General features: G+C 36.9%; 1 long non-coding RNA gene and 2 pseudogenes across 1 annotated transcript; 1 reads left to right on the plus strand and 2 right to left on the minus strand.

Annotated features, from left to right (window-relative positions):
* Positions 1-2,206, minus strand: part of LOC149204547 (inositol 4-methyltransferase-like) — a 12,708-nt pseudogene extending 10,502 nt beyond the window's left edge.
* Positions 2,207-4,049: 1,843 nt separating this feature from the next.
* LOC149204548 (caffeic acid 3-O-methyltransferase 3-like) lies at positions 4,050-5,447 on the minus strand (annotated as a pseudogene).
* A 27,855-nt stretch (positions 5,448-33,302) lies between these two features.
* On the plus strand, positions 33,303-35,028 carry LOC149204549 (uncharacterized). Its single transcript, XR_016251783.1, has 3 exons — positions 33,303-33,366; positions 33,678-33,779; positions 34,652-35,028. It is a non-coding gene; the product is annotated as an uncharacterized LOC149204549 (long non-coding RNA).
* The last annotated feature ends 37,061 nt before the right edge of the window (positions 35,029-72,089 follow it).

Below are 72,089 nucleotides of genomic sequence, written 5' to 3' on the forward strand. Positions count from 1 at the left end.
GAAATTACATGTGGGAGATCAAGATTGATGGTATGAATGTGAGAGTGTTGATTAATAATCATGGATAAGGAATCCCCTGTTCCTTCCCCCACATCCACCAAAGTATTTATATTCTTAAACCCATCATTATATATATATATATATATATATATATATATATATATATATATAAATCCATGACTAAGCGAGTGTCAGTTGCCATACCATTATTGTTTTAAGGCTTCTGTGATTAGTACTTTGTGTGTAGTCTTTTTCTCGAGTTCTCGCTTTCATAGTTGTTTGAATTGACGTTTCGAGCCATCCACCGTGGCTCATCATCAGGATAGATTAGTAAGTGTGTAAGACAGTCTCATTGGAATGGTTAAATAGAGTTGAGGGATGTAATGGGAATCGAAGCCGACCCTTCCATAATTGCTTTTTAATATTTGGTTTTAGTTTAATTATATAATAAGAATAAAATGATTTCAAATTGAAATATCTAATTATATAATAAGAATGAAAATGAATTTTAGTTATTTTCAATTTGAGAATGAAAATAAATAAATATAAAGGTTTTTTATTAATTTATATTTGTTTTTATTTTATAATTTTTTTTAAAGAATAAATCAATTAGAATGATTTTAATAATAAATAATGATTAAGATCCAATCTCAATATTAGTGTTAATTAATCTTTGTTTTTAGTATTAATATTGTTCGTATAGATTTTTATAATTTTAATATTTTAATATTATATTTATGATCTATAAACTGACTTCAATTTTGACTAGGAATCCTAATAATTTAATTTAATCTAATTTTCTTCTAGTTTTGGTTTATAATTATAAAGTACTATGTTTAAATAATATTATAAATAAGGACATTAATATTAATATTAATGTTGATATTAGTAATAAAAATAATTTAATTATTTGTTAGAATTTATTTATATTTATCTAATTTTAAGTTGATTAAAAATGGTTCATAGTTGTAAAATACCATGTCTAAGTAATAATGTTATAAATAAGGATATTAATATTGATTAATATTAATGTTAATATTAGTAATCTTCTTAAATAAAAACTCTTCTAATTTTATGTTAATTTGGAAAGGTATTATAATTATGAACTATTATGATTAAATAGTGTAAGTGAGGAAGTATTAATATTTATTAATATTAATGTTAATGTAGTGTAAATGAGGAAATATTAGTATTGATTAATATTAATGTTAATGTTAGTAACGATCTTTAAAAATAATTTAATTATTTGTTAAACTTATCTAAGTCTCCTTGTTTTTATTTAAAATGTAAATTAATAGTTAAGTTTTAAGATTTTGAAATTAGGAAAAGTGTTTGGTACGAGTGGAGAGTGTAGAGAGAGAGAAGAGAGGTTGGAGGGTTAGTTGGAAGGTCACGTGTAATGGGGGAAGGGATAAGATAGGAGAGGGAGATCTTTAGGATGTTAAGGTAGGAATCCAATTGTCACTTATTTTCCATCCTTCATCTCGATTGATGTTGTTAGGGTTTTTACCCATTTCTATGGCTTCTCCTAGTTTTCGATGGTGATAATGACCAATTTTGGCAACCACACTAGAGTTTTCAATGCAGACATGATGACTGGTTTTACTGGAGTGTTCGGCCAGAGCTGAGGTGTTTGAGCGATTATGTTTTATATTGGCGGCATGTTCTTGAATCCTAGTATGGATAGATTGACCAGTTTCTCCATACCATTGTTAAACATGTCACTTGTTTTAGGTTGAATATGTTCCGAATTTCCCATGTTGAAAGCTTTGTGGAAGGCATTGCATCCTTTAATCACATATTTGTGAAGGTGCTCCCATCTAGAAAGCATGTAATTTCTTGTGATTATAAGTAACAGAGGTGTGTAAGATTCATCACTTTCTTTCTGCATCAACACTTCGGGGAGGTTGGTGAGACCATATTTGTATTTGTTCAAGTCCCTGCCAACATCCCTGCTCTCGGTGAAGACATGGTATGAGGCGAGACACCTGAGAACGTGAAACAAGTATCCAAAGTGAGGGGGATTCTTGGTGGAATATGCAATAAAATAAGTGATCTCCTCTACATAAATAGTGCAGCCTCCACCGTGGGTGGTGATAACGTCTAGAATGTTGATTAGAATGAAAGCATTCAAGAGCATGGGCTGACCCATAGAATATCTCAAGTCACGAAGTTGGAAATGAGTTGAGTTGGAATCCATTACTTTGTGGTTTTAGAAGGTGAATAAGGAGGAGGAAGAATTGTAGAAGAAAAAGAAGCATCAACCATGGCAGACAAACATTGAGAAAGCAAACCACACCCTTTGTTTTCTATTCCTAAAAAAGGTAGGAATAACCAGTTCCCAGGGGAGTCTTTATAACTACCTTGGCAATGTTACCTTTAACGAAATACCTTACAACCACCTCCAATTTCAATTCATTTCACCTAAGAGATAGTACATAACATAAACACTTTGATCTAAAGCTAAGCCACAAGATTTTCATTGTAACTGCAATTCCAAAGTTATGAATTTAACAAATGTTTCAAGAAGTTATCAATATTAATGAAAGGTAAAGACGGTGTCAATTCATGATAGATTGATAATTGAATTACAATATTTAGCACTATTTATAATTTATAACGCTTTCCAAACTTTTTGAAAGAATATTTGTGTCTGGTAATGCTTGGTGTGTAAAGGTATACCGTCATGTTATTGTTACCTCAAAGGAAACATAGGTCTCAATTTTTATGGATATGGCTAAAGAAATACATAACCATCTAATTATGAATACTGCATTAAGATGGTATTATCAATGTCATCCTCACCAAAGAGTTTTTTAGATTTTTTCTTTTCATTTTGAGATGAGTTCATATGGGGTTGTCATCAATTCTTCCCAATAAATCTTCTTGAAAAGGAAGGTTACCTTATTGCTAAGGATGGTATCATCACTTTTCATTTTCAACCCAAACATTTTATGCTTCTCACATGTTCCTAATCTAGTTGTATAGTTCCCTTTATTTTTCAATTAAGATATTAATAAATTTCTTATTTATTTTATTATTAAAATATTAAAGAGGCTTAATATTATTATCATATTGATGTTTGTATAGCCATGTATGGACACAACGAACACTAGTAACTTGAAAAAACATTCAAAGGACAATGATATTTATTTATATCTTTAGAAGGACACAGACAAAAATAATCTTTATTTGTATCCTCAAAATGATATAAACAAAATGCACAAGACTTAGATAAGATACTATGCAAAAGTATGTAGCAATTTTAAGATTGGATTTCAATATTAAAAAGTTTCTTCCCAATATAAATTGAAATTCAAGCAGTGTTCTAACATTTCCTTTTGTTTAGGGATACATGTCACCTGTGTCCCTTAGGATTAAATGTTTTCCACTTTCTTAAGAGAAGGAAGAAAACACAGGAATTTGTGGGAATGGGTGTTTTCTTGGAAGTGAAGCCCATAATTGCAAGTAAAAAGTGCTAGATGAATCAAAAGCTTAATAAAACAAAATCACCCTAGATACCGTCGTTTTCATGGAATCAAAAAAATTCACCCTCGATACCATCATTTGATAAAATATGGAAAATACTATGTTAATTGATGCTATATTTTACATTGAAGATAAAAATTACATAAATAAAAGAAAAATTAGTGAACATTCCATAAAAGAACACTTAATAGGATTACCATTCCTATTCGTATGTCCCTAGCAACTTGTGAAAAACATTCTTCCCGAAAAATTCAATGTAGGGTATTGGACTCAAATTTTCAGGCAAGAATTGGTAGAGATGGAAGTATGGTTTTGTTTAATAGATGACCTTCTGCACAAACTATATATGAAAGCTTACTCCATAAATATTATAAGAACCATCAATTATCAATCGAGATGGTTACTAAAATGGAAGTGTAGGATGACCAAACAAGAACTCAAATGCACGAGCAGAGTATTGACAGGGTGAAAAAAAGGTGTGCCTAGCGCACAACTGCTATTGTTGCTTTTCTTGTGCATGTAAACCACATAAAACCAGTGTGACATTGCCCAGTTTATTTTCAATAGATTTTGTGATGATGGTATTTATCTATTCTTTCTTTCCCACCATTAGTATAAACCATCATTCCTACATCAAACAATAATCCCATATGCCTAAAACACCCTTCTTCAGAAACATCTTCTTCTTCGACAATTACATCCAAACTTTATCACATTCCCATTTTTTGGAGTAGCCTCATATCACTTCTTCAATATTTTTAGGCACATATTATTCCAATCATGAAAAACCCATTGTAATTTAATTCATAACAATTAATTAAAACAAAATATTAATAAATAAATTCTAGAAACAACAAAATTTACTAAATTAGTGAAATTTACATATATGAAATTTACTCATTTCTCAAATGAAGTGAATGAAATGGAGAGGGAGTACCTTCATAAAATCACTATCAACCAAAGGTATATGGTCAAGCATATTCCCACCCATGTTCTCCGCTCTTGCAATTCAAACGCCCAATACTAATAATTCCATTGACTTCAAGTGATCCTCTAAATAGTTACCATGCTTATGAAAAAATGATTTAACAGGTGGGATATGTAGAGGTTACCTGGTAAAGTAGGGGCACTAGAAATTACATGTGGGAGATCATGATTGATGGCATGAATGTGAGAGTGTTGATTGATAATCATCCGGTAAAGTAGGGGCACTAGAAATTACATGTGGGAGATCAATATTAATGGAATGAATGTGAGAGTGTTGATTGATAATCATGGATAAGGAATCCCCTGTTCCTCCTCCCACATACACCAAAGTATTTATATTCTTAAACCTATGATTATAAATATAAAGTTAGAAGAAATGAGCAAGAGAGTGTCATTTGGCATACCGTTGTTAAAAATGTCGCTCATTTTCGGGTTGCTCTGCATATGTTCCCAATTTCCCATGCCAAAAGTTCTATGGAAGGTGTTGCAACCTTCAATCAAATATTCATGAAGGTGTTACCATTTAGAAAACATGTCATTTCTGGTGATTATAAGTAACATATGTGTGTAATATTCATCATTTTATTTCTGCATCAATAGTTTGGAGAGGTTTGCGAGACGGTATTTGTATTTCTTCAAGTCCATGCTCGCATCCCTGCTCTCATTGAATACATGGTATGAGGCGAGACACCTACAAACACAGAACAAGTATTCCAAGTGAGAGGGATTCTTGGTGGAATCTGCAATATAATAAGTGATATCCTCTACATAAAGAGTGTGATCTCCATAGTGGGTGGCAATAATTTATGGAATGTTGAGGAGAATGACAACTTTCAAGAGCATGGGTTTACCCATAGAATATATCAAGTCACGAAGTTGGAAATGAGTTGAGCTGGAATCCATTTCCTAGGGATTTTAGAAGGTGAAGAAGGAGGAGGAACAATTGTAGAAGAAAAAGAAGCATCAACCATGGCAGGCAAAGACTGAGAAAGAAAATGACACCCTTTGTTTTTTGCCCCCAAAAAAGGTAGGAATAACCAGTTCCCAGGGGCGTCTTTATAACTACCTTGGCAATGTTACCTCTAACAAAATACTTTACAACCACCTCCAATTTCAATGTATTTCACCTCAGAGATAGTACACGACATGAATAGAATGATCTAAAGATAAGCCACAAGATTTTCACTATAACTACAATTTTGAAGTTATGAATTTAACAAATGTCTACAAAGATGTTATCAATATTAATGGAAGATAAAGATGGTGTCAATTCATGACAAATATAATTGAATTACAATGTTTAGCACTATTCATAATCTATAACACCTTTCAAACTTTTTCAAAGAGTATTTCCATCGAGTAATGCTTGGTGTGTTAAGGTATATTGTCGTGTTATTGTTACCTCGAAGGAAACACAGGTCTCAATTTTTATGGAGATAGCTAGAGAAATACATAACTATCCACTTATGAGTATTGCATTAAGATGATATTATCAATGTCATCCTCACCAAAGTGTTTTCTAGATTTTTTCTTTTCATTTTGAGATGAGTTCATATGGGGTTGTCATCAATTCTTCCCAATAAATCTTCTTGAAAAGGAAGGTTACCTTATTGCTAAGGATGATATCATCACTTTTCATTTTCAACCAAATATGGGCCGATATCCAATCCTTAGAAAGGGCCGAACTCTATATCCCTTCTAACTTGTCACCCCTCCCTCCCCATTGCCTCACATACTCAATGTGGTTGACAATTCCCGACCAAGGCCATGCAAGTGAGCCTAGCCTCAACCCAACAAGTTTCCCTTCATGGAGTGTAGTCTCATTCCCCTCTGCCTAGTAAGCCAGAACAATTCCTCTGCCCTTATTATGCTCGACATCCCCCACAGGGACGATAGCTCTTCTCTTAGCGTAGAAATTACTCCCAGTTCCCCAGAGTTTTCCATGGCTACAAATGCTTGTCCATCCTCCTACCCAACATATTAGCTTCCCTTTTCTACCCTCAGCCTTAGATGCCAAGCTTCTTCCTACCCAACCCCAATGACCATCCCCACTCAGCCCATAGTATGCCAAGCCCGAGTTACCATTGCCACATAATGGAAAGTCCACACAGTCATAGGCAAGGTCAATTCTCAACAAGCTCAAAACAAAGATGGATAGCCAAACTATTGCATCTCGATGCCTCCTCCATTTCCCCCTACATTTCCCACAACTACCCTTCCTGAGTATCTCCCTCTCCCCTAGCAAAAATCAAACCAGGCCGACATTGCAAAGGAGGTGAAGAGCCAAGATACATACCGTTGCCACTCGAAGGTTCATGCCACTGGTGCTGTCGCCTTCCCTCACTACTTTTCCAGCTCCTTACTCCACAAGAAAAATTAAAATTCATACTCGTTTATCTCGCCTTAATTTCCATACATCCCACCTCTCCCGTGCCATCTCTGCCACCTTTCCCACCACCCTTGCATGTACTCAAGCCAAGGGCCACTGTACTGATCACTTTGAGCATGTGGGGGGCAGTGGTACATAAATCAGTTGTAGTATTCATTATTGCCCGCAAGCACTTCCATCCATTAGTACACACCCCGATCGGGGTGAATGAGATCCAAATCTTTGAAAGCCTTGTAATTGGAAAATAAAATATAAACATCCTCAACAATATGTCATATCTAGTACATATATTTGTAGTGTGAACCAATTTGGAACAAAATAATAATTAAGGAGAAGGTAATAATTAATTCACTACTTTGATTTATTATTACATATCATATTTTTATATTATTGTTTATTTTGTATTTTACACTTATACAATGAATTTAAATTTTTATTTCTTTTCATAAGATATATTATTTTACATATTTAATCCATATGTGGTTGTATAGTGACCTTTTTTTTATAAACTTTGTAGTACTTTCGCTATTTATATTAACTGGCCAAAATCAAGTTTTTCCATTTAATCCAGGTGGCCTCAACCTGCCCGTAGGAAACTACGTTGGCTACCTGTCAGCGTTAAAAGTTGTCCAAAATTTGTATAAGTCTTTCTCTATCAACCTAACATCATTATCTATATTAACTACATTGCAATTAAACATTGAAAAGTAAAATCTATTCATCATGGAATAGAAACAAAATGTATCTGGATCACTGTTTTACTCCTCGTCCGAGGATATCACGGGGGATGGGGCTTTGGCATTGGAACCCAACATCTCACTTCTCTTCATATCCCACAGAGTTTGTTCAATCCTTCCTAGTGCTAAGTTATTTTGATAAGTTTGGATCTGGACTTTCGCTATGTCCCTAAGTAGCTTTGCTCTGATGGGATATTTCTCCTTGGTGTCCTCCTATGCCTCCGAGCCTTTTTTTGCTGTCTATTCTTTCTTGAGAGTCATGGCCTAGGAAACCACATTCTTCATGACCTAGTATTGCTGGATTATTTGTATGAAAAGTGTTACCCATCCATGGGAGTTTCCTGGTTCATGAACCATGTCCTCCCATTCTTCCATGGGAATGTATTGGTTTTTTATATTGTCATTTAATTCTCTCTCCCAACCAACTATTTGGGCTCTAACCTCAGGTGGGTTCCCTACCATGTATGTGTCAATGAGGGTATTCATGTGCTCATGTCTTGTCTTTCTCCCTCTCTTACTTTGCTCTCTGCTGGAGCTTCACACCCCCTCAACTTTCCTTTTACCTGTGTCTCTTTTGCCCTTCCTAGTCACTTCTTTTCCATCTCTTTCAATTTTGTCTTTGTCATTGTTACTGTTTCCTTATCTCTTATTTCTTTCCTTCACACTCTACTGGATGGAGTTTATGGTGAAACCTATAACATAACCATAACAAGTATCAATATTCTGTTGGTATGACACCCAATCAATTTAACAATTAACTAAGCCATGTTTGGTATCCCACTCAAGACCAGACATCTTGAAATTTTTTTGGGTTCCTTCTAGCTTTCCCCCTATCATCTCATGATTTTTCTATTTTCTGACCCTCACTTCTTATTTTCTCTAATTAGTCTCGCTCCGTCAGCCATCGCTTGAATGGTTCAACAAAGATAGCCTCATGGGGCTGCCACTAGGGTAGTCTGTATTACTGTTGTGGACACCGCAGAAAAGCTTAACCACAGAGAACCTATTAGGGGACCTAGACAGAAGGACCATGGCCCTGTTCTGTGGTGCACTAGACAATTTCCTTCTCTTCTCACTTTTCTCTATCTTCATTGTTCTAATTGACTCTCTGTTTTTCCTCTCAATTTTTCTCGAGGAATTCCCAGTAGGATTCTCAGGAGCTGCGATATCTCGTGTTTCATCTCTTGAGGTCTCCATGGTGGATTCCTCTCTATTTTAGGTGCTTGCAACATCTCCTCCAAGCCTCAGGCACCACCTAGTCGGATTGAGATTCCAGAGACCAGCATCCTTACCAGGTTTGCTCTTCTATCCTCAACTTTCTCCTTTCTCTTTGTGTGCATTCTTCAGTGCAAGGGTTTTAATTACTTCTTCTCTCTTTATGATATCTATATTCGTAACCCATCTGGGGCTCCACGAGTTCCTAGATTTGGCTCTTACTGAGTCCCTACCTATCCTAGGCACCTTACCTAGTCCTATATAATTTGGCATCCCTATCCTTCTGAGGTTTAGGGGCAAAAGAAGAACATACCATCTACCAGAGATGGCACCACTGCATTCCCAGGGTTGCGTCGTCATTCCTCTACCACCTTTCTCTGCTTCTGCTCTCGTTCTCGCCTTCTGCATGTAACTACCAACTGACTCTCTGCCCATATGTTTTATCCCCCTTCCCCTTTTGTCCTTCCATGTATCTACCACATGTCCTTCGCATTTACATGCCACCCTTTTCCCTAAGTCATCCCCTCGGGATGATGACCATCCATCCCTTCTCTCTCTAGCTCTCATTAACTCACGCATGCTTCTGGCTACTCTCGTCACGAGTTCTCCTTCATTGTCCTACCACTTATTGGCATCATCCTGCCCACTCTCCTGCTGGCCCCCATGGCTTCCTCGTTGTCTTCCTTTCTTGGCTCCACTAGCCTTCTCTCGGGGCTTGCTCCTTCCTTGCCCTGTCCTTCCACCTACCCTTCCCACTGTCCTCTCCCTCCACTTCCCAAATTTATTCCTATCCTTACACTCATGTTGACGATGTCTATCATTTCCTCATCCCATCGCTGCTGGCCCACCTCCTCTACGTTGCTACACCCTGATCAGGGATTCTCCTCTTGTTCCTTCTCTTTTTCTAGTATCTTCACTAAGTTCTCCATTTCCTCCATTTGTGATAGCTCTTTCGCTTCTATATCTAAGTTTCTGACTACCTGGCCACATCCCAAATTTGCTAGATTTTTTGTTGCCATGTTGCCCATCCTTCAGACATGTGTTGGGATGATGTATCCTATCTACCAAATTATCTTACTGATCTCTTTGACCAGCCAAGTAGTTCTCCAGCTTTGGCTGATCTTTTCCCACTGTTTTCCTTGCTATAGCTTCTTCACCATTTCGATTGCCATTTTAGAATCTCCTTCTACCTGTAGTTTTTGGAATCATTCCCTTATCACTGTTGGAAATAATACTAGGGGGGTGAATCAGCATTATCAAATCAATTATTTTTCATTTCACAAACAGATTTGCATACACTACTTTAGTTATGGGAAACTAGGTATATACACTACTGTGTCTAAAGCAACCAGTGTATATCAGTAAACTTATGATTCATTAAATGTTGATCTTTAATCAGTGCATCAGAACTTCATTAACCATAAGAACAGTAAATAGGTGCAGTAAAATAGAACAGATCATCACACACATGGACACAAGATATAAGGTGGAAACCCAATGTGGGTGAAAACCACCTGCTGCAATTCATCTCTATCTTCTTTTAATAAGAAACTTCTTTTTACAATATTTTTGTACTAGTGCAGTCTTATACCAGTACGCGGGCTTCTACTTGCAGAAGGCTACAACCTTCTCTCATTCTTCAACTTCTCCTAGAAGGGAGCTACAACCCCCTTAGCTCTTGTACTAGGTGATGTACTAGTACGTAGGTGCTGACCTACAAAAGGCTACAACCTTCTCTTTTCTTCCAGGGACCACATTTCTTAAATTTTTAGACTGGATCCATCAATAACAAAACATAAAATACATCAACCAATCTCCTTTGCACCAACCAAAACTGAGTCAAACAATCACTTCTCTGAATGTTGTAACCAGAATACATTAACAGTAACCAGAAACGAATCCTGAACCCATAACACTGCGGCAACAAACAGAAGTAACTAAAACATATTTCATGAGACGTACGCTACTTCAATATATAGAACCTGCGTGCATACACTTCTGTATTAAGGCCAACCAGCATATATCCAGTTTTGACTTACTGAACCAGCATGTATACGTGCCTCTGTTGTGCCGAACTTGCATACAGATCTATAAAAGATAATTTACCCTTTTCACGTATTCAGACATCATCTAAACCCAGATTATCATATTTATAGATCAAGTCATGCGCCAAATATAATAGATCAAAATCACACAAAGATACTACTATTCAAGCCTTAATATCTTGACCCATCAATAGAACTTATCCTTCTTCTAGCGCTCAGGTTCCTCCTTAGTTCAGATCCAGCTATGCACCATAACCCAATTCTAGATCTTTCTCTTCATAAGATATTCAATGCTTGAGTGAATGCCTTTGCCTAATGATCTCTTCCCCCTTTTATAGTCTTAGGCCTTACTCAATACCATGGTCTAAAACCATAGAGAATCAATACCATGGACCCAATACATGGGGTCAACACTTCGGACGAGATACCTTGGTCCAAAACCATAGGTCCAAAAACCAAGGACTAAATACCATTGACCAAAAAATAAATTTTGCCACATGTACGTGCTTTTCCTTGCATGAAAGTGCGTGCATACGTATAAACACATTTTGATCTGTGATCCCACATGTATATGCGACTTGGTTAAGAGGAACTTGCGTATAACTCTTTTTCCTTCATTCTGAGAGCTTGAATTGATCTGTCATCTGAGTGAGTTACCATCAAGGACAACACCTGTGTCATAATGCCGACAATCTCCCCCTTTGGACTTGATGGCAACCGCAAATCACTAAAAATCATTCCCCCCCTTTGTCATCAAGGGCAAAGGGTGATGCTCCCCCTGAGTATGTGCTGAAATCTTTGCTCTGTTGTGTTGTCCATGCTCCCCCTGACTAAGGCAAGGTCTGTAAAAAGATGTTCTACATGAAGAAACAGGACTTTATACATGATAAAGGACCTTCCTATCACCAAAGAATCATACATACATCCATATCCCAACCAAGTGGGGATATACCAATATTGACTCATCCACCCAACCAAGTGGGGATCCACCAAAAGTTTACACATGATAAAATAAGAACATTACATCATCCATCCCATGCATAGTAGGGAAACCAACATAGGCCACTACATGACCTTGATAATACAAGAAATACATGACATAGAGACTAAAAATCTAAGACAAGACTATGATAGTCATCAACAAATAAATCATCAGCAGCATCTGTCAATCATCATCAAGACCAGCAACCATGATCTCCCTCTACACCTATTCCACCTGAAAGAAAATGAACAAAATATTTTCTAAGATAATGCCAACAATGCATTATTAGAAGTATATGCTCCCCGTGAACCTGTGCCAGATGGTCTCTATCATACCCATAATAGACTCCTTTCATCCTGAGTCTGGCTCCACTGTTTGTCTTTAACCCAACATATACACAATTGTATCCATAGAAATATGCGTATGTACGCAGATACGCTTCATCAAACTCGCGTACAACCCCTGATCTCTGAAACAGATAATTGCAACAGCAATATGATGCATCAACTACTCCCAGCTTCCGTCTGAGGTATTCAAATGTCTCCCTATGCAATGGTTTGCTGAATATATCAGCAACCTATTCCTTGGAGGGAACATACTCCAATTTGATATTTCGTTCAAGCATTTGTTCCCAGAGAAAATGATAGTTGATAGGTATGTGCTTGGTCTTCAAATCCATGACTGGATTCTTTGAAATACTGATTGCACTTGTATTATCACAAAAAATGGAGATAGATGGAGTACAAGTGATTGGAATGTCTTGCAATGTTTGCAACATCCAAAGGATTTGTGTGCAGCAAGATGCAATAGCCACATATTCTGCTTCAGCTATAGATAATGCAATTGAACTTTTCTTCTTGCTGAACCAAGATACTAATCTAGAACCCATAAAGAATGCACCACCACTAGTGCTTTTTTTATCATCCATGCTTCCTGCCTAATCTGCATCTGTAAATGCATGAAGTGTGAGATCTGTATCTCTAGGATACCATAAGACATAGTTTTGAGTTCCTTGAAGATACTTGAAAATTCTTTTCACTGCCTGAAGATGAGTTTCCTTTGGATTTTCCTGAAATCTTTCGACTATTCCAATTGCATGCATGATGTCTAGTCGGGTACCTGTTAGATAGAGCATACTTCCAATCATTGATCTATAGGTTGGTTTATGCACTGCTGCTGATTCATCATTTGCGCCGAGACTGCATCCTATTACCATAGGGGTACATACCGGTTTCGAATCCTCCATCCCATATTTCTTCAAGATCTGCTTGAGGTACTTGGTTTGTGATAGAAAGATATCGTCTTTGTTTTGTTGGACTTGTAAACCAAGAAAATATGTGAGCTCACCAAGTAAGGACATTTCAAATTCTTTCTGCATCACCAAAGTGAAGTTTTGACTCATGGCTTCTTCATTGCTACCAAAGATGATATCATCAACATACACAACAAGTATTAGCAATTTATCATTATCAATTTTTATATATAGATTGCTATCTGTTGATCCTTTTGAAAAACCTTGTTGATGGAGGTACTTATCCAAACGATAATACCAAGCCCTTGGAGGCTATTTAAGGCCATAGAGAGCCTTTTTGAGTCTGCATACAAGTTTTGGATCATTCCCAAGGATGAATCCATCAGGTTGCTCAATGTACACTTCTTCTTCTAAGTCTCCATTTAGAAAGGCAGATTTCACATCCATTTGATATACTTTGAACTCCTGAAAGCTAGAAAGAGCAAGGAACATTCTTATGGCATCAAGTCTAGCAACTGGTGCAAAAGTTTCTTCAAAGTCTATACCTTCCTGTTGAGCATACCCTTTGCAAACAAGTCTGGCCCTGTTTCTAATGACATCTCCATTCTCATTCAGCTTGTTTTTGAATATCCATTTTGTCCCTATGACATTCTTATAATTTGGTCTAGGAACTAACTCCCAAGTGTTATTCTATTTAATCTGCTCGAGTTCTTCATTCACAGCCTTGACCCAGCATTCATCTTTGCATGTTTCACTTACATTTCGTGGTTCAGCGGAGGAGAGCAATGCTAGATAGCTTGAAGCTTCTAAAATAGTTCTTCTTGTTTGTACACGTGCCTCTTTCTACCCCAAAATTTGAGTTTCTAGATCATTCTTCTGGACATACCTGAATGGAGTGTTTTCTTCTACCCTTACCTATTTTTCTAGTGCCTCATAGGTTTTTTCTTCGTCATTAGTCTGATTTGATGTTGAATGATAGTCCTCATCATCTTCAAAATCTTTGGATTTTACCTACCTTGGAATGTTTCCTTCTTCATCAACCACTACATCAATACTTTCAACAATTTTTATAAGTCTTTTATTGTAACACTTATATCCTTTGCTTCAGGGAGAGTTACCAAGGAGAATGCCTTCATCTGCTCTAGGTTCAAACTTGCAAATGTTTTCATCAGTCCTTTTAATGTAACATTTTCTTCCAAAAATTTTGAAGTATTTTACTGTAGGAGTCTTACCATACCAAAGTTCATGAGGAGTTTGAGTGTTGTTCACCCAGACGTTTGTCTTGTTGACAATAGTAATAGCAGCAAATGCAGCTTCACCCCAGAATGTTGCGGGAGTTCAAGATTCATCAAGCATAGCACAAGCCATTTGTTGAACCGTTCTGTTCATCCTTTCCATTACTCCATTTTGCTGAGGAGTCCTTGTAGTAGAGAATTCCCTTCTTATTCCATGTTCTTCACAAAAATCAAAAAATTCATGCAAGGTAAATTCCCCTCCTCGATCAGACCTGAGGCATTTGATTCTGCGATCTGATTCATTTTCAGCCAAGGCTTTGAATGCTTTGAAGTTTTCGAAAGCTTCATATTTATGCTTCCGAAGTCCTATCCAACACATCCTGGAAAAGTCGTCAATGAACAATATGAATTATTCTTCTCCTCGGGGTGACCTTTTCTTACATGGACCACATACATTAGTATGGACAAGTTCAAGTGGCTTACTAGCTGATCCTTCCTTCTCAGGGAAATTAGTTCTAGTTTTCTTACTGAACTGACATGATTTGCATATTGTATTGTCTAGAATTCTGATGTTAGGGAGATCACGAACTGCCTGATACTTGCATGCTTTCCTTATATGAGAGAAGCTTAGATGGCCGAATCCTTTGTGCCATAGCCAATGTTCATCATTCTTGTTTAGATAGCATTCTTATTGTCCTCCCTTGAGTATGTATAAATTATTTGGAGTTATTATACCTTTGATCATTGTTTCTCCTGTATCAAGTTCACGAACAATACATCCATTTGATCAAAATATTACCTCATTTCCTTGATCACACATTTGGCTGACACTCAATAGATTATGTTTTAAGCCATAAACATACATAACATTTCCAACTTTGACTTGATCCCTCCCCTTGGGCCTTGGTCAAACTTAGCCATTAGAGGTCCTGTTTATCCATTACTCGGTGAAATATAGCTGTTGGAATTGCCTGATGTCCCTATTTAACTTATCGCTCAGATTGGATGTTCAACTTGTCTTGACGATGAACCACACTGGTTGGTTCAAAACGCGTCGAAAAATGAATTTTTATGTGATTTTTCCGAAATTACTCACAAACATATTATGAATCACGAAAGTCTAAATTCTATAACCTTTACCTTTTATGAATGCAGGGGTGTCATTTCTAAATGAGACCTTCCTTTCCTTTTCTAAGGCACTATATGACTGAATTTTTTCTTTATCACCTGTCATATGTTTCGAGCATCCACTATCGATGTACCATTGATTTTCTTGTCCTTCCGCATATAAGGCTATACCACATCTTTCTAGTTGTGGTTCTTTCTTTCTCCATGTTTTGGGACTCAATGAAGCTTGCTCCTTCTGAGTTGTTTGCCGAAACCTACTCCTGCATTCAGAATCTTCATGATCGAAGTTGTTACAAATAGAACATTCTATTCCATTCTCAAGAGCAAAAAAGTTATTGTAGGTTCCTTTCATGATTCCAGTCACACTCCTTTGATTTCATGCTTCCCTAGTTATGATGGTTTTGTAGGAAACACATTGAGTTGCTTTGTGTCCAAAGTTATGACAAGAGAAACATTGGCCATTGAAGAAATTCCTGCGATTATCAAAACTTCCGTCTACGTGATTGTAGTTTCCATAGACATTCATTCTTGAGGCAAATTGAGAATGATTTACCTGCGGTTATTTGTAGCTTCTTTTCATCCTTGAAGTAGATTGTTGTTGATGTACTTGGTGATATCTGTTCATCCTTGAGGTAGATTGACCCTGATTTACCTGGTGACCTGCTTTATGCCTTTGCTATCGATTATCAACCTGTTCACTTCTCCTTGCTACATCAAGATAACTTTTGGAGGTGGATGGCTTCTGTGCTTGAGATGCTTCTTCAGTATATCCAAGACCTGTCTTGATTAGTGGAAAACGCTGCACTTTGATAATCTCATCTAAAGTTGTAGATCCTTTAGCAAATCTAAGATTAAGATCTTTTGTTTTCTCAATATCTTTTCTAAGTCCCACAATTTCACATTCCAACTTTTCATTGTGTTTTTCCCTTTCAGCAAGTTGGAATGTCAGAGTATCTATGATCATACTCTTTTCTTCTAAACAAATTTTAAGTTTAGAAATTTCTTCATAGAGATAATTTTCATCTATAGCATCCAAGAAGTCATCATCTTCAAAAGCCATAAAAAGTCTATAATCATTACATTGTTCATCTTCATCACTAATTGAAAATCCATTACTGTCTTCATGTGTATAATAGCTCTTCTTACTTACATTCTATTTTTTGTTCCATCTAACTAGTTCCTTACCTTTATCAAGCTTATCTTTATGAGGACACTTGGCTGCATAGTGGGCGACTCTTCCACAATCAAAGCATTTGAAAGGTAGCTTGCCTCTGAATCTTCCATAACCCCGTTGAAGGTTGTTGACAAAGTTTGATTCTTCCTCTCCTTCTGACATATGTCCTGACTCATTGTAATCTCCTTTTCCTGAAGCTTTGAAGGCGGCTTCTCTCCTGTATAATGGTCCCTATTTTCTCATTTCGAAAGTAGTTAGGATTCAGTGTAGCCGTGACATGGTAATACTATGTAGATTCTATTTTTCTTCTATGGCAAAGACTTTTGACTCAAACTTAGAAGAAAAAGATCTTAGAACCTTTTCAACCAAAGTAACTTTCTTTTATCTCTTCACCCAAGTTTTTCATATGATTAACAATATCATCTATACATAAGAAATAATTAGCCACACTTTCATCATTATACATTCTGAGATTTTCATATTGAATTCTGAGAGTTTGTAGTTTTTCACTTTTTACCTGATTGTCTCCTTCATAGCTCAGAACGATATTGTCCCATATTTCTTTTGCGGTTTTGAGTTGTATAACCTTGAAAAATTCTGATTGAGATAAACTCCCTAATCGAGTATTGATAGCCTTTGCATTTGTTTCATATTGCTTCTTACCAGCCGTATCTGTAGGAGTTGCTGATGGAAATGTGTATCCAGCTTCCACGATATCCCAAACTTCTGTACCAAGAGATTGAAGATAGGTCGCGATTCTGACCTTCCAATAGACGAAGTTGCTCCCATTAAAGATTGGTGGCCTGATCGATGCCTCTTTTTTGTATTTGCTCATGATGATAGATCTTCCTTCAAGCAATCAAGCTTCTTCTAAAGGATCGAATCCGATACCAATTGTTGGAAATAATACTGAGAGGGGGGTGAATCAATATTATCAAATCAATTATTTTTCATTTCACAAATAGATTTGCATACGCTACTTTAGTTATGGGAAACTACGTATATGCGCTACTGTGTCTAAAGCAACTAGCGTATATCAGTAAACTTATGATTTATTAAATGTTGATCTTTAATCAGTGCATCAGAACTTCATTAACCATATGAACAATAAACAGGTGCAGTAAAACATAATAGATCATCACACACATGGACACAAGATATAAGGTGGAAACTCAATGTGGGTGAAAACCACCTGCTACAATTCGTCTCTCTATCTTCTTTTAATAAGAAACTTCTTTTTATAATATTTATGTACTGGTGCAGTCATATACCAGTACGTGGGCTTCTACCTGCAGAAGGCTACAACCTTCTCTCGTTCTCCAGCTTCTCTTGGAAGGGAGCTACAACCCCCTTAGCTCTTCTACTAGGTGACGTACTAGTACATAGGTGCTGACCTACAGAAGGCTACAACCTTCTCTTTTCTTCTAGGGACCACGTTTCATAAATTTTCAGACTGGATCCATCAATAAAAAAACATCAAATACATCAACCAATCTCCTTTGCACCAACCAAAACTGAATCAAACAATCACTTCTCTGAATGCTATAACCAGAATACATTAAGAGTAACCAGAAACCAATCCTGAACCCAGAACGCTGCAGCAATAAATAGAAGTAGCTAAAACATATTTCATGAGATGTACACTACTTCAATACATAGAACCTGCGTGCATATGCTTCTGTATTAAGGCCAACCAGCATATACGCAATTTTGACTTACTGAACCAATGTGTATATTTGCCTCTATTGTGCCGAACCTATGTACAGATCTATAAAAGATAATTTACCCTTTTAACTTATTTAGACATCAGTTAAACCCAAATTATCAGATTTATAGATCAATTCATGCGCCAAATATAACAGGTCAAAATCACAAAAGGATACTACTATTCAAGCCTTACGATCTTGACCCATCAATAGAACTTATCCTTCTTCTAGCACTCAGGTTTCTCCTTAGTTCAGATCCAGCTATACACCATAACCCAATTCTAGATCTTGCTCTTCATAAGATATTCAATGCTTGAGTCAATGCCTTTACCTAATGATCTCTTCCCCCTTTTATAGTCTTAGGCTTTACTCAATACCATGGTCTAAAAACATAGAGAATCAATACCATGGACCCAATACATGGGTTCAACACTTCGGAGGAGATAACTTGGTCCAAAACCATATGTCTAAAAGCCAAGGACTAAATACCATGGACCAAAAAATAAGTTTTGCCACATGTACATGTTTTTCCTCGCATGAAAGTGCGTTCATACGTATACGCGCCTTTTGCTCTGCGATCCCGTGTGTATACGTGACTTGGTTAAGAGGAACCTGTGTATAACTCTTTTTCCTTCATTCTGAGAGCCTGAACTGATCTCTCATCTGAGTGAGTTGCCATCAAGGACAACACCTGCGTCATAACACCAAACCTATGTCATAATGCCAACAATCGCAATTTCTAGTCCCCTTTTTAGAGCATGAAGCTTTGTTTCATTGTTGGTCGCATTGCCACAGTCCATAGCATAGACTCTAAGTGTCTTCCCCTTGATGTCTCTAAATAATCATTCTGTCCCCGCCTCTCTAGGGTTCCCTTTTGCAGCCCCATCAAAATTAAGTTTGATGAATTCTTTCTAAGTCATTTTATAGTGATTTGCCTTCTCTTCATTGAAGGTATGGTCCTTCCATGAAGATGCGTTCAACATATTGGGTTTCAAGTTCAATCTTTTCTTAATCCTTTCTTCCTGTGGGTTAATTTTCCAATCTTCTTCATACCATTTCTCTACCAGTATTGTCTCTCTTATGTGCTAGGTTATCTGGTTCCATTTTTTTCTTCTGTTCTTCTTTCTTCTTTGAAAATCAGGTTGTTTCGTTCCTTCCATATTTCCCACAGGATGAACCCTAGTGAAATTCTCCATGCTCTGTTGAGAATTGTATTTTGGTAAGGCTTTTTCTGCCAATTATCTATTGTTGTCTTCATGTTATTTGGATTCCTATCACTAACTCCAAAGAGTTGATTATGTTGTTTCCAAAGGTTATCACTATATCTTAATGTATTGGTCATTTGCTCCATTGTCTCCACCTGTTCTCGGCATAAGTAGCATATCGAGGGTCATTGCAGCCATTTTTTTTGCAGTTGATCACATGTAAGTTCACGACCATGGCATAGGACCCACACGAAGAAAGCAACCTTTGGCCATTTCCTTTCATGTCATATGCTTTTCCAAGTATTTGTCTTTTGATGCCTGAGATGTTCTTCTTGTAGTTGGCAACCCTCTTTAATTGTGAACATTCCTATGATCCTGTAACCCCATATTAGTATGTCCGATCCTTCTTTTTTTTTCTATTTTCCTGGTTGCCATTTCATTTTTGTATAGCTTCCGCTCGGGTGTTTCTGTTGCTTCTGGCGAGTCCTGTTTTTTTTTCTCCACTTTCTCCAGTATTCTCGAGGATTTATGCACCAGAAGTTTTTAATTATTTTTCCCCATGGAGGTTAGTATATTGGTGGACTTCTTCTAGCTGGGGCTTGCTATTTAGTTTTTCTCTCTGTTTCCGCACTTCTTCCCAGAAATTGGTTTTGTCACCTCCTTTGATTTCCCAGAAGCTGTGATTGTTGATCAGATTTATGTTGTCTGCAACTAGGTTCCATATTAATGAACCTTTCTTGTCGTCTTGGAGTCTCAGCTTTCCTTCTAAAGACCTAGGCATGCCATACTTCCTTTCCCATAGCTGTTTCCATAGGTCTACCGCTCCCTGGATCCATCACGACCATAAATTTGCTCCCATAAGTTGATTCAGTATATAGGGATCTCGAAGTCCCAGGCCTCCTTCTTTTATGGCTTTACTGAGCCAGTTCCATGATAGAAGAACCCATTTTTTTTTTCCGTTCTAGGCGCTTGCCATAAAAACATTTTGAATATGTCTATCATCTTTTGGCATACTGTTTTGGGAGTCGCTTTACTGGTGAGTTGGTATATCGGGATAGATTGTAATAATCATCTTAGTAATATTACGCGACTTGGAATATTCAATGTTCTAAATGTCTAGTTCTGCATCTTTCTTTGGATTTTCCCCAATAGGGGTTTCTAGTTGGCCACTCTATTCTGTTGATCATTTAGCTAAATGCATATGTATTTCGTGGGGAAATTTCCTATTCTAAATCCCATTACTCTTGCTAAGAAGGCTTGTGCGGGTACTGTTGTGTTGAAGAAAAATATATCAGACTTAGCTTTGTTTATCTTCGTCCCTGAAGCACTAGTGAAGTCTATGAGAATTTCCATAATTTTCCTGGCCTCTTTGAGTGATGATTGTCCATACATCATTATGTCGTCTACAAATTTCTGGTGAGTTAATGGTAGGTCATTCCCCCATAGTCTGAGACCAGTATACTATTCACTTATGACTTTATCCTTTATGTACCTTCCAATGCCTTTCACTGCCAGCATAAACAAGAAAGGGGAAAGTGAGCTTCCTTTCCTGAGCCCTCGGGTTGCGTTAAATGCCTATGTGGGAGATCCCTTGAGGATAATTGACAGAATTGGGGTTGTTACCATCGACATTATCCAGCTTATCCATCTTGCATCAAAGCCAAATTCCTTCAATATTCCTTGTAGATAATCCCAATTCAGTTGATCATAGGCTTTTTCCAAGTCTAAATTAACCAACATTCCTTTGTTTTTTTATTTTTTTAATGAGCGAATTCCCTCCTATGCCACGGCCATGCCATCTGTTATTTGTCTTCCTTTAACAAACCCTGTTTGTTCCTGAGATATAAACCCAGGTGGTATAGGTTTTAAATGGTTTACCATTATTGTAGCCATAATTTTGTATATGACATTACAGAGTGCTATTGGTCAGAACCTTTGTGGTTCTTTCAAATGCTTTGTCTTCGGGATCAGGGTCAGAAATGTGGAATTCAGCGCTCGGTGCATTCTTTTGGTACGCCTGGACTCCTGCACTAATTTCACTATGTCTTCGCTTAATAATGGTCATGTTACCTGGAAGAATTCGGCTGTGAGTCCATCTGGCCCTGGTGCTTTATTCCTCGCCATATTCCTAATTACATCTTCCACATATGATTTGTATATTTCTCTTAATACGGCCATGTTCTAGTCTCTTCTCACCAAGTTGGGGATGTGCTATGTGATTTTTTTTATATTCTCCTCCCTTATTTTGTTTGGTTCTGTCAAGGTCTCCCAGTTAAATGTCTCTTCTTACCTCTATTGTTGAGGCCTCTTATATTCCAAGATGTAATTATCATTGGGTTACTTTGTTTATTTGTTGGTATACCGCTGATAGCAGTGCCAACCTCTCTGTATTCACCAACATTTCTCCCATAATCTGTATAGATTCCTGTAGGTTTCTTCATCCTCTTTTCTTTCCTCCTTTCATTTTATTTAAGTATTCTTGGGAGTTGTCCTTATGCACCCCTATTTGTTCTACCAACTCCACCTGTCCATGCCCTTGCTTAGCTTGATACTGCTGGAATGTTTCTCTGTATAATCTTTTTTGGTTTTTTGGAATGAATCTTTCATCTAGGTGTCTCCATTCATTTAGCACTTTCCTCGACACCTCTTCTTCCATGCTTAATTCTTCTCCCTTACTTGTATCAATTTCCATTATGGTGTTTTCCATATTCTCTCTGTCTTCCTTCTCCTTCTTATCTGTTGGTTCTCTTTGGGCTTTCCTCTTAGGGTTTAGCTTGCCTTGACTCGAACTGCTTTCCTTTCCTTTTTCCTAATAGTCCATAGTTTGGACCTCATTGTCTTCTTCTTCTTCTCCTTGGTGTGATTCAAAGCTATTTGTTCTGCATGGCTAAGCTTGATATTCTTTTTTCCCCTCTTTTTGTTCTCTCTTGCTTGCCTTCTCTTGCTTTTCACTTCTTGACACCATTCCTTATCTTATTGATTTTTCTCTGTTGTTTGTTCATGTTTTCTCCCTCTTCTAGGTTCATTTGGAACTCCTTAAATAGGTGACCATACTCATGACATCTTCTGCATCTGAATGGGATGTGTTCATAGTTTAAAGCTTGTTGCCATAACTCTTCATGGTATTCTAGTTCCACTGAGTCTGAGATAGGTTCATCTATGTTCATGTATACACATATTCTCGCATATGAAGTATATCTTCCTTTTACTGTCGTCTCTGCTATTTTGACAAATCTTCCTATTGTATTTCCTATGCCCTCCGGTATTTCTGGCTCCCAAAAATCCATTGGTAGACTGAATAACCTAACCCAAACCGAGGCTGCCAAGAATTTTTCCTTGTCTGGGTCATAGCATTCTTCCCCGTATCTCATAAACAGTCCATTATTATAATGAAAGTAGGGAGAATTTTCAAATACTTTTTCTTTGTCTTGCAGGTTTGAGAACATTACCATGAAGAAGCCTCTAGCTCCTAGCTTGAGCTCAATATGACCTCGGGGCTGCCATTTTTGTTGAATCCATTTGGTGAGGTCCTTTTCTGTCGACCATACTCCGATGAAATTACATATTAGTGCGTGGTTTTTCATGTAACTTCTATATCACTCCAGTTTGTTCATTGAAATGATGGATTTCAATTTCTCCATCACACATGGTAAAAATTTACCTCTACTGCCGGCCTGCCATCTCGCCTCGAGGATAGGTCCTAACATTTTATTTGTATCTCCTGCTTGTTTCAGATTACTTGTATTTTGGTAGGAATCTCGTGCCGCCGCATCTCAGTAGGAGGGGATCTACTGCCCCCCCTCCTTTCCTTCTCTGTCATTCTGATCTCGTTCCTGACCTCCTGGTTTGCAGCGTTTCAAAATTCATTAGGTTTTCTGGAAACACGGTTTAGTTTAGCTCATGGTTGCCTCGCCATTAAGGTTGCTGGTTGTATACTGACCTTTATTTTGGAAATAAAATATTAATAAATTTATTATTTATTTATTATTAAAATATTAAAGAAACTTAATATTTTTTTTGTTAAGCTTGGCATGATCCTTCATTTTTTATTTGTAAATGGAAAACTTACACTACATATATGAGATAGGTGGCCTCACCTTTCCCATTGGGAAACCAAGTCTGGTAGCCACCTATGCTCATTATAAGCCATCCAAAAATAGTAAAGTTTCAGTCTTTTTAACCAAGATAAGTATGTCTCAATTTCATGAAAAGACGCTATATGTCTATCTATCATAAGCGTGCATAATGTAAAGTAAATGCTACCTGCATAAAACAAAAAGTGACCAAATTAACTAACTATTTTTGCTGCTCTTCCAATGTCGATTCAACCGGTGCTAGATCCTTGATAGTTTCACGGGCATCTCAGTTAATTCGATGATGCATGGGATGTGCCTTTGGATTCTATCGTGACGGATGTCTCGCTTATGGAGCTGGAATTGGATTCACTACAAATCTTGTTTGTAATTGGGCATGTCTTGGAGGGATAGAGCCATCCCCATTGATATTTGTTCCATGGCCTTCCCCAACAGGCTTTTCATAAGCCAATAGAGATAAAGGGTCTGCTTAAATTGAGTTATTCTTCATATGGTATTCAGGGGTCCAGGACTAAGGTCCTCCAGTTCTTTATCTCCTCCTCTGCCTCACTGTGTTGCTTAATTTCTTCCTCCCATTCTTCCACCAGATTATGGATGCCTACATCTGTTCCCTGCGAGCAAGCTGCAACGGCTTCACTAATGAGGTGTTCAATAGACTTTTGTCCTCTACATGGTTTCGAAGTGCTCGGATGTTTAGCCTTTGTAGGCCCCCTCCCACGTCTCTCGCGACCTCTTCCTCTTGCAAGACGAGCCATCTCCACTCTATTTAAGACCTGTTCACAAGAATGAGGTGTTAACCTTTGGCTTTGAATATCATTGCCGACATTCTCCTTAACCCTTTTCCTAACCTAATTACTCTCGGATTAGGACGAGGGTTGGGTGACAGCCAGGTCAAGACGAGGCCAGTCTCCTTATCCTCATGTGCTTCTCACTTCTCCCTTGCTAGTGTCACTCATACCCAGAATGGTTGACAATCCCCTCTCTCGGCCAAGCAAGAGTCCCCATGCTCACGTGAGCCTTCATATTCCCCTCCGCCTAGTGAAACTGTGTCGCTCCTCTACTTTCCTTATAGTTTACCCATCCCTAGTATACAACCTCTCTCGTTCCACCCCAGTTATCGCACTAGGTCACAATGCAGCTCTCAGGAGGGGATTCGTGGCCACTGACGAGGTCAATAATCAGATGCCTTATAACCAAGATGCAGAACTAGACAACAACCATACAATGCCATGACACTTTCCCCAGCAAGTCCCCCAATTTCCCTTCCCAAGTTTCTCCTAATCCCTCCAACAAGAGACAAACCACGTCACCATTGCAAGAGGGTTGCAGGACCAAGATACATACATGTTCTCGCTCCGCAAATGTCGTCGATGGCACCTACACCTCCCTACTCCAGTGCTCCAGCTCCAAACTCCATAAACAACAATACAATTATCACTCCCCTGTTTCACCTTAACTTCACAAACAACAATACAATTGCCACTCCCCTATCTTACCTTAGCTGCTACGCCTCCCACCTTGTCCTTGCCATGCTTGCCACCTTTCCCACCACCCTTGCATGTTTTCATGCGAAGGGCCACCGCACCTATCACCATGAGCATGTGGGTAGCGATGGGTTGAACCCTTCCTTTACTCCTCATAACTGTCTATCATCCCTTTCATCCTCCGACACACACACCAATCAAGGTTTTGGTTGTTTAGATTCCCATTTTCCTAGCTCTTCCTACGAACTTGGGCTAGTATTTCCTCCAGAACTTTGAACCTGTTATCCCTGGGTTGTATCGGCCATAATTTTTGCAGCGAGCCATTTTGGTGATTACAACCCTAGTTAGTGAGGAAATCAGCCGCTTTATTCCCTTCCCTTCTTACATGTCGGACCATTGTATAGTCAAAGTGGTGAATAAGCCCCCTATCTCTTGTATAAGGCGCGTTTTCCTCCAAATTTGACTCGGTTTGTCCCATGATGTGTCGTATTAAAGAGACTTAATATTATTCCTATTATTTCTTTTATTAATATTTTTTTTTCTCATGTACCTCTATAGTTTATTACATGACTCATTCATATTTAATTCACTACTTTGATTTATTATTATACTGTTTGTTTTTATTTTACAATCTTCTACAAAAAATTTTAAAATTTTAATTTTTATATATTATTTTAGAAATTTAATCTAGATGTGATCGTATAATGCCCTTTATTTTGGGAAATATTAATAATTTTATTATTTTTATTTTTCTATTTAATATCAAATTTTATAATGTATTTTACTTTATATTGATTTTATTTTATTTTTAACATTTAGGTTTTAACATTATCAATTTTAAACATTTAAATTTTAAACATTTAAATTTTAAACATTTAAATTTTTATAAGATATATTATTTTATAATTCACTTTATGCAAATAAAAAATTAATAATTTTATTATTTTTATTTTGAATTTAATATTCAATTTTATAATGTATTTTATTTTACAATTAAGATATTGAATTGATTTAATGTTATTAATATAATAATTTTAATTTTTTTAATTTTTTAATTTTTTTTGGATACATGAATGATAAATACAATTTTTTACTTATCTCATTTATCATAGATTTCATACATTTATTTCTTTTTTAGCTTGAGAGTGATGAAACAAATTAAAAATTTTAAAAAATATTTTACTGCTAAATTGAACTAAGACTATTAGATAGACTTAAATATTTTATTTTTATTTGTATTATTAAAATTAATATTTTATTTTATTTTTTTCACTCTTAAAATATCTTTCATAAAAAATTTTATTGGTTTCATTTTTATAAATTAATTTTTTTGTTATTAAAATATTAAAGAATTTCTGAATATTATTATTATTTATTTTTTTCCCTATAAAGGTCCATCTAATCATTTCTCTTTGTAAAATAATAAAATAACATACATTTTCCATCACCATTTCATTTCTATATTTATATTTCATTTGGCTTTAGAAGCCTCAAAGCTCACTTAAACTGATGTCAGAACCAGTTATAATTCATGAGGCGGCCAATTCTAATGCCTTATCACCATTTTTCCAAAACACAATCTCCTTAAGAATAAAGAATTAATCAATAAAAGGATTTTGTTAATACAATTATAATATCTACACTACCAATTCCGAAGTGTTCTAATAACAGATTTAATATAAAAATTCAAGAAACATCAAAAGTCCCTACAGGCCATGGATAAAGTATCGGTATATACGCCCATTGTGGAAGCATTTCTGGAATGAAAATAATTGCAGATGTATATCAATATACTCCATATTCCAAGTGCAGGCAATCTACTCTACATTATACAACCTTTCTCCATATCCCAAGTGTGGAAAGAGAAATAGGAGACAAAAAGATGAAAAATTTCCACTGATCGGACCTGAACCGCTGAGCAAATTGGTTAAATATCCGATTGTTAGTTAAATATCGGATTGTTTGGGCTTGGTGAAATCTGGCATCCCTAGTAAATCACTCTGTTTTAAACTACTACAACAAAAAAATATAAAATTTAAACTATAATCTTAAAAATTGTTGAATTGAGGCTTCTGTGATTCATAATATTAATAGTTAGAGCTTCTGCCTAAATCACATAAAGAGAGACATTTGTCGACGCTTTTCGAATTAACCAGTATGGTTCGTCGTCATGACAAGTTGAATCACACGGGTTGATTTTGGTTCGAAACGCCTGGACAAATGTCTCTCTTTATGTAATTTACACAAATGTCTCTCTTTATGTGATTTACGCGGAAACTCTACGTATTAATCTTAAAAATACTCAAGAAATATATAACTTATTTTTACAAAAATACTCAAAATATATAACTAAATAGATGCGATGATGAAGTGTTTATTTGATATATAACTAAATGGATGCGATAAAGAAGTGTTTATTAGTCCCTGCCATCTGGCATCCGGCAGGGACTATAGTAACCGTTCGGAGGGCAGATAACATTAAATCGCCGGGTTTTTTAGTGGTATTTTTAGTTATATCCTAAAGTTTGCACTTCAACTTCTGTTGGCCATCTTATTTGGCCTCTTCCCGAGGCGGAAGAGGCCGGACCATATCTTAAACTGCTACTTACCCACAATCAACTGGCCTTGACGGTTTGCGGTTTCGATTTAATGCTGACATTAATTCCTTAATTTTTACTGTTAAGTGCGAATGGGTACATATGCTAAGTTGCTTGTTCGCAGGTGTTGGCATATTGGCAGGTGTTGGCTGTCCGTTCTCTTCGTGCATGGCAGGTGTTCTGCTGTCCGTGCTCTTCCTGCATGTTCTCGTCCCGGTGTAACTAAATGCGTGAGAGGCAGCTCATTAAAACGAAAGGAGTGGTCTCTGCATATGGATGGGGAAAACTTTAATAATCAATGCTTCCGACTGAAATTTTGCTAGTTCGCAATGTCCGAATGACGAAGTGCGTTCTGTAGCCGAGATTTCCTTGGCCTCCGCAATTTTTGTGCAAAAATTTAACAGGCAATAGACGCGAAGGAACGGGGAAAGAATTGCTTCTTGAAGTATGGAGATGATTGAGAATTTTTTGGTGAAGATCGAAGAGGGAAAGGAAGAGCAGAACGGCAAGCCTTCAGTCGGCCCTGCTTACCGAAATATATTAGCAAAGGATGGATTCGCGCCTCTGCCGGAAGGGATCGAGTGCTGCTGGGACCTTCTCAGGTGCTTCTGATTTACCCCGCGGACCGCGGCCCATTTCTGTTAAAAAAATGCTAAGTTAGGGTGCTTAAGCTTGATATCGTGTCTATAGGCCGATTCTTTATTTAGTTGACTTGATTCTTGATAGAAACTATAGAAAAATGTATGAATCCATTGAAGGTTTCTCATTTAATAAAAGGACGGTAAACCAATCCTTCAGCGTGTAAATCGTAAGCGTAATAACATAAAACAGCTGAAACTAAATTTGGAGTAGAGTTTAGCGGTATTGGAATTAATTAGACACGCTTGCTTTTCCGAAAATATAAGCTAATTATAGTTATAATTTAAAACTACTTACTGTTTTTCCGAACGGATGAAGCTAATTATAATTATAATTTTAAACTACTTACTGATTTAATACAGCCACGCGTTTGGATTCTTCGAGGATTTTATTGACTGTGAGAGGTTCTTAAATCAAACTGCTTTCCGAGTCTGGTTTATGATCCGTTGAATTTGCTTTGTAGATGTCTGCACGCTGTTGTAACCGCATGTAATCCATTTGCTGCTGTAACGGCCTGTAATCCATTTGCTTTGTCGATGTCTGCACCCTGCACGCTGTTGTAACTGCCTGTAATCCATTCTATTTTTTCCATTCCGTAAGTCTATTATACACCGCTTTGCATTCTTGTTCTTATGGTTGCACGCTGCTGTAAGTCTATTATTCACCGCTTTGCATTCTTGTTCTTATGGTTGCACGCTGCTGTTGAGCGATGAAGAGTTACCTGGATCATGCTCTGGCCATGAGCCCTCTGTTGCACTTCCTAGGTAGATTGAGATTTGAGCGATGAAGAGTTCCCTCCTCCGTCTCGACCTTTCGTGGTTTCTAGTTGATCGTGCAAGCCCCTCTAGTTCACTCATCTGTGGCCGCAGGGTATGTCTGAGGCACTGTAGTAGCACCAAATTATTTCTCAAGCCCTGATTGTGGCAGCGAGTACTATCTGAGGCACTTCTTAGGCCTGGTTTGTGGCAGCGAGAGGTTTCTAGCAACCTGGTATTGAATTAATGGTGACAGTAGGCTGGAATTCCCTCCATGAGTTAGTGAATAGTGGAACTGAGACAGCAAGGAAGTGAGGGATCCCTTCCCTGTAGCAGCAAAGTGGGAACCCCCATTCTGAAGCAGCGAGGGTGCATTTAGGCCCGCGGAAGAACCCCACATGCCTGTACAGGTCCCTTGTGGTAGCAGAGGTCGAGATGCTGTTTCTGAGGTTGCTGGTAGCAGAAATAAACACCTGTGAGCAAACGCGCTAAGTATCGATACCGTGGCGGGCCGTGGAACGACCACTCTGTATCGGGGGCCAAAATCTTCCGCACTGTCGCGCCATCTTTCGATTCTACCGCAACGTACAGCCGAAGAATAGCCTTTTTATTTTCTTCACCCTCCAATGTGCAGTCTGTTGAGTAAGTTGGGTTAACGAGCATTGAAGACGTTGGAGATTACAGAGACCAGAACAGCCAGACAGCAGGTGAATCGAAGGCCATGGGAGGAATTAATTGGTCTACATGGGAACAATTAGTGGGTGCTCTGTGTTAAACGCTGGCTTTGTGAATGAGTTACATATGTTAGCTTGATGCAACATTTAAGTGGCGCTGTTACGGATTGCATGCTATGTAATGGTGATAGAGGATAGAGTGGCAAGGCATGTGGCTCTCATGCGAAGGCCCACATAGTCCACTAACTTTTTTTCCTTTTTTTTTATTCCATGCGCCTTTACCTGCCAATGATAATACAATTACATGATTCTGCCTTTATTTTCCGTTTGCATTTTCATTTTCCCCATTGTTAAGAATGCCGCGTTTTATAAACTTCAAATAATTAAATGGCTTTGGTTCTGAAATAAGAAAAATTTCAAACCATTAAATTGCTTTGCTTCTGAAATAAGGGAAATTACAACTTATTAGCAGTAATACTATACATTTAAAAGCACTTTGTAATATTAAATTGACGGATGGGGTTTTTCTAACAAACATGTGAATAATTGAGCCTTTCACTTTCGTAGCAAGAAGCCATCTAACGCCATCATGCAAGACTATTTATTTTAAGTGAAACTCTTATCATTTTCATTCAAACACGTAAAAGCCAGCATGCTTCTCAGGCGTCGAAACCATCCCTCTCTCAATCATCCAAGACGATGATTTATTTAAAATATATAAAAGTCCGGATGCTTATCAAATGCGCAAATTAATGTCATTTTATTTTAAAGTCTACGCAGCATCAGATTTATGAAGATCCTTTCTACGTGCGTGGACCCGCTGATTGCTCATTCTTTGATGCAAGTGGAGTCGAACTCTGGGTTCGGAAAACTGCTTGATTTTATCAGGGGAGCTATCTTCATTGAGCTGGTAACAAAAAAAATCTCTTCTGCTCTTCTGCTTGTTTTTATTTTTGTTCGGATGTCGGTTTATTAGATGCCAGATTCGAAGTTATGTTACATTATTCCATCTCTATTATGTTGTTATGTTTTTCAATTTAGAAAGAGTATAAATGGATTTAGGCTGGGGTAAATTATATTTTTATATCACATTATTTATATATACATTTTAAAATATCCATCTATTTGACCTCTAGCTATTGCATTAGTTTGTAGTAATGGCAAGTTCCCTGGTTATCTATTCTCAACCCTGACCAGTGTATCGTGGGTGTGCTGGATTTGGCCTCACTCTGTCACAGCACAGCAGATTGGCTAGTTTAAATGACATGCGTTGTTATGGTGCAGGGAAATATGGCAGCGTGCTGTAGCAGCATCCAAAAACAATCGGCCTGATATCCATACTAAATTGATGCGCAAATACCCTGACATCCCACAATGGTGGTTCCCCTTCATGCACATTGCTGGTTACATGACTTAGTGGATTATCAATGCTTCAATTTTTCAGATCAAAATTTGTTACGGCTTTGTTACTTGCATGCCTTGAATCAAGTATTGAGATATGGAAATTCTAACAAGCTGGAGTGAATTCTGTATTGAGCTAATTTATCTTTTGAGCTTCATTTGATGCATCCATTACTAATGATAAGATTGATCATTGAATATTCTTACTGCACATTTTTCCCCTTCATTGTTGCAAAGCACTTTGGGTTATAATCTTTTTATGATATCAATGCTTCTTTCGATGCTTAAGTCTCCTTTTTTATTTCCATAGAAAAACAAATCTTTATATTAATGTTTCCAAGATAGAAATCAAATATACATTGAACATTCCTTCTTGGATCGGTTACTTATCATGACCACCTGTTCATATATGAGCAAAAGAGATGCTAAATGTACTTATTACAGTCTTCCTCCAAAAGTCAAAAAGCATTACAGCTTATCCTGGAAGCTTATACTAACTTTCAGTACCTTACATACATTCATAAATTTGTCCTCCATAGTGCTAATATCATCAAAACATTTGTACAAGGATTTCTCAGATTTTGAAATGAGAGAACCTTCTCTGTACTCATGTACAAGTAGAGTACCCTCTTGCACAATAGCTTTTTTCATATCTGCTCGTGTATTGAATTCAAAATAAACATGAGTAAATGGGATAAACTCAAAAGTGGCCTTTACCTCGTTCACTTGTTTCATAACAGCAATTAGGTCCAGATTCCCAGTGCTTCACTGTTGATTTGCCCAATCTATCATAAGTTTTGTGTTTCCAAAGACTTAGAGATGCTGAGCCAGGCAGTTTCTTTCTTGTCAGACTTCAAGCTCGGCCATTAAGATAACTGGAAGAAAAGTTAGATTTTTATTTATCAGATAACTGGAAGAAAAGTTTAATTTTTTTGAGGAGCTGATTCTCCCTGTGTCAAAAGAACTGGTGTTAGGTTTTGGCTTTTTTTTGAGGAGTTTATTCTTTTTGTGTCAAAATAACTGACGTTAGGTTTTAGCACTGTAGTTTATACTAGTCTAAACTACAGGTTTAAACAAGTATAAACTACAGTGCTAAAACCTATACTTGTTTAGGTTTTAGTTCTTGAGCAATTTGGTGAACTGATAAAAGCATTGTTTGCTACAAGATCTTCTCTATTTGTTTGGCTTTAAATCTCTCCTCAAACGCTTCAATAGAAGGATGGCACAACCCTCAGATTTGAAGGTATTCCGCTCATTTCTAATTAACTTCTCCAAAATATAATATTATTTTCTATTCTTTCGTGAATCTTTCTCGTCATCTCATCTGTTTTTCTTTAATCTTTTTCAACATTTCTTTCCTGTATAGCTGAATATGGATTGCTTTTTGCAGCCCGGATCCATATAGTGGCGTCGTACTCAGTTTCAAGCTATCATTTTGCGTGGCTCGTCATAGTCGTCCATTCCAAGCCACATTGCGTGGCTCATTATCGTCGTCAGCCAAACTCAAAGAGAAACTCACCAGAGATGTTGAACACCAGAAGTCGTCTTCGAGTGCCGAACCACGAAACCCTTATTTTAAGCATTTTTGTTTGTCGATGTTGTTGCTTTTAGGTCATAACCACTCAGGCTTTGAAGTCTGTAGGAATTACACTCACCCCTTTTATGACTTCGACTTGAAGTTTTATCACTTTCTGATGTTACACAGAAGCTCTTATGTTGATACACTGTTTGAAATGTCTGATGTCTGAAATCAAAAAGGCTGAAGTTTCTAAAGTCCTTGGAGACAAACGCCATTGCGATAAGTAGATATAGACATTTTTGTAAATCTTGTTTTGTGACCAAAGCTCTTGTAAGTTACTGTTTTTCCCATGCGTCTCAAGAATTTATAAATTCTAGAGTTAAAACATGTATAACATATATCTGTAAATTGGCACCCAAACTAATGAAAATCAGTGGTTTATTGCGTACTCCAGTAAAATTTGGACAAATATGTTTCGTACCCGTGGGAAATTGTTTATTTACCGAAAATTTGAAAAGGGAAGGGTTTTATAAAAATCTATTAGAATCTGTACCATAATGCAGTTAGTGCTCCTGTGTTGATTAGGGACTGGCTACAGGTCGTGAATGAAGAATTTGCTATTGCTGAGGCCCTCATGGCCACTGTTCATGCAACAACAGGTACGCATGGGCCTCTTTGTTTTAACTCCTGAATTTAAAATGATAATAAAGTTGTTATGATTCTTTTCTTCTGATCCTTAGATCCAGAGCTGACTACTTTGCTTTAAACGTGATATAAAAATAGCTTCAGGCCAACAGGAGTAAAGAACTTTATTGATTTATTTCTTGTAAATCATCTAAGCAGAAATATGCAAATGCCATATAATAACTGATGTTGGCTTCTAAATTGACCAATGGCCTCAGGGCCCCATTGGTCAAGCATTTACTGATTTTTACTTAAGACGATCTACAAACCTGTTACCATAATGCAGTTAGTGCTCTCCAATTGCTTCTACCATGAATGCCAATCTACCAAAAAGAGAAACCAAAAAGTGCGTGCCATGAAGACGATGCTGAATGGTAAAATTCCAAAGGTCAGTGACAAGGTTTGCTCTTAAAATTTTTGTATTTATTCCATATTCGGCGTTTAATCTTGTTGAGATCATAAAAGGACAGTGGATCTATTTTGATCTCTTCAACAAACCCTAATCTAGTAGTAGTGCAAACAACTTCTTGCTCATCCATGTCAGATTGATATGCCCTGCCGCCTTCTTGCTCATCCATGTCAGATCGATATGCCCTGCCGCTTCCATATGCCATTTGCACCCCATGTCAGATCGATATGCCCATCATTAAGGGGCACCTAATTTCGCATTTACTACTGCCGCCACATCCATCATTCCATATGCCATTTCAACCCCATTTCATTAAATACTGCCCTGATCCAATCTGATCTTCAAGATTATTTCTGCACCTAGATCTACCAGCAAGATTGCTCGATGTCAGATACATCACTTCTACCGCCAAATACATCATTCCATATCCCATTTGCTCCCCATGTCTTATCGACCACTTAATTGCACCTCAAGTATTTTAGCACCATATGCATCACTTCTACCGCCAAATACATCATTCCATATCCCATTTGCTCCCCATGTCTTATCGACCACTTAATTGCACCTCAAGTATTTTAGCACCATTCACACTTAAAACCACCTCACAAACACGTTGAACTTTTGTATAAATTGGCACACCTCCCCGCTTCACATAACATGGAATCCATTAGCATAAGCCAACTTACTGAACTCACAGCATTGTTTCTCTTAGCACTTATTCTCATGACTCTTCTGATCATTGACATCGTAAAAGTCGAAAGACAAAGGAAAAAGAAACCAAAAAAAAACTAATATCTTTTTTGGATTATCTTATGCATTGTCTTATTTCCCCGCTTCTTTCTCTATTACAGGTGTACAACGGATGCTTCAAATATGCATTTGGGTCCGCCATCACCGGCTCTACTCAACTGCAGACAGCATGTATCTCTCGGCCTACAGTCAATGTCCGTGTCCTAATAACTTCATAAGTTAGATAAGGACTGCAGTGTGTAATAGTTTTGTCATTAAGGCTTTTGCCTACCTTTTGCTCTTAGGAAAGCAACTGGATGCAGCAAAAATCAATGTCAATTTGCTATCTCTGATTTCAACGATGCTCTATACAGAAGCTGCATTTTGCTTCTTAAAAACTATATTGATATGTGTTTTCCTCTACTTTGTAGTGCGTAATAGACAGGCTCAACTTGCTTCTTAAAAACTCAGTTCATTGTTTTATGCCATTGACTATATAGTGACACAATTCAACGATGCTGTATACAGAAGCTGCATTTTGCTTCTTAAAAACTCAGTTCATTGTTTTATGCCATTGACTATATATTGAAATGTGTTTTCCTCTACTTTGTAGTACATAATAGACAGGCTCAACTTCACGCAGGGACTCGCTGCGTCGCAGCTCCCCTTGTTTGATATAGAAGTGGTTAGTATATTGATAAAATTAGAAAAGTCCACAATAAGTTATTATATACTAACTACTAAGTTCGAGACACTAGGTCACTAAATCAAATAGGCATGGATCTGAAGGAATTTGTTTTTAGAAGTGGCCTTTCCTGCATGTAACCTTCTGGAATTTTTCTTTTTAGACAACGTTGAGATTAGTAGGGCCAATGTGTTTTTCCATTTTTCTGTTATTATTAGTGGGCAGAGAAAGGAAATGGAATAGGTGTGCATAACATGCAACTATGCACAGGAAATGGCGAGGTATATCGTATATTGGGGTCACTAAGATTTTGGTTTGAGCTCAAGAAATGCTTGGAGGAAAATGGATATTGGCCCCCTCAGGTTCTATGGTTAACTCTCTTTATTCTCGGTGCCATTATTCATAGAAGGTTTGGTAATCTGGTGCCGATTTTGAAAACAGTTGAATAATTTTGTTGGAGTAAGGGTTGTATTCCCATAATGTACGTGTTGCAGGAAAAAACCCAAACAAAAATTCAAAAATATTCAGAAATTCATTAGATTTTTACGGCATGTATTCTGACCACATTTAGATTTTGTTTTTCTAGAATGGATAACGAAACCTGTATTATACTGCAGAAGATCAAGGTAACGCTGGCTAGAAACCCTAACAATCGAGCTTCTCTTGTTGTATAGCCAGTTTTGTTCATATTTGTCCGCTGGCTAGGCTGATATTGATGAAGCTGGATTCAAACTGGAGCACTTCTTTTCCAAGAGAAGCACCTAGACGAAGCCTAGACGAAGCCATGATTACCGTTGATACTCTTGGTGCCGACGAAATTCCAAATGAAAATCTTTGAAGATATAGTTTGTGTATTGTTGACGGTACCATTCAAGCATTCAAGCGTGGACGGTTGAAGTGAGGAAAAAAGTGTTCAGTTTGTGCAACGGTCTCACACCTGTGTCGACACAGGCGGGCATCTGTTGCTCGCTCTTACACCTTTGTGAACAATGCCGGCTGACGGTTGTTGCTCAGACCAACGGCGGAAAGGAATTCAATCGTCTAACATAGGGGATTGATGGTGCAGAACGTTGCAGAATAGAAACTGGAGACATTATACCTCATAATTATATTAAAAATATAATTTTTTAATTTTTTCCTTTAGGCCAAAGCTTCTTTATATTTAATATAGAAATCACATATTTTAGATCTGAGGATAAAAAGACCGTACAAAAAGCACTTCGGAGAACAAAGATGTTACATATCAAATACGAAGTGGTTACAGGGCCAACAACATTCAGCTTAAAAAAACAAAATCATGAAAAAAAAAAAAAACAAAAAAATATAAGTCCAATAATCAAAACTCAAAAAAGCCCTCTTGTGAGATGGATTATAAAAACATTCTTCCAACCAAACTGAAAACCCTCTCTTTTAAAAAAAACATCCATCCTTTTCCATATTTTGCTCTCGATAAATATGATGAAAATAATTTTGCAAAAAACAAATATGCAAATAATAATGCAAATAATTTATATGATATATTGCAGAGCCTTATTAATATTCGGAAATTATAGGTTAACTTTACAATAATATTGAATATATAATTGGGCTATTATACATCTAATTTATATGATATATTGTCAAAATATTTATTTGGGCAGTTATATGCTTTTACAATATGTGATATTACTTTTCTTTTTATACATGGTAAAAACAAAATAGTTGTCCAGCTGTGATATTACTTTTCTTATTATACATGAGAAAAACAAAACAAAATAGTTGTCCAGTTGTAACAAAATATTAGCATATTTATAATAATATATTATTTATGAAGAATGTTCTGTTAGAATTTCAAAGATTAAATTATTTACTATTTATATGGTTTATATATGTTTGAGTTTATACATCTAAATTTGTTTTAAATTTATATTTATAAATGTTTATAATTTTCTAAGTGGAAGTTTTTTCATATAAGTATTTTATAATCAATATTGTTGGAAGTTTAAATGGAATTACAATATTGAGAAAAATATTATTAGATAACAGAAAGTTTATTATGTAGGACTTAAAAACAATTATAATTCATATATATATGAATGAATGAAAATGATTTGGAGGAAGTTCCTTCATACAAGCGTCTTTTAATCAATATTCATCACAAGAAATATATATATATATATATATATAGTCTTAAACTTTCAATGAGGTTTATGTTACATATTTTTTTCTTTATTTTTCTTTCTTTTTAAACTCTACATTAAGTATGGAAGGAATTTCATGTCTTCTCACTCATACTAGATTATAATAAAACACGCCTCTTACTACAATAAAATAAAGAATTATATTTAAAATTTTTTTTTATTATAATCATATTTCTTCACTTGTATGATATTTTAATTTTAAGTTATTTAAATTTAGTTATTGATTTGGTTTCATAACCAAAAGTTAATTTATTAAAATATCTTTCAATATTTTAAATATTATTTTTATCTTTCTCATGCAAACATATTTACACTAAAAGCAATAAAATAATGGACAGCCTGTCCAAAGAAGGCCTTGATGTGGAACATGGTTTGTGGTGTATTATAGAGAAAAAAGATGGACAAGTTTATTAGTTTTAGCACCAAAATTTCAAAGACTTATTACATGGACCAACGCCAACATAATCTGAGCATAATATCATATTTTATCTCCTTACTCTATAATTCTAAGGATAGTTCGTCTGATGTTCCCATACAACATTGTTCTTGAGAAATATTTGAATGTGCCATCTAAAAGCTTTGATGTATGTCTTTTTCTATGAATCTTAGCGCAAAACTTGTGTTTTTGAGAAATATTTGAATGTGGCATCTAAAAGCTTTGATTTATGCCTTTTTGTATGAATTTTAGCACAAAACTTGTGTTTTGACACTTATTCACAAAAGCCTCTATATGAGCTCACCCAACTACTCTTCATTTTTCTTTTCTTTTCTTATATATGAATACACACTATGTGTATCTAAAAAATGTAATCTTTACTTGTTCCTATGAATGCAATTATAACTTTTTCTTCCAAACAAAATATTTTAAATGTTCTACATATATTTATTTCTAATAAAACACTTTATATTTATTTGTAACTATGTGCTTACAAATTCTAAAAATACAAAATAAAAAGGACAGTTCTTTTTTTTTTTGTAAGAAGATGCAAATCTTTTCTATTGATAAAGATGAGTTTTACATTGAGCGCATATAGAGAGTGGCATCCCAAAAAGTTTGTCTTGGGAGTGCAATCCTCCAACCACGTAAAAAAAACTAAGCACCATTTCTTACTATAGCATACTGGAACCTTGGGTGCTACAGAAACAAGGGACAAAAATGTAAGACTAACATATTTACATCATAATATATCCATAGGCCACTACTAGTATTGCATGACAAATATCATAGCAATGTAACAAGATGTGCTACATAATCAGGCAATAATAAAAAACTTGCATCTTTAGATAGAAAAATGTGATTTAAAAACTTGCATAGAAGGCTAGAAACCAACATTCACCAAACCTTTGTAAAAGTCGAGACCAAAATTCGTGTTAGGTGTGGAAAACAATGGTGTTGACCTTCAAATAGAAAATGATGTTGTTGGTTGCCATTTTGCTAGAGAGTGAACAAAAGGCACCTCCAAGAGTTACAGGAAGCGAAGTGATAATGCCTCGAGAGGTATTTAAAAAGATGAACCATCAAATCCCTCATCAGTCTGATATAATAACTTGAGAAAAATGAGAGGAATTAGCAGTTGGAGAGGCAATAGAAGGTGCATCATTTATGACTGCAAGGGGATTAGTAAGCTCCTTAGTCTCAAAATTCAACTCAAATACCACATATTTTTCAACCTTGCTCAAACGTAACACAATATCATCCAAGAAAAAATGCACATTTAATACCAGGCATTTGATATGATATTGTCCTACAAAAAGTTTATAATTATCCATTTTCTTGTCTCTGAGGACCATGTGGAAGAAGTTATCCATCTGCTGGTGCACTGCAAGAGAATGTAGAAAACAAAGTTTTCGTTTTTTGAATTTCCCCAGATCAGGAATCCATTTGAGGCCATCTCCTCCCACCTCAGAATTAGAGAAGTACCAACGGTCACCAAAATCCTTTGATTCAAGGTGGAGAATTTCCCTCTTGGCTTCTAGAGGGATCGAATCAGAATAATTTTCAACTGACTCCCAACCAAAAAATCTTCGACAATGAGAGGTAGAATTGTTCACACCTTCTCTACGACTTTTCGTTCTCTATCTAGGAGGCATAGTTACAGAGGTGAATGAGTAGTTTACACAATGTTGGGAAAAACAATGACCAACAAGACAAATAAAGGAACAAACCCCAAGCTCTTTAAATCTCGTCCCAAGCACAAGCAAGTCATCTCCTAAACTCCATAAGTAGACCCCAAAAGTAGTGTGGGTGGATGAAATAAATATACTCCAATTAGACACCACTTAACACAAACTAAGGCTAGTTGCATTATAAGGTAGAACGCACCACTTCAAGGTAAAATAGACCACAGACTCAACATTAAAAATATTTAGAGGGATATAACAAAAGGAGTTACCCCATAAGCTTGAGACACACCAATTTCCAAAAACAGAATGAAACCCGAATTGATAGATATAAGAGACATAAGACACCCAAAACCCAAATTGCATTACCAAACAAAAAGGGAGACTAAAACCACAAAAACCATACAGAGAAATTGCTAGAATATCATATGGCACAAACCAAAGTTGATAGTTAAATAAAATATTTGTGGGATGAATTCCTTGGAGTGTTGAGGTGGATAAAAGAACCAACAATTCAAAGGTTGGCCTAGTCATTGTATTGTGAAAAAACAATATGAAAAACATTGACCCAATTCAGTGCTCCTAGAACTGAAGAGAAATGACTAAACATATGTTGACTTGCCACCAAACAGAAATTACTAACAAATTTACCATGGGAAGAAAACAAGCACCCTAAACATTCAGAGAGTAATGCAACTGAGAAACATAAGCATCAAAGTGAGATACCTCCTCCACACCACCCGAGACAATGTCGCACATTCACCACTGTTCAAGTAACTCCCTGCATTTATAATGAGAGGACATGAGTTGATGACCCAAAGCAGGAGAACGGTTACCAGGACCAGCGAGAGACGTGTTAAATATGACACACATGTTAAAACAAACATTCTTCTCATCACCTACATATTCATCAATGATCATGTAGGAACCATTGTGAGGTTCATCAAAAGCCTGAGCCAATCCACCTAGACATACTTGGTTCATTGCAATAGAAAAATTATAACTTGCCGTATGAGAAATAACATAACATTTATATTAAAGAGACATAAGTTAATAACCCCAACCATGAGAATAGTTTACATGACACTCAAAGATCATAAATAAACAAATTTTAAACATGGCACACTTTTTGAAAAAAAAAGCATCCCACTCTTAACCAACATCCACACTTATGTCAAAATATATTAAAGTATGACTGTGATTTATTAATTTTAAAAGATATATTAAAAAGCCTAAAACAATAAATAAATAAATATATATTAAAGTAATTAATCCCACACCAAAAAGTAATTAAAAATCTCAAGAACACAAATTGGTGATACGAATAGTATTATGCATTTCGATATAATAACTTAAATTCATGATTTTTCCGCAAATTGTAAATGAGATTTGAGCTGAAAACTATTTCATTGAAAATAAATTAAATCACCTTATCCCTACATAAAACGAATTTAACATGATTTTGCCCCATTAGCCACCTAAAAGAATTTTAGGTGGCCATTGAAAATAAGATTTTGCCAAAAATTGTATTATAGACCAACTTAACATGAATTTGCCAAAAAAATGTTATCGGATTTTAGCCACTAAAAGAATTTTAGTCTATTGAAAATAAGATTTTGCCAAAAATTGTATTGTGGAATTCTAGGGACCTAAAAAATAATTATCGAATTCTAGCAACCTAAAAAACTTACTCCAAAATAAGTTAAATTATCTTATCTTTAACAAAAGGAATCCAGAACCGCGCAATGGTTCGGTTATATGGATCTTTGGGCACAAGATTGTGTGCCTTATTTCCCCATGTCTCCTCGATGTACTGCGCAATAATCATGGACTCACAAACAGGCTTCCCATTGTGGATAAGCACCAAAATCTTCTTGTGAATAGGGTTTGACTGCAGCAAGAGCACGCTCCTATTTTGCATGTTCTCTTCAATGATGCCTTTGAGAGCCAGTGTTATTCGAACCCTCACCACAAAGGGGCTTTCAATCGTACCTAACAACTTCACTTGTCCACAGTTGGTTGTCTCTCTCGGTTACAGGTATTTTCCTCTTCTCTATGTTATGCCATAGCTATCCCACTCTCTAGATAAATAGGCATAGCACAACCGATGTGCCCAAAAAATTCCAAAATACATAATAGATAGACTATGACATGGTTGATGTCACTATACACTTTTCTTTGGAGTGCAAGGTAGTGTGAACATTTATAAAAGGATAAAGAAAATAGCTTTGAGTTAATAGTTTCAATAGTTTTAGTGGTTGTAAGTGGAATTTGTTTTCTATTTATTGAAATTTAATTTCAAGAACTTCCATGACAGAGATTTTTAGGCTCAACTTGAGATGAATTGTTTACAAATTTCCTCTTGGTCTAAACACCAAGCCTTTGATCTCCAAGAATTTAACTCTTGGGATTTTCTTTTTATACATACCTGGAACATGTTTTGGGTCTTGGAGTTTTTCTCGTTTCTACATCTTCATTATTTGACTCTGTTTCATCATGGTCTTAGGGCTTGATGGGTCAACTCTCCTCTCCATATGAGTTCATGTTTCCTTTGGAGGACTCAGGTTATGAAGCTATTTGATCTACTACTACATCAATGCAATCCTCAATCCTCTTTGTCCTTTTGTTTTAACACTTGTATCCTTTACTTCAAGCATAGTACCTAAGTAATATACCCTCATTAGCATGTGAATCAAACTTTTCGGAATTTTTATCATTCCTTTCGATAAAGCTTTTTCTCCCAAACACATTATATTGTTTAACTGATGCTCGTCTTCCCTTCTACAACTCATAGTGATTTTTATCACTATTAGGCTTGAGTGGTGCTCTATTTGATAGGTACGATATTGCTTGTGCTACTTCTCCCGATAATGTGTAAAGTACATCTACTTCATACATCATAGCTCTGGTCATATCCTGGAATTTTCTGTTCTTTCTCTCACCTACTCCATTTTGTCGTGGAGTTCTAGCCACAAAATACAACCTCCCTATTCCATGCTCTTATTATTCAAACTTTCTTGAAGTGTATTCTCCTCCTCTATTTGACCTTTAGATCTTTCTTATTTTCTATTTGAGCTTTAAAAAAATTTAAATGTTTAAACACTTTTGATTTTTCTTTCAAGAGAACGCTCCAAGTGGCCCTTCTAAAATCATCAATACGAAGCATAAAATACTTTTCCCCTCTTGGGATTTTTTCTCTATTTGGGTCGTAGATATATGTGTGACTTAGCTCCAATGCTATAGATGAAGAGAATTATTTTGTCTTGAAATAAGTCCTAGTATTCTTACAAAATTGACATGACCTGCAGATTGATCTATCAGGATTTGACAGTCTTGGCAATCCTCTCACAACTCCCAACTTGCTGACTCTTATCAAACTATCAAAATTCATATGACCAAGTATCATGTGCCATAACTAAGCTTCATTCGTCTTTCTCAAATATAAACTTACCGTCGAGTCATTAAACACATATACATTATTATGTGTTCTGACCACTTTTCCCACCATCTCTCCATTTTCTTCATGTCGGATCTCACATTCCTTGGATCAAAAGGTCAAATTATAGCCATTATCACACATTTGGCTTACACTAAGAAATTTGTGCTTGGGACATTCTACATACAACACATTTTGGACTTTAGTATTTTGATCAAGACTCACTATGCCCTTACCCTTAATTCTTGTTGGGGCATTGTTTCAAAAAGTGACATTGTTCGTTCTGTCCTTTTCTTTTAGCAGCATAAATTTTCTCTTATCCCCAGTCATATGATTGGAACAACCATTATACACATACCATATGTTCTCTTGTTATGTGTTGATAGAGCAAGTCCACATTCCATGCTCTTTCCATATTTTTGTTTCCAATCCTCCTAATATTTTTGAAAATTTGGCTACCAGTATTCTCAGACTTAGATGTGTAATCAAACCTCCTTCTACACTCACTTGTCTTGTGCCAAAAATTATTACATTTGAAAAATTCAACATCACTCATTAGGGGAGAGAAGGCATTTTGATCTCTCGAAGGAGAGTTTTGAGATCTAAAATTATGATACTCATCATATCTAGAATTTTCATTTCTTTCAACTTTGATCCTTCTACAATAGACAACCTTATGTCCCAAGATGTGACATTTATAACAATGACCATAAAATAAACAAGAGTACCTGGAGTTGGAAAGTTCATGAGTTTGTGCATGACAGTACCTCTGTTGTCTAGATGATTTATTCATTCTCCATTGGTGTGGCTCCTTAGGGTGGATGGAGTTATTGTTCAAGTGATGGGATCCTGTTTGGCTTCCTACATTTTATCTTCATTGATTATTACTTGACACATCTTTGCATAGCTCCAAGGTTCCTCAAATACCGTGGACCTGAAGTTCATCTTTCCCATAAAAGATTCTTGTGGTCTAGAGTATCACAAGCCTATTTTGTTTCCTGAAGACCTTTTACTGTTTAAAATATGATCTAGCTTTCTTGTTCCTTTTGCAAATTTTTCATTTATACCTTTCTCGGTCTCAAATTTCTCAAGATTTTTTCTCAAATAGACGACCTCTACCTCGAGACTCTCACAATTCTGTCCCCATTCATGGATCAAATCATGAAGAACTTCTCCCCTTCATTTAGCTTCTTCTAATTTGACATTCAAGGATATAATTTCATCTTTTCGTGTTTTTTAGATCGTTTCCTTCTTTACCTTGAACAATTCCTGTTTTAAATTCTTGTTCTCTTCTTCTAGCATCTCACATGATCCTTGTTTTTCTTCTAGTAGAAAGCATAAACTATCTTTGCTTTTAATGGATTCTTCAATTTTTTCCTTTTGATAAAAATCTCCTCATTGTCTAAGTTGTATATACCTTCTTTAGCATGTTGCAGTTGTTCTTTTAGTTTCTGATTCTTTCTCTTGGCATTATTTAACTCATCTAGAACACCGAATAGTTTCGTTTCAAATTCCACTACTCCTACTTCTTCTTCCTCATCTTCAGAGTCAATACTATTTTCTTTCTTGGAGTCTACTCCGAATGCCATAAATAAATACTTATTTGAATAATATTCTAATGAGTTTTCTTTGTCTGACTCTAGTGCTGAGTTATCCACTTTGGAGTAAATCCACTTTTTCTTATAGAACTTCTTCTTTTGATGTGTTTGAGATTTGTTTCTAAATTTTTTATCATCTTCCTTTTTTGTCCATTCTTTGTAAGGGTACTTAGATGAGAAATGTCGAACTCTTCCATAGTAAAAGCATTTAAAGGTCAAATTCCCTTTATATTTTCCTGAGCCATGCTTTAATTTCCTAGAAAATTGAGCTAGCTCCTGATAAAATTCACATCTGGAGCAATCTTGATGATATTTGTGCTCCTTGGCTTTCTTGGACACTTTGAACGTTGCCTCCTTAAGTTTAGGCTTCTCTCTTCTTACTCTCATCTGCTAAGCTCTGAGAGTACTAAAGAGTTGATCTATATTGAGATTCTTTAAATCACCCATTTCTTCAATGGCAGAGAATTTGGCATTAAATATCATGGGTAGAGATCTTAAAAACTTTTGAACAATCATACCTTCCTTGACTTCTTCACTGAGTCCTCTAATCATATTGGTTACTTAATCAAAGTTGAGCAAGTGTTCTGTGAATATTTCTTCTTCACTCATTTTTATGCTTTCAAATGTCATCATGAAGGTTTGAATTTTGTCCCACTTGACTTTATCATCTTCTTCATGACTTTGATTGAGATTCACCCACACTTTCTTGGAAAAATTACAATGCAAAACCTTTATGAGTTCAGATTGACTAAGGCAAAAGAGAATGAAATTCTTGTATTTAGGATTATTTCCATATAATGTTTTACCATCTGCACCAATGGGAGGGACATCAAGGACATCATTATGTATTAGTACAGAGCTCCAAACGTCTAGTCATAGGGTCATAAGATAAGATTTTGTCCTAACTTTCCAAAAGGCATTATTTGTCCCATCAAATATCGATATCTTGCTTGAGTAAGCATATTGACACTCGTGCCTAGGCATAATTCAATATGGATCTACCTTCCAGTGGTTAGACTACTCCTGAAGGAACTCGAATCTCATGCCAATTGTCGGAATAAGGAATTACTAAGGGGGAAGGGGAGATGGGGGGGTGGGGTGGGCCGACGTTTAATAAGTAATTGTGAGGTTCTTTAAAATTTTAAGTATAAGTATTTGATTCTTTTCACTATAGCCAGTTACTTGTAAGAGATTTCATAAAAAATACAAATGAACACTAAGATAAGGCATTCACATGTACATACAACCCATCACATGAGCAACATACACATTTTGACATAGTTATTTTTATGTATAAACCCAAAGGGAAAAAACAACTAATATGTTTGTTGTTATGATGTAAATTAAGCAACTACTTAATTACATCATTCACTTAGTGACCATCCACTCACAGGAAGCACCAATTCCCTTAAGATAGCAAGCCACAACTTGCCAAGAGGCACCCACTATTATACTTTTCATACAATTTTCAAACTCAAAACAAGGTGAATGCATACACATGGAAAAACAAATTTGATCTACTCTAGTATTAGTTCCCTTCCTTCAGCTCCCAAGTTCTCCTTCTAACTATGCTCTCTGTTGCTCACCCAGATTAGGTCTCAACCCTATGATACACCTTTACTCAGTGACACTTAGCTTTGTCAAACACCCACAACACTTTACTCTTTCTCAACCTCAAAGTGTAAAGTACAAAGTGTACCCATGCATCGTTATACATGCTTTTGTTCCATCATACTACAAAACCACTATTATTGCGTTAATCACTTTGAATGGGATCCAACTGTAGTTGCCCTAAGATTAATGCAAAGAATGAACCCAAAAAAACAAGGCTCTTTCATGCTAATGTAGCTTGTGTTCTTAGTCATGACAACTAACTTAATGCATAGAATGGGAATCCAAATTCAATACTGCAGGTAGGATCAGTTCAATCAATGTCTATGGTTCTTTAGCGAGTCCCAATTCGTGCTTCACTTTAACTGAGTGTGTAGTCATGAAAGTCTCTCCATTCTCTTGTTACATCCCAACACCTATCCATTGTAACTGTATTAAATTTGACAATGGGCAGTATCGATTCTACCATGCTGAGAATCAATTGTGAGTTCACCTGCAAACTTAAGGATCTCCTCCACTTAAAGCTTTCCTGTACAAATGACATGGACTTGTTGATCTTGGTCCAATCTCTATCACTCACATTTAGCTCTTCATGTCCAGAGGATAACTTTAGGTTTCACTATGCCAAATGAAATTAATATGTGATAGGTCGAGCTCATCATTTCCTTATATCTCAGTTTTCTTGTAGACAACATTTCATTTAGCATAAAAACCTTAAGGTATTTAGTGCATAGAAAAGTTGGATAATTGTGTCTTGGGCACACCTTACAATGTAGGTCGGGAGGAAGGGAGTCCGCCCCACTTTATTTTCTTATGCTCTTGCATTTGCCTTGACCCCCAAATTGCTTATAGGTCCATATTAAAGCCTTTTCCACTATTTTGGACCCATTTTATTGATTTCAATGTTATAGACCAAATAGAGAGGTAAATCTTCACAAAAACTCCCCTTGGCACAAAATTCAAGGTTTTACCACATCATCATCTTATGTCATGTTGACATCTTCTAGGCCACGTGGCACCTTATGTATGGTGACACGTGTCACTTATATTTGGGCCATTAGGTTAACCAAGAATGCTAAATATTCCTTCCATGTGTCCTTTTTGTTGTAACATCACACTAATGTCATCATCCATGATGCATTTACCAGGTCCCACATAGGTTAGGGGTTAGTTGTCGAGGTGTTCTCCTACCATTTATTTTGTGTGAACCCGTACTCCCACTAGGCCTGAATTTTGCCTTAGATATGGTCACACACAAGTCAAGGGTCAGGGAATTAGGATATTCTCCTTTCATCTCTGTTACATGGCTCTGATATCTCACTTCGCCTGACTTCTGACTAGGCCCAACCTAGTTCAAAATGTGCCTAAGTCCTGAGGAATGAACTTCTTTATCTACGAACTTTAACTACTTGTAACTCCTACACCATAAGGCCTTTTTGAGACTTCATCATACCATTAGAAAGCTCTTCCAGAACACTATCCGATGAAGTCATTTCTAGATAGATTTTAGCTAGTCTCTTTAGACATAATATCATCCAAACTCTAGGACATCCAACCATCATAATCATATTTTTATGGCTTCTCCATTAGGCATGCTACTATGATGATTCTCTAGAGAACACTACAACAACCATGGGACTCCCCCTAAACAACATGCTCACATAAATGCTAACATATGTTGCTTCTAAACTCAATGCTAGTTTGATTGAAATCAATGTCAACATACCAAGTGCCACCAACCAATAAGATAATTCCAAATATCCAACAGAGGCCTCATATGAAATAAATTCGGCCCCAAAAGTTCCAATATGCTAACAACATGCATCACTCACCTAAACTATTTATACATATTAAGTGATAAATAAATTATTGGTGTATTTAATTTACTAGATAAGAAAATATGCTATAAAAAAAAGATAAATTGCAATATTCTCTATTGATTAAATTTATTAAATTGTATTTTTTAATTGATGATAATGCAATGATTTTATTGAATAATGTGATGATGTTCCTCTCCTAAAACATACCAAGGCTGAATGCCTCATGAAAAAGTAGGCTATGGTGAAAATTCACGATGCTTTGTTTTATATATATACTAAATGTGACAACTCATTTAAAAAGGTTGCGATTTCATTGATAAGATCCCAAGTAAATGGCTATGGGGAATCTCAATTTGTGGCATTCCAGATTAGTTGATATTTTAATAAAATTTTCAATCTTGAAGGTTTCCATCGATTAAGGTTTTAATAACATTTTGTGTGTATTTATATTGATAGGAATGTTTATTTTGGAATTTAGTTTCTAAAATTTTAATTTAATTATCAATAATTATTAAATGAATTGTAGGGTTTTAACCTCCATAAAATATTTTACAATATTCTTAATAGTATATACAAATCAAAGGTTGAGCATTTCTTTTTCGTAGATTAAATTTGTATTGCCTCAAAATTTCAAAATACACCATCAAGAGCATCATAGTTCATCCAACATTTATAGTATTTAGTTTCAATATACCTCAGGGGAAACCAAATATGTTGATATTTAACCAAAGATTGAGTCTCTCCAAAATAAACAACAATTGTTGATTACGATCAAAACTATCATGTACTATATTGCATTTAGAAAAAAAAAACCCTCCATAAAGCCATGACACAAGCTGAAGAGTTTGATTATGTCATTGAAGTTAGATCATAGGCATTGGCCCCTATGAAAGCCAGAGGCTAAGTTTTACATTGGAGGTGACTTTCCAGGTGGGCTAGCTGTGCATCTAGACTCACCAAGTGAGAAATTTTATATTGTTGAACCCACTTAATTTGATTAAGGGAAGAGAGGATATCAATCCTATCCTCATCCTTCTCTTTCAAGACCCTTCCCACAAGGGTTTTGATGTACCAATGGAGGGTGATGGATTTTAGGTACAAGCTCTGTCTTCCCCTGGTATGACTAGTGTTGGGAGCCTGGTGAGCTAACTCCTCTAGGATTTCATAATTGGAGTAAGCTTGATGGTAATTTCTCGTGAGGGTCTCGAGTTGACAAATCTCTTCGTGAATTTCGAGAGGGGTTACAAAATGAAATATAAAAAGAACTTCCTGGGTTAAGGCTTTGGCACGCAACTTTCCTTAAGTGCTTGAGCCACCACATCCACAACGAATGCGCATTAGATTTCAGGGCGTAATGCGCCAATAAAAATAGAACGACCAAAATAGCTATCTCTCAATAGTCCTAGAATGATAGGAAAGAGGTTGAGAGAATTAAAACGAGAGTATATTCTAGGGCTACAGGGGGTTCTAGGTAGCCTAAGTCGATGTAAAATGAAGAGCTAGACAATCCGAGAGGTAGGTGAAAGCTTTCAGGAAGGTTCCCACTTTCTGTGGAGGTCACCTTAAAGTAAGACACAATGCAAACCACTAGAAAATGCCAAAAAACTACCTAACTTGCAGCAAAGAGACACATAAACTCAAAAAAAGATGAATTCAGCCAAATGGGAAAGACAATTTACATAGACAAAACTAGCCAATAATGCCCAAGCCATTGAATTTGCCCATGCTAGGGGAAGCATGGCTATGTCTATAATTGTAGCCTTCAGCTCTAGAGAAATCCAAACAATTCAGTAATATGCCAACTTGGTGTATCTGGATCCAAATGAAATTCCAATACTCAACTTCCCATACAAACACTAGGTCCCTCCAAGTGCATAAACCAAATTAGATTGCATGCAAACATAGTTCACCTAAGCACCAATGTTGGAGGTAAGCAGATTCACTTCAGGAAGAGACAATAAATTAAACCGTGATTCTGCAAACTTCTCTCCACATGCAGACCCACCATTTCGATAAATCGAAGAGAGTAATCCCCACAATGGCAAGAAAGGAACCCAAGCACACCATAATGAATAGAAAGATGAGTCTCTTTTCACAAAGAAATTTAACTGACGATGACTTTCCATGGTATTAAATTATAAATGAGCATCACACATGTCTAGTGCATGGGTTGTGCTGGCCACCCCACCCTGCTCTTAAATGTTATGAGAGGCATCAAGCTAGTGGCTTTCCCTCCAACCTCTAATATCACTCCATTACACATGTCGATCTTGGAATATTGAAGGATGAGATTTAATTTTAAAGTAGTTATGCCTATTTTCCCCTTTTAATTAAATTCATTAATTAAAAGGTATATCATATGAACAAATCAATTATGGTTTTTTGGACATATGGTATTGATAAACCATGGTATTGTAAGAAAGCCTACAAACTAAGAACCTCCATGATAAAGATGAGTTGAATCTCCATGGTTAAAAACCTTGTTATATGTTTTTTTTAAATATATATTTCTTTAATTTATATATTAATTTTATTATAAATAATAATAATAATAATAATTTTACTATGAGGCTCAAGAGTTAGCTCAATTGGTTGAGGTCCCATTTCTAAAGCACGTCAGCAATTGGAGGTCATAGGGTCAATTCTCCTCAATGACCTTTGGGTTAGGCTGTAATTAGCTTGACCAACAATGTCAAATATTTACAAGGAAAGGAATCACACCACTAGAAACTTATCAAAAGATAGCATTCTTCTAGAAAAAGGATCATTGGGCTAAATGGAATAGCTCATTGATCAATCACATGAATACTTACATCCTTCGTACAAGGAAAGGAATCACACCACTAACTTATCAAAAGATGGCATCCTTCTGGAAAAGGATCTTTGGGCTATAATGGAATAGGTTGTTGATCAATCACATGATTACTTCTATCGTCCATACATGAATCATATCTCAGTACCAGTTGCTGAAATTGATTGATACACAGGGACCCACACATATAATCATGCATACTTCATTTGATTTTGTTATTTTTTTTTGTTTTTTTACAACTGACAATTTTATCGCGGAATCATAAGGACATGCCAATTTTTATACAAAGGGGTAGTATATGAATTGTATGATGTATTTTCTTTTTGTTGTCAATATATAGTGGGAGAACAAATCTCCAATTCTTCAAAGGTTTTGATATTTTTTTCTACAAATACCTCTTTGTATCAGTTATCACTCATGGACAACTTAGCTTAATGTTTGTTTTTTCTAATATATGTCTGTTGTATATGAAAATGTAATATTCCTTCCTCTGAGTGAAGGTTGGCTAAACTAGTGGAATTATGGAATGTTGTTTTTCAGTGTAAAAACTGATAATGAGGGCTTGCTCACATATTTATAGGGAAAAGAATCATGTTGCTCACAACTTATCAAAAAATGGCCTCATTAGGGAAAATAGTCTTTGGGATATAATGGAATATGTTGATGATCAATCACGTAAATAATTCCATTACACATATAAGGACCATATATCGGTACCAGTTTTCAAGGGAACCACGCATATATGCAGACATACTTCATTTGATTTTGTTAGACTATTCTTATTTCTTACATATGAGAGTTTTATGGAAATGTTAGAGGGACAGGGACCAATTATTATACAAAGGGTCCTTACAATAATTGTATGATGTCTTTCTTGTTTATTATCAATGTACAATGACACCAAATCTCTAGTTCTTGGAAGGCTTTGTTTTTTTTTTTCTATATATACCTTTTTATATTCGTTATCTTTCATGGACAATTTGGCTTAATGTTTTTTTTTTTAATATATGGCAATTAATATTTCTCCCTTTGAGCACAGGTATTTTGGATGAGATTTGCTTTGTTCTTATTTGATCTTTTATTCTCTGGTGACATAAAATGTAAAGTTGTTGTTGGGATATTTTAGGAATACACTATTGCAGTTTATATCTAGAATGTAACTTTATTATTTTATTATGAATAAAATTACCAGTGCTTTTCTTCAGAAAAAACTTGACAACGAGGGAGAGACTAATATTGTAATACACCCAAATCTTGTTAATATTTTATTTTTATTGTAGAACAAACAGACTATTTGGTTTTATTTAGAAAAGTTACTATTTTGAATATCTTTGTTATATTGTAATAAAAATATACAGTTGTTGGTAAATATATTTTTTTACTCAAGAATCAGTTGAGGAATAGTTACCTGTAGAAACTGATTTCTAAAAAGATTTATTCCAAGGATCAAGAGGGTTAGGGGAACCTGAGATCTCGAGGAAGGAGGAACTGTGCTGAAGGGTCAGGAAATATGAAATGGCTAAGTCTGGTTAAGACTAGATAGCACTGATGTTTGAATGTCCTCATAGCAGAAGTTCTTGAGTTTTATAGGAGATAGCTCAGGGGGAGACTCTTGGATTAATAGCCTGAAGGTTAGGTGGAAGAGAAAAAACTAGAAGTTAATTCTAGTATGGAATAATTTGGAGAAAGATGGTCTAGATTAGTAAATAAAAATTATTCTGTGCTACATATATTTATTTAAAGCGTTAGATAATTCGATATATGAATTAATGTAGATATCAATTTCTAGCAATTAAGTTTTATTTCTTTTATCCGAATAAGTACATAAACAATATGATTATTTATCAAACTTCTCATAATTTACACTGATGAGAAAAATCTTAAAGAACCGGATAGCAAACCATGTGTTATATAATGTACAAGAATATAAGTAAGCAAATCTTGCAAAAACATAATTTTATGATGGACAATATTTCCTTCTTTTGTAGTATCAAGAGTTAAAAATGAATAAAAAACAAACCTGACCATTACAACATTATTTTACCTACCCGAATCGATAGTTAAGTAAATGTATGAGAGGTAATAGAAGAATCGCCATTCAAGTCAAAAATGCCACGGCAGGCAAATTTCACAAGTATCAAGTGTTATGAGACATACATGAGTAGAACTATAAGAGTTAAACAAGAATTTGTTTTGCAGTTTAGAAAGAAAGATTTAAAGTCATAAAACTACCCATACGACTGAAAACGTTGATTCTTTAAATAACCTTAATTTCACAATATTCAAACAAGCACGAAAGGCAAGCCTTTTTTTTGTAATCCATATAAAGTAGGAGAAATGTCGAAGCCTATAGAAAAAGACTCCCATTTCGATTTAATTAATGTATACATTACAGTCTCAGGCAAGGCTTTGAAGTTATGCATGATAAAACTCAAAAAAATAGTTATACATTCATGAATAACTTGTGCAGAGAAGGTCATATCTCCTCTAACCATAAAACTAGATCTAAGAAAATCAGAGTATCAAAACCACAATATAATTGTATTAAGACTAAATGATTTATAATCAACTGTTGGACTGAGTCTAGGGTGGTAGGGCTTGAACCCTCCTTAAAAACCCTACCAAGCAAAACCCTCATAGCAAGATTAATATTTGACAACCAGAGGCCATTAAAAACCCTTATAAATTCTAGACTAAAGGGCTGAGGAGGCCAGCAATTTAAAATTATAGACATGAGTTGAGAGGGCTAAGAAGGAAAAACCGAATCCATAGGCATGTTGCTCGATAGTTTTTTAAAGAGTTTAAAAGAAAAATCAAAGAGATAACTTCCATACATTAGGCATGAAACCTAGGGCAGTATTACCCGGAGACCGCCACAAGTTGGAACCTGGATTGTGCCCCATCCGGCCGCCACCACCCATGCCTCCTGAACCTAGCACAATAAACGCAGGCCCGACATGAGCATTCACTCAGCCATATAACCAAATGTGTATCACTCACATCAAAGGAACAAGAGCATTGATAGTACATTACCTGGTTAGGCTAGCTTGAGGAAGCCATTGTTGGAATTGACAATGGATGATCCGAATTTATACAGGAATGCAATAAAGTATAGAAATAACCATAACTACAGAGATGCAATGGAAAAAACACTTCTGTTCATTACTGTAAAATACTGAAATATGCTTACAAACAGAAATGGAAATAAACCAGCTAAAGTGATGGTAGCTTATCTCTGAGAAGAGATGTGGCAGCTACATCCCTCTGAACTATGTTACAAAGAGGCTTGAAGGCCTATTTATTGTTGAGAAATAATGGAAAAACCGTAAACATCCAAAAAACTAACCCTAGGAGATGAAACACCAAATTGTGGGCCTCGTTTTGGGTAAATTGGTACATAAACTTCGCGGGGTCGTAACTTCGGCATACGATCTCCATTTGACGCGTACAATAGCTCGTTAGAAAGATATATCCGAGGAATACAACTTTGGGAAGAGAATCATTAGCACATGGACCCATGTTGTTCCTACATTTCCCAAAAAACGTCATTTAGGGCCTCAAAACAACTCCGGAAGTTGAGGACCCGAAAAACTGCTAAAAATAGTCAATTATGCTACAATAAAGGAAACTAAAAAACTAAAATAGATAGTTGTGGGGATCCAAGTGGGCTCAGTGGGTGGCCACCAACATCCACCTGCATCATTACACGCCCCTTAGGAAGCAATGGTCCCCATTGCGTTGAGTTCCTCCATCTGCTGAACTTGGTCCCTCGTGAGTTGTTCTGCAATCTCTGATGTGTCCAATAATGGTGGGAATCATGGTTGAGGGCATTCCACACTGAAAACTTGGTGCAAGTGAAGGAATGGAGGAATGTTGTGCTCCAATAAATTGCTTCCCACAGCCTTGGGAATGTTGTAAGGACCATGTCGGAGTGGTCTGAGCTTCTGATGGCCTCTTGTAAGCCGTTCTTTCTGCATATGTAACCAAACTTCGTCGCCCACATGAAACTTGTGTGGTGCTTGATGCTGATAATATCACTGCTTATACTTGACATTTTCTAGAATGGAGTGGTGATAGATCAACCCATTGGGTAGAGGTGCTCCAGAAGTCAAATCGGGCGGATGCTTGACCTAACAGTGCAATGGTACCCCTGTGGGTGAGGAGAGGATGACCATATCCCTCTGTTGCGGCTGCTGCATGGAGGAAACCTTCGTGAGGGTCACGGATGTGGCGACGATCTTCCCATTACTTTGGGAGAAAACCAGATTGAAAATGAATTTCCTAGTCTAGGAGATGAGCTTGCTCCATTTCTTAGCAATGATTAAAGATGTGGTAGTAGGTGGGGCTACCTCCATTATCCTGTATAATGGATTACACAAATAAATAATGACAGCATGTCGGCATGAGGCCTTGACTCATACACAACATGTCGCCTCCACAAGCATGGTTGGCCCAATAATACATCACAAACATCCAGAGGTGCAACATCACACAATACCTCGTCTGTGAAGGGCTTGATGTTGTAGGGAAGGTGGCACTGCTAGTGAACTCGGATATCTCGTCCTTAGTGAAGCCACCTGATACTGTACGGTTGTGGGTGTGGTGTAGTTGGTAGGCCCAACCGCCTGACGACCTCTACTAAAATGAGGTTCTTTTGGCTCCCACTATCAACAATGAATTGCAGCGGTGAACCTTTCACCCACATTTGTGAGTGGAAAAGTTTCTCCCCCTCCTCTAGATCTTCGAGCTCATTCTTCTGTATCTTGGCAGTGGCAAAAGTGTTGCTAGGCTCCACATCTATGATCTGCTTCCCTTTGTCATTCCCCTTGTCGGGTTCTGACTCAGTGTTGGAATATGCATTTGATTCTGAAGACCTCAACTCGGCCACCAGTGACTACTTAGTCCGACACTCACTTATGTTGTGAGTGGGGCTCTTATGGAACTCACAAAACTTTCCTATGTCCTTCTTTGACTTTGTGGTGTTTTTCTTTTCTTTCGCCTTCGACGGGTTGTCTTGGGTCACTCCACCTTGGCTCCTTTGTTCTTCATATTTGCAGATCCAAAGTCTCGCTTCTTTTGTTTAAAATTCTGCTCAATTTTGACAACGTATCGGTACGTTGTGCCAAGCGAGGAAATGTTCAACAACTCCATCTCATCAAGGATGTACCTATGTAGGAAGCTATAGTACTTGAGTACCAAATGCAGCTCAGAGTCTGTGATACCCAACTGTGTGTGAAGGGTATGAAAAATGTTTGTGAACTCCAACACATCTTAGTCCCGTTGTTGTCGCTGCGTGGTCCACTTTGTGTATTTGTCCTCATCGCTTTTAATAGGGAAGTACTACTCCTTCATGGCATCCCGCAATGAATTCAAAGTGGCTGCGGCTGAAAATAATGAGCCCGTACTTTCATTCTTCTGCTCAGAGTAGGTTTCCCAATAGTCCTTGACATGGGGGGTTGCTTTGAGAAGAGAAAAAATAATCTTTTCCTGACTAGAAAAATCATGAACATAAAAATACCCTTCTAACATATTTAACCATTTATCTATGGCATCTGCGTCTATCTGGCCCTTGAATATGGGGATTTCCAAATTAACTTGTACCTTAAAAGGTGTGGCGTTTCCAGGGTAGCTGTTGGAAGTCGATGCGTTGCCTCTGGGTAGCCGTTGAAGGATCTGGGCAAAGATGTCCATCATCGCGTTCCTTTGTTGCTCGAGGGCCTTTTCGAGCAAGATTTTGATAGGATCTCTTGCCCCTCGTCTTTCTTTTCATCTGCCATGGGAGGCTCTCGAGATTTGTGAGGCTGGTCTTGGAAAGGTTAGACTAGTTCAAGCCATAACTCCTTATATCTTGACCGCGTTGGGGACATGAAAATAAAGAAAGAGAAAGAGCATACCTCTCTGATACCACTGATTTGAATTTATACAGGAACATAATAAAGTATAGAAATGACCATAAATACAAAGATGCAGCAAAAATAATACTTCATTTCATTAATGTAAAATACTGAAATATTCTTACAAATAGAAAGGGAAATAAACCAGCTAGGGTGATGGTAGCTTATCTCTGAGAAGAGATGTGGCAGCTACATGCCTCTGAGCTGTGTTACAATGAGGCTCGAAGGCCTATTTATTGTTGAAAAACAATGGGAAAACCCTAAACATCCAAAAACCTAACCCTAGGAGATGAAATGGCAAATTGTGGGCCCCATTTCGGGTAAATTGGTACATCAACTTCTCGGGGTCATAACTTTGGCATACGATGTCCGTGTGACACACACAATAGCTCGTTAGAAAGATTTATCTAGGGAAAACAACTTTTGGAAGAGCAACTTTGATCCATGGACACATGTTGCTCCTAGACTTACCAAAAAACATCGTTTAGGGCCTCAAAACGGCTCTGGATGTTTAGGACCTGAAAAACTGCTAAAAATAGTGAATTGTGCTACAATTAAGGAAACTGAAAAACTAAAAGAGATATTTGTGGGGATCCAAGTGGGATCAGTGGGTGGCCACCAACATCCACCTAGATCAACGAACTCGGAAGGTGGACCTACTAATCCAAATAGTAAAAACATTAGAGCATAGTTTTCCTGGGAGTCATCTGTTGTTCATGAAAGAACGACTGGAATTTGACAACCCGAAAACCATGGATGAGGTTATTCGTAAAGCTCGCATTTGATACTAGTAGAACAAACCAAACGGGGACCCAAGAAAAACGTGGACTGACAAAAGGGGGGTAAAGTTGTTTCCAATTACAAGGGAAATAAGGGTCCAGGCAATAAAGGAGTATTTAAAGGACAGGCCAATAGAAATGCAAATAAATTCAGCCTCGATTTAAAGTGCCTAGTGAAATGATAATAAATGAATAAGCTGGTAGGACTGAAGCTAAGACAACCAATAGACCACTAGTACAATGTTGATGATGCAGAGGCCTTCATTACGTTAAAAACTGCCCACAATGTAGGGGAGTTAATCAAATTTCACAGATACAAGAAGAATCTACAGTGGGGGAGATAGCAAGAATCCTTCCTAAGACTAATGCTACTCTTGAAGACCATCAAGAAAAATTTCATCCAACCATGGTTGAATTTGAAGGTAAAATCTTTGACTGCCCTGTTTCCAATTTGATTGATCTTAGGGCTACTTTAAGTTATATCATCCCCAAGATTGTGGAAAAATGTAAATTATAGACTGTTAAATTTAAACACCCCTTGTCAGTGCAACTAGCCACAGGGGCCAAAAGAAGAGTCTTGGCTAAAATAGATAATTTCCCTTTAATGATAGATAATCAATCTATTATAGTACATTTGAACATATTACCATTAGGGTCCTATGATATTTTTATAGGCACGGACTGGTTGGAAAAGCACTAGTCGCTTATTAACTGTAAAACTAAAACCATCAATTATCAGGGTGAGAAAGGAGAGAGAAAAGAGATGCAAGGTATTCAAAGCCCCTGTAAATAATACCCATAACAACTTTCCAATTAGCAAAATGCAACAGGAAGGGATGCCAAATTTATGCAATACAAGTAGGAATTGGTGATTCCAAGGATAAGTTTGACTCCTTTGAAAACATACCAGTGGTGCAAAATTTCCTAGATGTATTTCCTGAGGAAATCCTGGGTTTGCCCCCAAAAAGAGACATTGACTTTACCATTGAGTTGATTTTGGGAGCTGCTCCAGTCTCCCGAGCCCCGTATCGCATGAGCATTCCAGAGCTAACAAAATTAAAAATGCAGTTACAAGAGCTGTTGGATAAAAAATATATCTAACCGATTGTATCCCTGTGGGGAGCCCCAATTCTCTTTGTGAAGAAAAGGGATGGAACCTTGCATATGTGCATGGATTACCATCAATTAAACACGCTGACCATTAAGAATAAGTACCCTCTATCCCATATTGATGAGTTGTTTGACCAAGTCAAGGGAGCAACTGTTTTCTGAAGAATCGACCTCTATTCTGGGTATCATCAGATCTGAATAAAAGAGGAGGATATAACAAAGATAGCTTCCAGGACTCGTTATGGACATTATGAGTTCGTAGTTTTGCCTTTTGGATTGACTAATGCCCCGAAAAAATTCATGTGTCTCATGAACAATAGTTTTCATCAATACTTAGACAAGTTTGTATTAATCTTTATAGATGACATATCAATATACTCTAGAAGCATAGAATAACATAACGAGCACCTTCATGTTGTTCTTCAAACCCTAAGAGAACACCAAGTATATGCCAAATACAACAAGTGTGACTTCTTTAAGGAGAAAATCCAGTACCTGGGACATATCATCACCAAGGATGGAATCGCGGTAGACCAAGAGGAAATAAGAACCATCATGGAATGGCCAATACTAAAGGATGTAGCTGATATAAGATCCTTTATGGGTCTAGCCAGATATTATAAATGTTTTGTCGAAGGTTTCTCTAGAGTAGCATATCCTATTACCTCTCTTCAGAAAAAAGGGAAAACTTTTAGATAGACCTCCAACTATCAGCAAAGATTTGATCAACTCAAACATTTACTGACCACCGCACCCATTTTGAGCATTTTTTATCCAAATAAAGAATACGTAATTTGTACGGATGCTATCAAGGAGGGTGTTGGCAGCGTATTAAAGCAAGAAGGCAAAGTGGTGGCTTATGAATCAAGAAAGCTTAAAGAATATGAACAAAAATATTCGGCATATGATTTGGAATTGATAGCAGTGATTCGTGCCTTAAAGATGTGGTGACATTATCTAATGGGTAAGAAATTCATACTAATGACTCGCTATCATATTCCAACAAAATATTTTAGGCAACCCACTTTAAACGCAAGACAAGCTCGATGGGCAAATTTCCTAAGTGAATTTGATTTTGAAATTAAATATTTGAAGGGTAAAAAAAATCGGGTTGCGGATGCTTTGAGCCACAAACTACATTGTTTATATGAAATTTCTTTTAGTGAATCTCAAACAACCTTTCATAAGAAGATACATGAATGCGTAGTGCAATGTGTATCATACAAGTAAATATGGCAGCAAGTAAGGACCTCGAACAACCATGAGCACCAAGCAGGTTATGAGGTAAATTCTGATGAATTGTTGGTGTATAAGAAAAGGCTATATGTATCTAATGAAAAATAGCTTAAGGATTTAATCTTGGATGAATTTCATAAGAGCCCTTATGCAGGTCACCCATGATACCAGAAAATGATTTCTGCTTTAACAAAAGAGTCTTTCGGGCCTGGTATGAATAAGGAAGTAGTGAAATACTTATCCAAATGTCTGCAATGTCAGCCAATAAAAGCTGAGCACCAACACCCAACAAGATTAATTCAACCTCTACCGATTCCGGAATGGAAATGGGTAATGATACCCATCGACTTTATTATCGGATTAACAAGGACCAAGAAGCTAAATGACTCCATTATGGTGGTGGTAGACAAACTGAGCAAATCTACCCATTTCATACGAGTTCAGTAGACTTATAAAGTAGTGCAGATTGCTAATATTTTTATGTAAAATATTTTTAAATTGCATGGGATCCCCAAGATGATTCTCTCTGACCATGATGTGAAATTTATATTTGCCTTTTGGAAGGCTCTTTTTGAAGGATTGGGTACTCAACTACACTTTAGCACTGCCTACCATCCTTGAACAGATGGACAAACGAAGCGGGTGAAGCAGGTAGTTGAAGATATGTTACAACCTTATGTAATGCAAAAACCATCAAAATGGGAGGACTACCTTCACTTGGTAGAATTTTCCTATAACAACGGTACCATACATCATTAAAGATGAGCCCTTTTGAAGTGTTGTATGGCCGAAAATGCAGGGCACCCCTAAGTTGGAGTGCACCAGAAGATAAGTTGATGCTAGGACATAATATGTTGGAGGAAATGGAGAGAATGGTGAAAGAAGTTAGATCTAATCTGAGAGCTGCTCAAGGCTGGAAAGAAGAACTTTGCTAATCGGAAGCAAAGTTTCCGAGAATTCCAAGAGGGAGACCATGTTTATATTAGAGTTAGAGCAAAGAAGAGCACCTTGAAGTGGAATGGATGTGCTAAATTAGCACCCCGATTTTGCATGCCCTTCCAAATTTTAGCTCAAATCACACCAATAGCTTATCAGCTAGCCTTACCCAGCCATATTTTTTTGCACAATGTCTTTCATGTTTCTTTACTTAAGAAATACATTTATGACCCAAAACATGTTATCAATTGGCAAGACATTCAAGTAAGATTTTTGTGGAAATTTCTCTTATTATGAGTTTATTAAAAACAAAATTAAATAATAAGTGGTATTGTCGTTGATCTGTGTAGGTTGAACCAGAAGGTGATTTCCTATTCAAACCTGAGGGTATACTCGATCGAAGAGAAGTAACGTTGTGGAAACAAGCTATCACCTAGGTTAAAGTGCAATGGTAGCTCATTGACCCTAACGAGGCCACCTAGGAAGACAAGCAAGTTATGAAGAAAAACCTTTCCGAGATTTTCTTATAAGGATAACGTCAAGACGATGTTGCATCCTGGGGGGGAAGATGTGATATCCCCAAATATTGTTAATATTTCATTTTTACTGCAGAACAAACAAACTATTTGGTTTTATTTAGAAAAGTTACTATTTTGAATATTTTTGTTATACTGTAATAAAAAAATATAGTTGTTGGTAAATATCTTTTTTTTACTCAAGAATGAGTTGAGGAATAATTACATGTAGAAACTGATTTCTAAAAATATTTATTCCAAGGATCAAGAGGGTTAGGGGAGCTTGAGATCTAGAGGAAGGAGGAGCTGTGCTGAAGGGTCAGGCAGTATGAAATGGCTAAGTCTAGTTAGGACCAGACAACACTAAGGTTTGAAAGTCCTCATAGCAGAAGTTCCTGAGTTTTACAAGAAATAGCTCAGGGGAGACTATTGGATTAATAGTCTCAAGGTTGGGTGGAAGAGCAAAAACTAGAAGTTAATTCTAGTATGGAATAATCTAGAGAAAGACAGTCCAGATAAGTAAATAAAAATTATTTTGTGCTAGATAGATTTCTTTAAAGCGTTAGATAATTCAATATATGAATAATGTAGATATCAATCTCTGGAAATTAAGTTTTCTTTCTTTTATCAGAATCAGTACATAAACAATATGCTTATTTATGAGATTTCTTGTAATTTAGATTGTCGAGAACAATCTTAAAGAACCAGGTAGCAAACAATGTGTTATATAATGTACAAGAATAGAAGTAAGCAAATCTTGCGAAAACAGAATTTTATGATAGGACAATATTTCCTTCTTTTGTAGTATCAAGGGTTCGAAATGAATAAAAAGCAAACTTTACCATTACAACATTATTTTACCTAGCCAAATCTATAGTTAAGTAAATGTATGAGAGGCAATAGAAGAAGAGCCATTCAAGTAAAAAACACCATGACAGGTAAATTTCAGAAGTATCAAGTATCATGAGACATACATTAGTAGAACTGTAAGAGTTAAACAAGAATTTGTTTTGAAATTCAGAAAGAAAGATTTAAAGTCATAAAACTACCCATACGACCGAAAACGCTGATTCTTTAAACAACCTTAAATTTACAATATTCAAACAAGCACGAAAGGCAAGCTCTTCTTTTGTAATCCATAGAAAGTCGGAGAAATGTCGAAGCCTGTAGAACAAGACTCCCATTTTCAACTTAATTAATGTATACATTATAGTCTCAGGTGAGGCTTTGAAGTTATGCACAATAAACAAAAAAAAAGTTATACATTCGTGAATAACCTGTGCAGAGAAGGTCATATCTCCTCTAACCATAAAACTAGATTTAAGAAAATGAGAGTATCAAAACCGCAATATAATTGCATTAACATTGAATGGTTTATGATCAACTGTCGGACTGAGTCTAGGGTGGTGGGGCTCGAACCCTCCTTAAAAACCCTATCGAGAAAAACCATCATAGCAAGATTAATATTTGATGGTGAAAGGCCATTAAAAACCCTTATAAATTCTAGACTAAAGGGCCAAGGAGGCCGATAATTTAAAATTATAGGCATGAGCCGAGAGGACTAAGAAAGAAAAACTGAATCCATAGGGATGTTCCCGGACATTTTTCCAAAGAGTTTAAAAGGAAAATTATAGCGATAACCTCCATACATCAGGCATGAACCTTAGGGCAGTATTACCCTGAGACCGCCGCAAGTTGTAACCTGGAGTGTGTCCCATCTGGCTGCCACCACCCATGCTTGCTGAACCTGGCACAATAAACATAGGCCCGACATGAGCATTCTATCGGCCTTATAACCAAATGTGTATCGCTCACATCAAAGGAACAAGAGCATTGTTAGGACATTACCTGGTTAGGCCGGCCTGAGGAAGCCATTGCTAGAATTGATGGCGGACTCAGAGGGAAGACCTGTTAATCCAAATAGGAAAAAAATTAGAGCATAGTTTTCTCAGCATGCAAAGTAATAGTTTAAGCTTAGAATTGAGCCAAGGATTTGTAAAAGTTAGAAGAAATCCTGTACCAGTGTTTAGTGTGCCATAGGACACTAGACAACCCATTCAGATACAGGAATAGAGGAGGAGATGAGATCTCTCACTCAATACACTTACCTCGGCCTTCAACGGAGAAATGAGGTTTAGAAACCCTCAACCCAGCAGCAAATGGTTTGGGGGGCTCAGCTCCACCGTTGGATTTCAGACTCGAATAGAAACCATAGATCTAGGTGAAAATCCTAAAAGGGAAATGCTGCATTACTACCTTAAAAACAAATCGCAAATGAGCTTAGACACCCAACTCAATTCAGCCATAGGCATTAAGGCGAGAAGGACGGCCGGGAGCAGCTCAATGTGACAACAGTGTAAGTAGTAAGCAAGAGCTCCTCGTGGCAGGACAAGTGTCGCTGCTTTAAATTTAAAAGCAATGTAATATCCATATTAAAGATCTATACAATGACCCTCTTGGGTTTAGAGAAATGAATATATGATAAATATATTTAACCGTGTACGTAAACTCTGAATCAATCATTTACAAATCAAGAACCCATGTATATGTTTAAAATGTGTTTAAATGGTTATACATGCTATAGTCGAGAGTTCGATAAAGTATTTTCTTTTTCTTTATGGTCTTTGACATTAGCAGATGTGTGACAAATATGGATTAAGTTAGCTTTGGGAGGATTGGGGAATTAGTGTTGTTAATTTACATAGAACATTTTTTTAAAGTAATAATTTTCATTTCTATGCGTAAATCTTAACCTTCACTATTTAGATTTTTTTACTTATATCATACACACTCAAATTATATAAATTTATATATTTATAAACAATTATAATAAAATTATAAAATATAAAAGTTAAATATATAAAGTAAACATATATAAATTAAAAAAAAAATCTTTAAATTTGAATTTTTTTTTTGCTTAAGCAAGAGACGGTCCTTCTATTAACTTAGGTAAAAAAATATTTTACACATGTTACAACATATGCTTAGAGGCACAAAATCCCACAAAGGGGAGTAAGAATACCCTAAGTACCCAAAAAAAAAATCCTCCAAAAATCAGAGAGAGATAAGGCCTGGACAGCCCTGGAACCCAGAGCGGGCAAGTGGAACCAAAGTCTGCTCCACAAAACCGATCGAAGATCTGTCTTCTAACAAACAGACGATCAAGATTCAACCCACACAGGGGCTAAGCCCCAAAAAGCCTAAAGTTGCCTGATAAATGCTGATCGTTGATCTTCTCCTTCTAATCCAACGGTTGTAGTCCATATCGCACAGCTTAAAAAGCCCATTGAATATCGTGCGATGAAGGAAGTTTACTTTGTCGGTCCTCCTCCACGTGTTGCTTCTAGAGTGGAATCGCTGGCTTTTCCTTAATACTGTCTTTGGTTTAGAAGGTGCCCGATGAAGGTGGTAAACCATTAGTGGTTTTATCCTTTCGGCCCCACCAACATGCACACCAAAAGGTGTTTGTTTATCTTCCCTCTCCAGATTTGATGGCCACAGACCATATTGGACCACACAACTGCTCGCGAAAAACCATAAAGTTGCACGATCAACACTAACCGTTGATCTTTTACTGTTGATCCAATGGATAGAGTCCATATCGTGTGACTTAAAAAGCTCGCTGAATACCATGTGATGAAGACAATATTCTTTTTTGGTCCTCAACCACATGTTGCTTCCTGAGTGGAATTGCTGGCTTTTCATAATCGTCTTTGGTTTGGAAGGCCCCCGATGAAGGTGGTAAACCATTAGTGGTTTTATCCTTTTGGCCCCACCAACTTGCACACCAAAAGGTGGCCGTTTATCTTCCCTGTCCAAATCTGCTGGCCACAGACCAACTCGTACCACACAGCTTCTCACTAAATACCTAGCAATGAAGGTGGTAATCATTGTCCATCCACCTCCACACGTCACCTACTGAATTGCATCACTTGTTTTTCGAGAAAACTTCTCTCGGGTCAGAGGTTTCCCGAAGGAGGTGGTATGTCTCGGGCAATTTTTGACCCCAGTAATCTCTTCCTTTGACACCTTCGTCTTCCACAGAATCATTCTTCATATGAACAGATATCTTCTATCTCGATTACTTCCTCTTTTTCTAGAAGCTCCCTTAAAAAATTGCCCGTACAACCCTCTGATAGGCCTTCTGAAGTGAACTTATCCATCATTTCCATGAAGTAATATTCTTTCTCTTGATTTTTCATGATAATGTTGTCTGTCACTGAGGGCTCGGGATGAGCATCCCTCCTTCAACCTGTAATCCGTTACCTCCTCCCACCAGCAGCACAAGTCAAAATGCTTGTTTTGTACCCCCCATTGGCGAGCCAATCCGTAACTTTGTTGGCTTCCCTATAGACATGCACCAACCTAAGAGTTATCAACATTCTTAGGTGTGCTTGGATTCTTTGGTAGACTTGCAGAAGCCACCAGTGTCCTGAGATTTTCTTTGGTGCAACACCAACATTTATCCTATTCACTGACTTAATGACTAATTTCGAGTCAACCTCAATGATGACATTGTGAATATTGTACTTGAGCAGTATTTCCAGGCATAATTCCATCGCCATGAGCTCAACCATATTGTTGGTTTCTTTCCCTAGATAACTGTGGAAGATGACTTGTATGTTTTCTTCCTCATCCCTCATGGCCCCTCCATATCCTGCTTCACTAGGATTCCCTTTTGAGTCCACATGTACGTTAAATTTAAAAAAGCCATGCGAAGGGGGTTGCCATGAAGCCTTTTCTGCTGAGGTATTCTTGTTGATCTGCATAGAACCGTGAGGGGGATGAACCTTGAGCTCTAACTTCTCCAGTATTATGGCCTCCCTTTGTCCGATGAGTTTGCCAGTAGCTATACCTCCCAGGATATGAACGGTCTCTTTGAGTTTTTTAAGGATTAGCTTAAGGATGCTACTCACCGGACTCGCTTTATCCTTGAAAATCCTGTTGTTGCGCTCCTTCCAAAAATTCCAGATTATGAATCCTCAGATCAGCCTCCAGTCTGAGTTAATGATATCATTATCCAAAAAAAAGTTCTGCCAATTTTTCAAAGTAGCAATGATGTCATTTACATTTCTTTCTGTCTGCTCGAAGACTTGTCCAACCCAATTCCAAAGAATTTAAGTGAAAGTGCATCTATTTAGGAGATGATTTGTAGCTTCTTCCTGTTGTCTGCATAAGTGACATCTTGAGGGGCTAAAAAAGCCTCTTTTTCTTAGGTTATCCCATGTTAGAATCTTGCACTGTTGAACTAGCCACTTGAACAATTTGACTTTCATCCAATGAGGATTATCCGAGAGTTCTTTCCACGACTTATTAGTGTTTGGAAGGTTGAGCCCTGAATCTATCCTTTTGGCCTCCTTAAGGTTGAAGAGACCTGCCTTGTTCTTTCCCCATCTTAGTTGATCATCCAAGGTTGAGTTTAAGATTTGTCTCTTGTCCAAAAGACCTTTAAGGGCTATAGCTTGGGTATGCAACATGCCCATTCCACTGTAATCGGGAAGTTTCCATGTTCTCCATTTCCCATTGTTCCTTGATTGGTCCCAATAGTCACTTACCCACCTTAATCCCTTGTTGATGGTATCGGTGTGAATGTCTGCTAATTCTTCACTTCAGATATTGTCCTCTTGCTGCGAATTATCCTCCCAGAACCAGGCCAGATTCCATTTCTGATCTCCCAGAAACTGTGATTTTGGACTAGGGCCTTGTTCTCCCATGCCTTATTCCAGATTGCAGAACCTTTTACTTGTCCTGTCATTCTGATGAGGTTCTTCTCCTACCACTCTCTTGCATATTTTTGCTTCCAAAGTTTTGCCCAGGGGGCTTGTATTTCCTTTAGCCATCTCCACCAGATTTTGGCACCAAGAACTTTGTTAAGAACTCCTGGGTCATGAAGACCCAAGCCACCATGGGACTTAGGTTTGCATACCCCGTCCCATGCCACAAGGGCCCATTTCTTCTTTTCTTCACCTTTCCCACAGAGAAAGTCTCTCTGAATGTTTCTTATGTTAGTAATTACACCAGTTGGTGCCGAAATGGTTGATAGCATATAGATAGGGATAATTTGGAGGATAGCCTTAGTTCGAATCAGTCTCCCTACTATATTTAGTGCTCTATTTGTCCATTTGATAATCTTATCTTTTAGCTTATTAAGAACAGGTTCCCAGCTATCCTTGTGTAGTGATTTGTCGGTGAGGGGAACTACCAGGTACTTCGCTGGCAGTGACTCCCTTTGAAAGCCCAAAATTTTGGAAAGATTTCTTTGTATTGAAATATCTGTATTGAGAAGGAAAATATTTGATTTATTAAGACTTACCTCTATGCCTGCTGCCCTAGCAAACTCACTCAGAATCTGCTTGAATGCTTTGGTTTCCTTCACAGTGGGTGTTCCTTGAAGCATAGTATCATCCACAAGTTGCTAATGTGTCACCGTGTCCCCCCCTTGAGTGAGTCTCAGACCCTAAATTCTCCCTTCCTCCTTAGCATCTATGATGGCTCTCCCTAACCCTTCCATCATTAGAATAGAAAGGAAAGGAGAAAGAGGATCGCCTTGCCTGAGACCTCTAGAAGGCTTGAAGGTTTTGGAGGGAGAGCCATTGAGAGTAATTGAATCGCTGGTGGTGGTAACTAGCGCCATAACCCATTTAATCCAATCGTAATCAAATACATTGGCTTTTAATATTGCTCTTATGTACGACGAGCTAAGTTTGTCATAGGCCTTTGCTATGTCCAGCTGAATTATCATTCCTTCTTATTTATTGGTAATGAGTGAATGAACCATTTCATCTGCTTGAATTATGTTATCTAGAATTTGTCTTCCTTCCACATAGCCCATTTGCTCCTCTGATACTAGGGTTGGGAGAAGTAGTTTGAGATGGTTAGTAAGTACTTTGGATATTATTTTGTATAGCACATTGCATAATGCTATAGGTCTAAAACTGTCTGGAGAGGTGGCCTTTTCCTGTTTGGGGATTAAAGCTATGAAAGATTCATTGAGCGCCTTTAGGACTATCTTAGAACGTAGAGAGTCTTTGACTACCTCGAGGATGTCCTGCTTTACTATCCTCCAACAAGCTTTGAGAAAGTCCACATTGAAGCCATCTGGGCTTGGTGCTCTCCCATTGTGCATTTCTTTAACGACTTCCTCAATTTCTTACTCTGTTACTGGTCTGTTGATATCTTCTCTAGTAACCAGTTTAGGAATGTACTGAGTAAATGTTTTCGTAAACTGGTATCTATCCTCAGAGGTTTCCTTAACAATTTTCTAAAAATGTTGGACTCGAACCTTCTCCATCTCTTTATGGGTGTTTCTTTCTATTCCATGCTGACCTGTAAGCTTCATAATTCTATTGTTGTTTCTGTGAGCTATGGTGGATCTATGAAAGAATTTAGTGTTTCTCTCCCCTTCTTTAATCCATTATACTCTGGATTTCTATCTCCAGAATATTTCCTCTTGAAGACATCTGTTGTCCCATTCCTGCTGGAGTGACTCTGCCATCTCTTTCCTTTCATCTGTATAGCCTTCTGTGATAAGAATATGGTTTATTTCCTTTAGTTTCTTTTCCACATCTCCTTTAGCTTTGAAGATATTACCAAATTCCCTTTTATTCCACTCTTTGAGTCTGCCTTTAATGTGTTTGAGCCTGCAGTGTAGAAGGAACATCTTTGTACCTTGAAGGTGAAGCTCTTCCTTCCACCATTTTTCAATGTTTGTGAGGAAATCTGAGTGTGTGAGCCAAGCGTTCTCAAACCTGAAGGGGGAGTTCCTTGGTTTACCAAAAAGAGAAGCTTCCAATTCGATAGGCAAATGAGCTGAACCTCCAAAAGGTAGGATGAGCTCAATAATGCTGCTTCCCATGAGAAGAAGTTCCTCTGAAACAATAAATCTATCCAATTTTGAGGCTACTTGGGTAGGGCCCCCTCTTTTGTTATTCCAAGTGAAGATTCCATTGCTTGTTTCCATATCAACCAATTTCATATTGGTGATGAAGTTCTGGAAGGCAACTGAATCTCTACCAAGTGTTCTAGTTGCTCCTTTCTTCTTCATGGGTGATTTTTTCATGTTAAAATCACCTCCAAGAATCTAGGGTAGAGCCAGGTATCTCTTCTTCATATCCTCCAGTGTTGTGAGGAGTCAAAGTTTGTCCTCCATTGGCTGCGAAGCATAGACATTGGTGATCATGTAACATTGTCTGTCTTGCACCGATTGGAAAATCAGAGAAAGGTGATGTCTAGATGCCTCGACATCAATCACACCAAATTTCTGTGGATCCCATAGAGTGAGAATGCCACCAGCAGATTTATTTTCCTTAACTTCAAGGTATTCATATCTATTTAACCATTTGCTATGTTTTTCACAGATCTTCTCCACGGAGCATATTGTTTCCTGTATGAATACTATGTTAGGTTTTTCCTCTCTCATCATGTTACCTTGATTCCTCTGTTTTCTTCTGCTCCCTAGTCCTCTAATATTCCAGGTTGTGATTTTCATTGAGGTGGGGTTTTAAAGGAGTAACTGGAAAGGTATTTCATCCTTCTTGAGTCAATCATGAGTTTGCCACACTCCAGCAGTAGTTATTTCTGTCTTTCCTTCCCCTCCTTTTGCCCGGATTTTTTGTTAGTTTTCCTATTATTAATCCTATTATGGAAGTCCCTTTGTTTTCCTGGTTATCATGTCCTCTTTTGACTCCTATAGCTATTTGATGTGACTTGTTAAGGAATATCTATTGTACATTGTCCACATCCTCTTGAGGGATGGAGTTTATTCCCAGGTTTCCTCCTTGTTCTAGAAACTTTTCCAACTCTAGGTTCTCCCCTCGTAGGATCTCCTGTAAGTCTTCGCCCTCTGTAAAACTTTCACTTTGAGTCATTTCCTGGTCTTTTTCTATTTCCATGGGACTCAAAGCGTCTGTCGTGTGTTCATTCTAATCTTGAGTGAACTCCATGCTGGTCTCTTTTCCTTCCCCCCTTGCTGACTGATTCTCTGTATTCTCTTGATCACCTCCATCTACTTCTTTTTCACCTAACATCTCAAAACTGTTGTGATTTTTTGTTTTTTTTATCATTCGTAATAGGGTCCTAGACCAATTCTTAGGCATGAAACTTTCCTTAAGCGCTTGAGCCACCACATCCCCAACCAATGTGCATTAGTTTTCGGGGCATAATGCACCAAGAAAAATAGAACTGGTCAAAATGGTTAATTCCCAGTAGTCCTAGAATGATAGGAAAGAGGTTGAGAAAATTGAAACCACAGTATATTCTAGGGATATAGGGGGTTCTAGGTAGCCTAAGCCAATGTAAAATGAAGAGATAGAGAATCAGAGAGGTAGGTGAAAAAATTCAGGAAGGGTCCCACATTCTATGGACTTCACCTTAAAGTAATCCACAATGAAAACCACTAGAAAATGCCACAAAACTACCTAACTTGCAACAAAAAGACACATAACATGAAAAAAAAATGAATTGAGCCAAATGGGAAAGACAATTTACATATATGAAACTAGCCAATAATGTCGATGCCATTGAATTCACCCAAGTTAGGGGAAGTATGGCTACATCTATATTTGTAGCCTCCAACTCTAGGGAAATACAAACAATTCAGTAATATGCCAACTTGGTGTATCTAGATCCAAATTCAATTCCAATACTCAACTTCCCCTATAAGCACTAGGTCCCTCCAGATGCATAAACCAAATTAGATTGCATGCAAACACAGTTCACCTAAGCACCATTGTTGGAGGTAAGAAGATTCATTTCAGGAAGAGACAGTAAATTAAACCATGATTCTGCAAAATTCTCTCCACACACAAGCCCACCATTTCGATAAAGCCAAGAGAGTAATTCCACCAATGGCAAGGAAGGAACCCAAGCACACAATAATGGCTATAAAGATGAGTCCCTTTGCATAGAGAAATTTAATTGATGAGGACTTGCCATGGTATTAAATTATAAATGAACATTTCACATGTGTAGTGCATGGGGTGTGCTGCCTACCCCACCCCGCTCTTAAATGTTATGAGGGACATCAACCTAGTGGCTTCCCCCCAACCTCTAATATCGCTCCATTCCACACCTCGACCTTGGAAAATGGAAGGATGAAATTTATTTTCAAACTATTTATGCATATTTTTTCTCTTTTAATTAAATTCATTAATTAAAAGATATATCATATGAACAAATCAATTATGGGTTTTTGGACATATGGTATTGATAAACAATGGTATTAGTCCATCGTATTGTAACAAAGCCTATTTACAAATTAAGAACCGCCATGATAAAGTTGAGTTGAATCTCCAAGGTTAAGAATCTTGATATATGTTTTTTAAAATATATATTTGTTTAATTTATATATTAATTTTATTATCGTTAATAATGATAAAAAATTTACTATGAGGCTCAAGAGTTAGTTCAATTGGTGGAGGTCCCATCTCTAAAGCACCTCACTAATGGGAGGTCATAGGGGTCAATTCTACTCAAAGACCTCTAGGTTAGGCTCTAATTAATTTGGCCGACAATGTCAAATATTTACAAGGAAAGGAATCATACCACTAAAAACTTATCAAAAGATGACATTCTTCTAGAAAAGGGATCATTGGGCTATAATAATATTTACAAGGAAGTGAATCACACCACTAGAAACTTATCAAAAGATGGCATTCTTCTAGAAAAAGTATCATTGGGATATAATGGAATAGGTCATTGATCAATCACGTAAATACTTCCATCCTTTGTACAAGGAAAGGAATCACACCACTAACAACTTATAAAAAGATGGCATTCTTCTAGAAAAGTATCTCTGGGCTATAATGGAATAGGTTATTGATCAATCAC

This window comes from Pinus tabuliformis, chromosome 1_2, assembly GCF_031772625.1.
Source record: "Pinus tabuliformis cultivar Carrire ecotype Pingquan chromosome 1_2, CPIR1, whole genome shotgun sequence".
Lineage (NCBI taxonomy): Eukaryota > Viridiplantae > Streptophyta > Pinopsida > Pinales > Pinaceae > Pinus > Pinus tabuliformis.